Raw genomic sequence first — 72,089 nt, 5'->3', positions numbered from 1 at the left:
CCATGTTGATGATGTCAGGACTCTCTTCCCAAAAAACCTTGGCCCAGTGGATGTGAGGGTCTGTAGGGAGACTTTTATCAGAGTCTGAATGCCCCCTTTTTAAAATATAGTGAGGGGAAAAAAGTATTTGATCCCCTGCTAATTTGTGTACGTTTTGCCCACTGACATACGATCAGTCTATAATTTTGATGGTCGGTTTATTTTAACAGTGAAAGACAGGATAACAAAAATATCCAGAAAAACGCATTTCAAAAAAGTTATACCGTATTTATCGGCGTATAACACGCACTTTTTTCCCCTTAAAATCAGGGGAAAGTCGCAGGTGCGTGTTATACTACTCGGCTAGGTTCGGATAGCTCCGCTCGGGACTACGAGTGGAGCCGAAAGTGAACGAGAGCCGCCGGAAAGAGCCGAGGACCGGCTCTGTGTATTTCGGCGCCGGCGGCGCCATTTTCAAATCGCGGACGGCGATTTTGAAGACAGGGGATCGAAGGCTGCACTGAGGCAAGGCTGCACTGATGGGCATTTAAATGTAAGTTTTTTTTCCTTAAAATTCCCTCCTAAATTGGGGTGCGTGTTATATGCCGGTGCGTGTTATACGCCGATAAATACGGTAAATTGATTTGCATTTTAATGAGTGAAATAAGTATTTGACCCCTTCACAAAACATGACTCGGTACTGGGTGGCAAAACCCTTGTTGGCAATCAGAGGTCAGACGTTTCTTGTAGTTGGCCACCAGGTTTGCACACATTTCGAGAGGGATTTTGTCCTCTTTGCAGATCCTCTCCAAGTCATTAAGGTTTTGAGGCTGACGTTTTGGTAACTTGAACCTTCAGCTCCCTCCACATTTTCTATAGGATTAAGGTCTGGAGACTGGCTAGGCCACTCCGGGACCCTAATGTGCTTCTTGAACCACTCCTTTGTTGCCTTGGCCATGTGTTTTGGGTCATTGTCATGCTGGAATACCCATCCACGACCCATTTTCAATGCCCTGGCTGAGGAAGGAGGTTCTCACCCAAGATTTGACAGGACATGGGCCCCATCCATCATCCCTTTGATGCGGTGAAGTTGTCCTGTCCCCATAGCAGAAAAACACCCCCAAAGCATAATGTTTCCACCTCCATGTATGACGGTGGGGATGGTGTTCTTGGGGTCATAGGCAGCATTCCTCCTCCTCAAAACACGGCGAGTTGAGTTGATGCCAAAGAGCTCGATTTTGGTCTCATCTGACCACAACACTTTCACCCAGTTCTGCTCTGAATCATTCAGATGTTCATTAGCAAACTTCAGATGGACCTGTACATGTGATTTCCTGATCAGGAGGACCTTGCAGACGCTGCAGGATTTCAGTCCTTCACGGCGTAGTGTGTTACCAATTGTTTTCTTGGTGACTATGGTCCCAGCTGCCTTGAGATCGTTGACAAGATTCTCCCGTGTAGTTCTGGGCAGATTCCTCACCGTTCTCCTGATCATTGAAACTCCAAGAGGTGAGATCTTCCATGGAGCCCCAGACCGAGGGAGAGTGAGTTATTTTTTGTTACTTATATTTGGGAATAAATCGCACCAACTGTTGTCACCCTCTCACCAAGCTGCTTGGCGATGGTCTTGTAGCCCATTCCAGCCTTGTGTAGATCTACAATCTTGTCCCTGACATCCTTGGACAGCTCTTTGGTCTTGGCCATGGTGGAGAGATTGGAATCTGATTGATTGCTTCTGTGGACAGGTGTCTTTTATAGAGATAACAAGCTGAGATTAGGAGCACTCCCTTTAGGAGAGTGCTCCTAATCTCAGCTCGTTACCTGTATAGAAGACACCTGGGAGCCAGAAATCTTACTGATTGATAGGGGATCAAATACTTATTTCACTCATTTAAAATGCAAATCAATTTATAACTTTTTTTTTTTAAATGGGTGTTTCTGGATATTTTTGTTATTCTGTCTCACTGGTAAAATAAACCGACCATTAAAATTATAGACTGATCATTTCTTTGTCAGTGGGCAAAATGTACAAAATCAGCAGGGGATCAAATGCTTTTTTTTTTTTTTTTTTTTTTTTCTCTCACTGCAAGTGACCCCCCAGATACCTTAAAGTCCTACCCCCCTCCCCTCCTCCTCCTTGAAAGTGTCAGGAATACACAGCACCCTAAACTTTTGGTTTTGTTGTGCTTTTTTTGGGGGGGAGGGGTTTGTTTTTGGTGGTGTTTGTATTATTTATTTTATTGTTTTGTGTGGTTTTTTTTTTTTTTTTTTTTTTGTTTTTTTGTTTTTGTTTTTTTGTTTTTTTTTGTGTTTTTTGCAGGAGAGAGAAGGAGAGAATAAACTGGGGGAGGGGTTAACTACTGGTGCACACAGTCTGGTCCAAGTTTTATTGTCAAAGCTTAATTGAACAGGCTGATTGATTACTATGTACAGCTGTACCAGTTTTAGTACATCTCTCCCATAGTCTTCTACCAAAAGACCGTACCTACTGGCAAACTTTTTAGTTTAGTTTTTAGGTTTTTTTTTTAGGGTTTTTCTTCTGCTTTGAGACTTGAATATCCATAACCTGGCCACAGATTTGCCCCATCCCCTGCTGCATGTAAGTCCTGATCTGTTCACCTACCTGGAGCAAAGAGCCTCACCAATTACTTCTACATATTGACCTCTCCTCCTTTTTTATAGTAAGACCCAATTGGGCCTTACCTTTCCTTCACAACTGATTTGTATTGATGGCCTCTAATGGTGGATTTTTATCATTCTCTCTCTTGCAGAGTATTTTTTGAAGTTGCAAAACTTCCCACTCTGGACATGAAGAGGTTAGAAGAAGAAGAAGAGGAAGAGGAATCCAAGCGATAGCCTTCATCATCATCATCCCCCTTCCTCCTGCAGAGAATCTTTTGATTTTGTATATAGGATGTAAATATATGTATGTTTTATCTTCACTTATGGATGACTGACTTGTTTTCTTTTGTACAGATGCTTAAAATATCATTGACCATATTATCCAAGTATGATAAAAAAAAAAAGTGTAATTTTTGTAAAAAAAAAAAAACACATTCTGAATATTTGGGCTTCCCTTCCCGACCTTTAAAAAAAAAAAAAAAAAAAAACCTGCCTAGCTGTTATTATAATCTTTTGGCTTCTTTGAGTGAAAAAGGCAACTGGATCTGTTACAATGTTTGGTCCATCTGAATGTCCTAACAGGCTAATTTAATTTTTTTTTTTTTTTTTTTTTTTTTTTTTTTAAATATTGAAATGGAAAAGAGATGAGCCATCAAATTCCATTTGGCTTAAGTATTAAAATTTGCTATTTTTATTTTTTTTTTTTATTTGCAAAATAAGACCATTTAAGAAGTTTTCTCTTTATAAACCTGTGCACTTGTTTAAGAAGGAACTGCCATTTTATACAATTTTTTGGAACACCTTGCTTTAGCTTTTCAGGGTGATTCAAATGTAATTTAAAAAAAAATAAAACTGAACTCTCTCTTCATGGATGGGAGAAAGAGATTAATGTCTGTTTTGCTTTTGTTTTTGTTGATATCTAGGGCTATATTACTATTTTATTTATCTTTTCTTTGTTTAATTTGCGGGGGGGGGGCTTATTTTTATTGTTGCCTTCTTGTTTGTTTTTTGTTTTTTTTGTTTTTGTAAAATGAAAACGTCTTTCCTCCTTTTCTTCTTCCTGGCTGTGATGAGATTACCTTATTTTTTTTTTTTTTTTTTTTTTTTTTGTTTGTTTGTTTTTTTTTTTTTTTTTGTTTTTCTTTTAACCACATCAATACCGGGAACGCCCCCCCCCCCCCCCTTTCCTTCCCAGACCAATTTTCAGCTTTCAGCGCTCTCGCACTTTCAATGACAATTGCGCGGTCATGCAACGCTGTACCCATATGACATTTTTATCATTTTGTTCACACAAATAGAGCTTTCTTTTGGTGGTATTTATTCACGACTCCGTTTTTTTACTTTTTGCAATTATAAGCGAAAAAAGAGCGGAAATTTGGGGGGGAAAAAAAATCAATATTTTCTTCTTTCTATTTTAAAAGAAATCCAATAAAATCAAATGTTGTCATAGATTTAGGCCAAAATGTATTCTGCTACATGTTTTTGATTTAAAAAAAAAATCCAGTTAAGTGTATAATGGTCCGTGTGATCACGAACAGATGTACGCAAATGATCATGTACAGATGTGCGCAGGTGATCACGGACATGTATGCAGATAATTATTGGGACATGTGATTTTACTTTTACTATGTGGGGGACATGTGTTTTGGGGACACGTGTGTTTTACACTGTGGGGACACTAGACTGGTGATCAGTGAGTAAAAAGCTGTAAAAAAAAAAAAAAAAACCCGCTCATACTCACCGATCACCAGCCGGCTGCAGCGATCCGCTCTCCTCTCCTCACCGACAACTTCTGTGTGAGGAGAGGAGAGCCGATTGCCTAACAACCGCCTCTGTATTCACATCACATCACATCACATGACGGCTGTGATTGGACACAGCTGTCATGTGATCAGGTGGGCCAATCACAGAGCCCTCCTGCCAATCGGAGATGCGCCGTGTCCGGGTGACATGATCTCGCCGCTGCGCGGGCGCGTGATCCCGCTCCTTCTGAGGGACGTTCCTGAACAACTACGCAGAAGGAGAGAGCGCCCACCCGGCACTTTTATGTACAGTGGCCGGGTGGGAAGTAGTTAAGTTCTTCAACTGGTTGACCCATCGTGATAGGATGCCAAACTACTAACTACCAAGTTTGAAGTTCGGGGGGACCTATGGCTGCAAATGGGCATTGTTGACCCTCTTTTCCACTTTCAGTAGCTGCGCATTTCTCACCCTAGGCTTATACTCGAGTCAATACGTTTTCCCAGTTTTTTGGTGGTAAAATTAGGTGCCTCGGCTTATACTCGAGTATATACGGTAGGTTCTTTCTAGCTTAAGCAGCGCTCAAAAAACAAAAACTCATAAAATTGTACATAAAAATTAGATAAAAGAACGTATGAGCAATAACAAACTATTTAAAATTATAAAAATCGTGACAGTCCTGGTGTTGGGTAATTTCTCATATTAGAAAGCAGCTCATAGCACTGAAGAGATGTTCCACCGTCACCACACCATGTAAATCCACTCCATATAGGAATTGAACTCACCGAACTCCTAAAAAAAAAAAAAAATGATTGCCTTAAAGGATAAATCAAGATTTAAGCTCAGCAACTGCAGGGAATTCAGTAACCATCACCCTGACAGATGAAGGATGTCCTGATCCTGAACCATCCAGACTGAACACACCTGCAATCCTCTTAATCACTTGGGCATGTAGGAGGAAAGGAATCCACATAGTGTGATACTGTAAAACTTTTATTGTGCCCCAAAAAAACACCCGACCCTTAAGATATTGCACTTACACAAAGTTCAAAAGAAAACAGCATTCAGGTAACTCGTACAGCAATGGTCATAGCAGTTCCGATAATCTCACCACCTCAGAGAAGAGCAGATCGTTCCTGGTGGTTCCTGGGAGAGACTCGGAACAAATCCCAAATCCAGCAAGCCGTGTGGTCTCCCCTAGACGCGATTCAACATTCTGTCTTTGTCCATGCTGTACGAGTTACCTTTATGCTGTTTTGAATTGAACTTTGTGTAAGTGTAATATCTGAAGGGTCGGGTGTTTTTTTTTTGGGACAATAAAAGTTTTACAGTATCACACTATGTGGATTCCTTTCCTCCTATATGCCAGAGTGCTTAAGAGGATTGCAGGTGTGTTCAGTCTGGATTGTTCAGGATCAGGACATCCTTTCATCTGTCAGGGGTCGATCATTACTAAATTCCCATGCTGATGTCCTGCAGTTGATGAGCTTAAATCTGGATTTATCCATTAAGGCGATCGTTTTTCTAGGAGTTCAGTGAGTGCAATTCCTATAGGGAGTGGATTCACATGGTGCGGTGACGGTGGAACATCTCTTCAGTGATATGAACTGCTTTCTAATATGAGAATTTACCCAACTCCAGGACTGTCACAATTTTTATAGTTTTAAATAGTTTGTTTTTGCTCATACGTTCTTTTATCTAATTTTTTATTTACAATTTTTGTAAATTTAAACACAGTTTTTGTTTTTTAAACACTGCTTAAGCTACAAAGAACCTACTCTCTTGGAACTCTTTTTTTGCCTTCTTTTTAAAATATAACCTTTATGTAATCTCGACTAGATTGTCATAAGATCATTTTTTTTTTTTTTTTTTTTTTTTCCCCCCCTGTGAGAATTAGTCATTTTGGAGGACCTGAATTGTGGATGCTATAACCAAAAAATGGTAGACAGAAGGCAAAGGACTAGTCACTAGTATTGCTATGCCTTGTTCTGTACTGTATCTCTTATTCACGTGCGGGGAATGCCTTGGCCACTTATGATTGGCAATCTGCAGTGACACTTTCCTGGTGGGATAGCTCAGGTGCATTTTAGACTAGTTTGAACATATCTTGGCTTATCCCTATAGAAGAAGTGGAGGAAGCACAGATCCCCAGAATCAATGAAGCAGGGAGATCCTTGCAGTGCAGGTCTTCAGGTACAGCTTCCTCTCCAGCAAGGAGAACAGTGAGCAGCACAGTAGTGACCTCACCAAATCTCACTCCAAATCTGGTGAGATTAGCAGTCACAGCCAGCTGTGCATTAGATAATCTTGCAGATATACAGCTATGAGGCTACAGAACAGAGGTGAATAGGCACAGATTTAGAGAATGATTGAACCCGGAAATGGGGAGTTCTTTGCACCCAAGGTCCTCCAGGGTACAGCTTCCTTTCCAGCAAGGAGAACAGTGAGCAGCACAGGAGTGACATCTTCAAATCTAGTGAAATGAGTAGTCAAAAGAAAGCAGTGCTTTAGATCAGTGGTTCTCAACCACAGTCCTCGAGTACCCCCAACAGGCCATGTTTGCAGGTTTTTCTTTATCTTGCACAGGTGCTTTAAAGTGGTTGTAAACCACCCCCCCAAAAAAAGAAAACCTGCAAGACAAAGGCATAATGAGCTAGTATGCATAGCATACTAGCTCATTATGAATTACTTACCTTAGCTTGAAGCCCCCGCAGCGGTCCTCGTACACCGATCCGGCCGGCTCTCGGAGTTACCTCTGGGTATCGTGGGCTCCAGGGCTGTGATTGGCCGGAGCCGCGATGCCGCCAGTAACAGCATACTAGCTGAAGCAACGTCACGGAAGTACCATTGCTTCAGTGCGCATGTGCCGATGACGACGGCACATGCTGACACCGGGGATATCTCCTAAACCGTGTAGGTTTAGGAGATATCTGGGGTAGCTACAGGTAAGCCTTTAATTTTTAGGCTTACCTGTAGTCAAAAGTGGTTGTAAAGGGTTTACAACCACTTTTAAATCAGAGTCAATGTCTTGGTATATTGGACAGCTAGTCTAGGAGAAATTCCCAAAACATGGCCTGTTGGGGGGGGTACTTGAGGACTGAGATTGGAACCACTGTTTTAGATGATCTCAGATGTTACAGCTATGAGACTACAGAACAAAAGCGCCTATTTTTCAGGAGGAATTCTACACAAAGGGTATCATTTTCATGATACTGCTAAGGAACAATCCCCGTTTTCTGTATGTCTCCTATTGGACAGCTAATCTTCATATTTGAGTTCAGGTCTACTTTATAGAAAAATTCTCATAAACAAGTGAAACTAATCGTAGAGCTTCACAGCCAATAGTACTGCTGGGCTAAATTCAAAAATGTGACTCAATTTTCCTGAGTAACTTTAGCTAGGCCTAATGTAGCTCATTTAGGGGTCGCTGGCATTGTTCTTCATGGAGTGTGTGCTGTGTAGCGTCATCTCTTTCTGCTTCCTATATCTCCAAATACTTTTAAACATAGAAGAAGGCTTGAAATTAACTGGTGCCTATTAGAAGTCCTAGTATTGATTTTTTTTTTTTAGATCAGTTTGCAAGAAGCCTACAGTTGGTGTGTTTGAAAATTCCACTCCTAGGTGTGGAGGTACCTTGTATAGTCACCTGACCCTCACACTTGTATGAGCTTGTTGGATATTGAATTAAAAAAAACATGGGCTTCAATATGGAGTTGCCTCAATCATCATCCATGTAGCTCTAACAGTCCCCACATTTATGGAAAAGCTTTCCACAAGATTTTGGAGTGTGTCTGGGAATTTGTGAAACCATCTAGTGATGTTGGATGAGAAGACATGACTTGCAGTCTGTTTCAATATATCCCAAAGGTGTTCGATAGGGTTGAGTTCAGGTACTGATGTTTGGTGAGGAGACCTGATCCCAAAGGCGTTCAGTAGGGTTGAGGTCAGGTCCTGACGTTGTATGAGAAGACCTGATCCCCCAAGGGGTTCAGTGGTGTTGAGGTCAGGTCCTGATGTTGAATGAGAAGATCTGATGCCAAATGCTTTCAGTAGGGTTGAGGTAAGGGCGTTACGTTGGATGAGAAGACCTGATCCCAAAGGCGTTCAGTAGGGTTGAGGTCAGGGCTCTGATATGGATGAACTTGTCAACCATGCCTTCACCGAAGTGTTACCACAAGGTTGTAAATTGTCTAAATGACTTTGTATGATGTAATATTGACAGCTCCCGTCACTAGAAATATCTGAAATTAGGCCTGGCTCAAACCTATTTTTTTTTTTTTTTTTGTGCATTTTCAGTTTTCCAGAAACACAGTACAGTCCATTTAACATGGTTTCTTATTGGTCATGTTCACAGGTGCATTTTATGCAAAGGGCAAGGAACTTTTTTCTGGTTTTTGGTTCCATAGATTTCAATGGATCAAAAACATGTATTGAAAAATCCAAATCGCAACCTGCATAGGTGTGAATCAGGCCTAATCCTTAGTCATAGAGTAGGTGTGATGGTCAGGTGCCCATGTAGTCTATAAGGTTTGGCGGTAATAGCTCTTCAGCCCACTCATTGGATGTTATGAATATGATTGTGCCCTATACTGTCCAGATAATTCTTATTCATATATATTCATTTTACTACTTAAAAAAAAAAAAAATCCAAAAAGGACTTGGTTATCTTAGTCAAGGACAGCTAGTAATGTTCTACAGTGGTTTTTTAGTTATGGTTAAAGCCCTGACAAGATTCTCTTGTCTGTGTCCCATTGGGCAATTGTTTCATTAATTTGTTCCGCAAAGCACAATTATTAAGAGATCTCTCCAAGGTAAGATAAATCCTCTTAGGCTGGCCATAAACAGTTCAAATCTTGGCTGGTTCAGCAGGAATCAGCTGAGATTCAAGCCATGTTTGGGCAGGCTGAATGTACCAACTTAAGCTATTGATCAACTTGGGTACAACCAGCCTGCTGGATTTTATTTGCGATTATTGCTAGTGGCTGCTATATTCGATAACAGTAATCACCATCTTCTCCCGGAGGGGTGGCAGGGGATGCTGTCCCCACAGGGAGAATACAATGTCTCGGCGGGGGGGGGGGATTCCCGTGGGCCTTTGGGATCAGGTCTTCTCTTCCAACATCAGGATCTGACCTCAGTCCTACTTGTGACAGAACGTCCCACACTCCACTTGAGTGCTTTCATCATATACCACTTCCTCCCAGTCTGAATATAGATATCAGATATTCCAACCGATCCCAACAACAAACAAGGCAATACTCGTTTGGTTGCTGAACATGGACTGTTTTATTTGAGATCTCACACAAATATATAAAGCAGGATGACAATAAAAACTGTAACCAGAAACCTAATTAACATGAGCTAGTTATCTAATCTAATATTTACCCAGACTTGGTGACTCAGAGATATGACCTTTCAGGGTAGACTTGCCGTCTCCTCACTCCCAACTTACAATACACGTAATTAGAAACATCTCCCAATAGTTTTCTAGGAGACAAAGGTGTGTTAATGAGCACAATAAACTATTGGATGAAAGATCTCATTAATCAGCATTCCTTTCACATACATCTGTCCACTGAGTCCCAAGCTGGAAGAGACCATCATGGCCTTCTTAATAATGTCCTTTTGTATTACATAACAGAATATCTTCCTAAATGCTTGTACAGTGGAACCTTGGATTATGAGCATAATCCGTTCCAGTAGAATGCTTGCAATCCAAAGCACTCGCATATCAAAGCGAGTTTCCCCATAGAAGTCAATGGAAAGGAAGAGAATTTGTTTCACATTGACTTCTATTGCATGCAATACCGCATGTGGTGGGGCGCCGGAGAGCCTCAGAAATACTCAGGGACAGCTCGGCTGTCACCACATTAGCTTGAATTCTGCTCGTTTTGCGAGACAACACTCGCAAACCGAATCGGGATTTTTAAAAAAAAATTGCTTGTCTTTCAAAATGCTTGTTAACCGCGGTTCCACTGTAGCTCCCTCAAATGCCAAGGCCCATAGTCGGTAGGCAAGAAGCTAGCATTCAGTCCCCTCCAAAAGCCTCTGTCCCGGGTGAGTCTGTCACACTACTAACCTCCTTTAGGATTGGGTCTTTTCTTCCAACATCAGGATCTGACCTCAACCCTACTGAACACCTTTGGGTTCGGATCTTCTCATCCAACATCAGAACCTGACCTCAACCCTACTGAGCTCCTTTAGGATTGGGTCTTTTCTTCCAACATCAGGATCTGACCTCGACCCTACTGAACACCTTTGGGATCGGATCTTTTCATCCAATACCAGTACCGGACCTCAACGCTACTAACACCTTTGAGATCTGGTCTTCTCATCCAACATCAGTACCTGACCTTAACCCTACTGAACAACCCGTGGTTGCAGGAAAGAAATTTGCACCATATATGACCGACCTTAGACAGTTGTCACAGGAACAAGTCTCCTGTTTAAAGGATTTCCTCTTCATTTCTGCTATTGATTTTCTGTCACAGTAGTCACCAGGAAAAACTTGGTGAATTTTCCTTTGTTACTTGCTACAAAGTTACAATCTAAACAGAAAGGAGGAAATGCTTGTTCCTGCCTGCAGTAGACTGAAGACACCATCTCAGCCTAAGCAATGTATCTGGAATGGAACTCTAGGATTGCTCTTTAATATTAAATAATTTTTAAAAATGGCACATTTTTGGAAAAATTATATTATGACAAGAAATGTATTTATGCAGCTTGAAATTTCCACATTAAGTTTTAATATTCTACAATCAGCGCATTTCATGACACATTTGGAGTTTAAAAGATTGGGAATATGTAGAGCACAACAGCAGGTTAGTGTGAGCCCCTTTTTACCATGAAGAGAACTTTAGCTTAGCATTTGTAGGTAGAACATATCTTGAACAAGGAAGAAGAATCACGGAACTCCTGGTTGTAATACAGTCCAAAAGAATTTTATTCAAACACAAAATAAAAGAACATTTTAGATTGGCAAGGAATGGACACATCAGATATAATGATGAAATGCGCCTGGGCTGATGACATAATTGACATTTGGTAAATTAGAGAAGCCACTTTGGCCACGGCCATCATTGGTTTCAAACATTTATATTCAACTGTAAGAATGAAAAAGTCTTATTGGCGACTGCCGACCCATGACCAGTTGACCTATTACTACTAGGCTACAAAGTGGATCATCCCTTTAACACCCAATATGTATTACTACAAATGCTTTTTTAATTTTAGAGTTCTGGATGTGATTTATACTCAGCATTGATCTACAAGGTGTAAATACCACTGCAAATTGTCGACTAGTCCTTCTGTAAAGCAATATAAAGACAGGCCACACGCTACATCCGTTGGTGTTCAACAAAGTGTAATTGTTCTAGGTGGTTCACACACCCCACCAGACTCATCTCCGTTGTGTTTGACCCTAAAATAAGGCTTAAAGGGTATGTCCAGGCATTGCCTAAATTTACCTCAAACCTCTTGCTTTCTCTCTAGCACAGTCATTCTCAACCAGGGTTTAGTGGAACCGTAGGGTTCCTTCAGAAGTTGCAAGGGGTACCTTGAGCTGTGGCTGAGTGACCTCCTATTTGATATGCTTGCATGACACCAGGGCCAAACAACATGACCGAACCAGAAACATGACACCAATTAAATTTTTAGCTGTCTGTAAGGTGACATTCTGACGACCAATGTAAGGGACATTTTTCCCACTGGCTGCCAAAGTAAGGAGCATTCTTACCATTGACCCATCAATGTAAGGGGCATTTTTCCTTTTACCACCAATATAAGGGCACTCATCCCTAAAGGAGCATTCTTCCCACTGACCAACAATGTACGGGATATCCTTCCCACTGACCACCAAATAAAGGGACATTCTTCCCACTGATCACCAATGTAATGAGCATTCTTCCTACTGATCACCAATGTAAGGGGCATTCTTCCCACTGATCACCAATGTAAGTTGCATTCTTCCCACTGGCCACCAATGTAAGGAACATTCTTCCCACTGATCACCAATGTAAGGAACATTCTTCCCACTAACCACCAATGTAAGGGACATTCTTCCCACTGACCAACAATGTAAGGGACATTCTTCCCACTGATCACCAATGTAAGGGGCATTCTTCCCACTGACCACCAATGTAAGGAACATTCTTCCCACTGACCACCAGTGTAAGGAACATTCTTCCCAATGACCATCTATATAACATGCAATTTTCCCACTGACCACCAATGTAAGGGACATTCTTCTCACTGACCACCAATGTAAGTACCATTCTTCCCACTGATCCCCCGTGTATGGAACATTTTTCCCACTGACCGCCAATGTAAGGGGCATTTTTCCCCACACACCACCAAAATAAAGGGCATTTTCTTACTGAACCCCAGTGAATTGGTTTAAACCAAGGTTCCTCAGGAACCCAAAATTATTTTGTGGTTCCACTGCGGGAAAGTTTGAGAAAGGCTGCTATAATGTTTTGTATGTAGCAGCATTCTTTGTAGCAAGAAACTGTTTGTTTTTATCATCAGGCTTGTAAAGGTCTAGAAGGGGCAGTTGCTGGCCGTTCAGTTTCTATTGCATTAGAACTACATCTCCCAAGAACCTTTTCCCTACACATAGCATGTAGGCAGGTTCTTAGGTGTCGGGGTGTGTGAACTGCCTCGAACAATAAAGCTTTTTTGGTATATATAAGTACCAACAGACGTGCAGTTTGGCTTGCCTGGATATGGCATCCTGAGGTTTGGGCATTAGATGAGCCCCAGAGAAGCCCTTGAACCCGAGGCTGGTTTGTGCAGCCGAGTGAGCTTGGAGTGGTGCGATTCCTTTTTTTTGGTCTTTCTGTAAAAATAAAGAACCTGGTTTATGTTAAAACAAAGTCATAAAAGTTTGAATTCCCATCTTGGTTTTCCATTGTACAATAAAAGAGCAATGGGTTTTGTAGAACAGTCGGTTTAGTATCAGATCATTCCATTTTAATTAATTTCCTTTGAAAAGAGGGCTAACTGATGAAACCTTTGTCATAAAAAACAAAAATCAATCATCTTAAAAAAAAATAATAAATTAATAATAAAACTGACAACATCAAAACAACTGCCATATGACAAATTAAATGTTCCTATCGAATACAGCTGACAATAAAATGCATGCTCCCAACCTGGGACACCCCAAACAAAGGCGTTTTTATACCAGGTTCTCTGCGCTTCGTTGTGGGAGCTCCGGAAGAATCTCAGTAAGTTCTGAGCTCTCAGCCTGTGGAGTCTCCCGCCTTTTTCCAGCCTCTAGTGCTTGTTGATGATATACCCTGTTGGCCGACAGACACATGAGGGCGTTTATCTGAAAGAAAAGGGAGACCGGTGTCTGCCTTTGGGTTCAAAAATTCCTAACAAAAAAAAAAATCTTAATGGTTATTTTTATTGGTACCTAAACTAGAGGTCCAAGAAGAAGCACCTAAAGCCCAACTCCAAATATTTTAAAAAAAATCCTCCCCATTATTTTTTTTTTAGAAAATGTCCAAAAGCAATACTCACCCTCCCCACGCTCCAGAACTGCACTCTTCATCCTCCTCCAAACCCAACCATCTTTCCTCTTCCAGGTTGAATGACCCACCATCATTCAACCCAATTCCTGTAGACCAGGGCGTCCAGTACCCACCCTCTGGGAGAGTGGCTTCAAGACTACCAGGAGGCTAAATGTAAAGAACATCTTTACTTAACACCATTCTCCCCATCATTGAGGACTTGTCTATCACCACTGCAGGTAGAGGAGCAAGAAAACATCTTGAGGATAGGACCTCACATTGAGTCAGTCAGTGGATTTAAACATGCTTGCTCCCTCAACATCCAAACCACGAGCCTACCTGACACCCCCTCCATTCCTTTTGGCCCATCACTGGTCTACCTGACTGGCCATTAGGAATGTGTGGTAGGCAGGAGGGGGTGAAGAGCTTTTAGGACCAGGGTTTGAGCATACAGGGAGAAATGAAAGATCCAAGTAGACCTATTAACATTAAGACTAGAATTATATTAAAACTTAGGAAGCAATGCAAAGACCCGTCATATGTTTGATTCTCTTAATTCTTGGAGTGGGGTGTCTTTGTCTCTTTTTCCTCTAAAGAGTCCACCAGAATTCAGCAAGGCTTCATTGCGTGACAAAAGCATGTAGTTCAAAGGTTGTTTCTTTTTTTTTTTTTTTTAATTCTGTAGCTCTTTTTTATGATACACTATATGGCCACAGTTTGTGGACACCTATCCACCATACATACACTTGTGTGGCTAGAACTATGTGGGCCCCCATTCAAATAAGTTTAGTCGTTTGCATTGAAGGGTACAGTTAATGCTACAGCATACAGAGAGCCTTTCTCAACCTTTTTAACATGGAGGAACCCTTGAAATAGCATTCCAGTCTCAGGGAATCTTCCTACTGTCCACCAATGAAAGGAGCACTTTCGCTTTGACCACCAATGTAATGCACATTCATCCTACGGACCACCAACGTAAGAAGCATTTTCACTGTGACCACCACTGTAATGCCCCGTACACACGGTCAGATTTTCCGATGGAAAATGTCCGATCGGAGCGTGTTGTCGGAAATTCCGACCGTGTGTGGGCTCCATCGGACATTTTCCATCGGATTTTCCGACACACAAAGTTTGAGAGCAGGATATAAAATTTTCCGACAACAAAATTGTCGGAAATTCAGATCGTGTGTACACAAATCCGACAGACAAAGTGCCACGCATGCTCAGAATAAATAAAGAGATGAAAGCTATTGACCACTGCCCCGTTTATAGTCCTGACGTACGTGTTTTACGTCACTGCGTTTAGAACGATCGGATTTTCCGACAACTTTGTGTGACCGTGTGTATGCAAGACAAGTTTGAGCCAACATCCGTCGGAAAAAATCCTAGGATTTTGTTGTCGGAATGTCCGATCAATGTCCAACCGTGTGTACGGGGCATAAGTGACATTCACTCTACTGTCCACCAATGTCCCAGGGAATTCCTGATAATAATCACTATAACTACAGCTCATGGTACATTGGCGTGATTGCCACATTTATGGTTATTGGGAGGAAACTCCACCCCCCCCCCACCCCCCCCACCCCCCCCACACACACACACACACACACACACACACACACACTTTACAGATATCTTAAAAGATCATTGTTGTCATTGGGAACTCACCTGAGAGCTAGAAATCTCTTATTGCTCAAGCAACCTTTAAAAGAACCCAAGGGCTCCATGGAACACTGATTAAAAAAGGTGGTTTAAAAAATTGTTTGCTTCCAACCTTGTGGTAACAGTTGGGGAAGACCCCTTTCTGCTCCAATAGGACTGTGCCCTATTGGAGCAGAAAGGGGTCCATAAAAACTATGATGGGTTGGGTGTGAAGGAACTTAAGTGTCCTACACAGAGCCCTGACCGCAACCCTACTGAACCCCAACAGCCTCACTTAGAAAACTTTACAGACTACAGGGTTGGGTACCTCTTGGGTCGAACTTGGATTACACCTCCTGGTCCATAAACTTAGGTGCTATTATGTTAATTATTAATTCTCTGACATTAAAGAATAGAGATAAACTATATGGACAAAACTCTAAGGTCCTCCTCCAAGTCATTGGTCTACACAAAGCCCTGACCTCAACCCTACCGAACCTCAACAGACTCACTTAGATACTTTACAGACTAAAGGGTTGGGTACCTCTTGGGTTGAACTTTGATTATACTTCCTGGTCCAAAAATGTAGGTGGAATTGTTATGTTAATTATTAATTATCTTACATTAAAGAATAGAGATACACTATATGGCCAAAACTATGAGGTCCCTCCTCCAAGTGATTAGTCTACACCAGTGGTGTCCAAACTATGGCCCTCCAGTTGTTAAGGAACTACAACTCCCATCATGCCTAGTCATGTCTGTGAATGTCAGAGTTTTACAATGCCTCATGGGAAGTGTAGTTCCGCAACAGCTGGAGGGCTGTAGTTTGGACACCCCTGGTCTACACAAAGCCCTGACCTCAACCCTACCTAACCCCTTTGAGATTAATTGGATGGCAAGCCAGGACTTCTTCTCCAACATCAGTTCCTGGCCTCACAAATTGGCACAAATTCCCACAGAAACCCTCCAAAATCTTGTAGAAAGTCTTCCCAGAAATTTTATAACCACAAAGGATGCCCATCTCCATAATAATGGCCATGGTTTTGAAATGGGCTTTCCAACAAGCTTATGTAGGTGTAATGGTCAGGTTTCCACAAACTTCAGGTGATTTAGTGTATAATGGAACCATTTACAAACATTCATGAAAATATTATAGTAAAAACAGAATTCTTTACACAATTTATGCGCACAAAATTAGGAAAAAATAATGAAATGAATAAAATGTCCATTTTATGAAAACATTTTTGTCTTCTTTATTTTGTCATTTAAATAAGACCTTTGTTCTAATTTCATAAAACTCTGCTCTATTCATTTCACCTGGAAAGGTTTGTTTCCAATTTGGCACAATTTCAGATGTTCAGAACATTACGGTTTCCCTTATGCCCCGTACACACGATCGGACTTTCCGACAACAAAACCGTGAATTTTTGTTCGAAGGATGTTGGCTCCAACTTGACTTGCATACACACGGTCACACAAATGTTGGCCAACAATTACGAACGTAGTGACGTACAAGACGTACATGTTATCTCCATTACGAACGCTAGTTATATTTTGTCTGATGGACTTGTGTACACACGATCGGAAAGTCAGACAACAAACATTTGTTGGCAGAAAATTTGAGAACCTGCTAGCCAACATTTGTTGGGGGAAGGTCCGACAACAAATGTTCGATGGAGCATACACATGGTCGGACTTTCCGCCAACAAGCTCACATGCAACATTTGTTGTCGGAAAATCCGATCGTGTGTACGGGGCATTAGTCCGTAGGGTTCAATATTGAGTTGACTCACACTTTGCAGCTATAACAGCTTCGACTCTTCTGGGAAGGCTGTCCACAAGGTTTAGGAGTGGGTCTATGGGAATGTTTGACCATTCGTCCAGAAGTGCATTTGTGAGGTCAGGCACTGATGTTGGACGAGAAGGCCTGGCTCGCAGTCTCCGCTCTAATTCATCCCAAAGGTGTTCTATTGGTTTGAGGTCAAGACTCTGTGCAGGCCAGTCAAGTTCCTCCAAATCATTTGGTGGTGGGGGGGGTTATGGTGTGGGGTTTTTTTTTTTCAGGGGTTGGGCTTGGCCCCTTAGTTCCAGTGAAGGGAACTCTTAAGGCGTCAGCATGCCAAGACATTTTGGATAATTTCATGCTTTCAACTTTGTGGGAACAGTTTGGGGATGGCCCCTTCCTGTTCCAACATGACTGCGCACCAGTGCACAAAGCAACGTCCATAAAGACATGGATGAGCGAGTTTGGGGTGGAGGAACTTGTCCTGACCTCAACCCAATAGAATAGAACACCTTTGGGATCAATTGGAGCGGAGACTGCAAACCAGGCCTTCTCTCCAACATCAGACCTCAAAAATGCACTTTTGGAAGAATGGCCCAAACATTCCCATAGACACACTCCTAAACCTTGTGGACAGCCTTCCCAGAAGAGTTGAAGGAATATGAAATCAGACTTCAGTTGGGCTTGCATTCGTATCTCCCTGGTCTAACTTAGCTCTTACCCTTGCCCTACTAAAATGTAATCCATACATTCTCTAACTGAATCTTCACATCATTTATTCGTTTCAGCATTTTAATAAATTCACCCATAGAGACACATCTAAAATAACCAAGAAAAAATTTAATATTGTTTTAAAATCTTTTACATTTCACAATTAGCGATTCACAGCAAGCAAATCCATAAACCAAATAATAAAATAGGAAAAAAACAAAAAAACAGAAAAAAAACAAAAAAACGCTTAACACAAATTCCTGACGGACCGAGGCCTTTGTATTTGTGTCGGGCCGTATGTGTATATGGATGTATGTATTATACTTATACATACAGATAAGCTCACATTTGGGTTTAGCACCATTTGGAAGCCCCTAGTACATTTAACTATCAATGCATTTTATAAAACTCATTAGATACCGCCAATCTATTGATTATAGAAGAAGGCAGTTTGGTTGTTCCAATTAGTTGGCGCCGTTATGTACTAGACTTGATGCTTATTACAGTTAATATACATTTTGAGGTCCTCTATTGGGAATGGGGAATACAGTGTGTGTGTGTGTGACAGTTTAAATGCCTTACCTAAATACAGGGATATAACAAGCTTATGTATTACAAGCTGGTTAGTGGAAGGGGAATAAATAATGTAGGGCTCATCTCCGATATGGAGATTCCTAGTCCCAAGTCTATCCCCTGTTTTTCCGTGTCTAGACTATGCTAGGTGTACCTGTCTCTTGCGTCTGCCCAATGTATCCGCTGTATTAGTCTACAGAATTAAGAAAAAGGGGGCATCTCCGGATGTAGTTAAAGCTGAACTCTTCTCCCCAACCTTCTTAATTAAAATGCCTTTATATGAACTACCCATCGAAGTAATTGGACATCCATGGGCCATTCATAGACTGGGGGATCCACCAACTCTAGTTAGCAATGCCTTCTGAAAACCACAAGGGGGGGGGGGGGGCTGTTTCATGACCAGTCACCCTGTTTAGGGGCAGAGGGCAATGGTGACTGGTCAACTGTACCCCCCTGCAATAATAATAAATAAATTAATCCACAAACTAGGCAACACCGAGAAGACTAAAGGAAGGTTTGAGGTCTACAAGGAGATGGCCACAGCTCACTAATAGGAAATTAATGTTAGCAGGAGTTCAGCTTTAAAGATGTTATACCAGATATGGAGAAGACATGCTTTCTAAAAAATAAAAAAGCATCCTATTTTTTTATCTCAGCAGTAGAATTATAATTTGGACCAATTTCATCCATGCCTTCAAAAATTGACTATGGTGGTTTTAGTTTATGGCGTATGCATTACTTGCCTCTATTTTTTAAAACTGGAATTTACATTAAATCATTCTATATTGATTGTTCAGTCTAATTCCGACTAAAGATGTGCAAATATTTTAAAATGTATTTATAAAATTTTAATAAATAGAGTTTATGACATTTAGGCTGTTTCAATGCACAGTCCCAATGTTGTCTTTTAGCTGGTGTCTAATAGACCATAATGGATAGGTTCCTTCTCAAGCCTCAAGAAGATTATCGTCTTTATCTTTTCTATCCATATTGGTAAGAAAGCAACCTTTTAGCTGTTATCTAATAGACCATAATGGATAGGTTCCTCTTAGGCTGTTTCAGTGTATAGTCACAATGTTGTCTGTTAGATGTTATCTAACAGACGAGAATAGGTTCCTTCTCAATCCTCAAGATTATCATCGTTATCTTTTCTATCCATATTGGTAACCTTTCATTGGTCTACTCAAAATATTGGGGTACAAACTTTCGAAAAAACCCTTGTTTTCCTTCTTCAAGCATGGTTTAATGAAAATGAAATTTGGCGCTTCCAATATGTTCAGTTGGTCAATGGAAGGTATCCCTTACTTTGAGCACCCATCTTTCCCATGAGCACCCAACTTTTCCAACTTTCACCAGTGCCTTCAGGCAGAAGCTGGGGTCTGGGAAGTACTTTTTTCTTTAAATGTTTATTTTTCTTAGATTTTTTTATTACATTTTCATGCTAGGTCTGCTATTGTGAGAACCTTGTAGGCTATCATTGCAGACTTCCTTCTGAAACTGCTTGTTGCCCATCTTTCTAAGTCAATGGCACCTGGAACAAGTAAGTGAATGTCATGATCTGCATACTTGATCCAGGTTAGTACCAATACTGAAGCCAACATAGTACTGTAGGACATTCAGGCAACTGGTCTGCACAAGAACAAGGCCAGAAGTGAAAACCCAAGATGTTCTCCAACCAGAAATTTAGGCAACTAGAAACTAATTTATAGAAACAACTAATTTTAAAATGAGGTTAGCACTGAAAAGCCAAGAGGTTCTCCAAGCAGATGGTCCCTCTGAGACAAGTAGAGCTGAGTATTTCCATTAGTTTAGCGCTTAGCATAGAAGCTTCTTGCAGAATAAAAGGTGCTTGAGCATCAAGTGCAAAATATGCATAACAACTACTTATTTTTTTAAATGACCTTATGACCTGGAAGGAAAAAAAACTCTTTAGCCACTGATAGAACTTCCTTCCCTATTGTAAATACAAATAACTCAATCTTACTGTAGGACCTATCTAAGTCTCCACTAGTTGTATATGTTCACTGGTCCAGGTTTAGACTTTGGGGTGACCCATGCCCACAGTTTATATTGCTTCTTTTATCTGTTCTAATGAGTTGGATAAGGCACCCATTAGAAGTCCAGTAATGCTTTAATGTAAGCTTGGATAGCTGCTTAGGTTATTGTGCAGATGTTAAATCTAAGCTTAACCCCTTGGCACCGACCACCTCCCTGCCCTTTAAGAGTTCTAAAAGCTTGAGGTGGCAGCGGGCATTTAGGTCATATGACTGCTTTGATTGGCTGTCACAGCGGTCACATTATCGGAAAGCTCCCGATGCATACTTGCGATCTGCCAGCAACCACGCTGGAAGTATGCAGGGAGCTTGTTCTCATTACGGTAAGTAATTTACACAGGGCCGCATATATGCAGCCACTCGGCGTTAAGGCCCTTCCGTGGACACAGCCTGCTCTCCCCTATGGACAGTCAGATATAAACAGACCGTCTGTCCGTTTACACCCAACTGCCATCTGATCCAGACGGCTAAGGAACGATCCCCATCCATCTGTTTTTAGCAGAAAGGATCGGATCAGATGTTGGCTGGTGTCAATGGACACATGTCCGTTGACACCTGCCACTCCATAGAGGAGACTGGAGGGTTCAATCGGGTCCACCTGAAAAACTAACAGGCGGACCCGATCGGTCCACCCCTGGGAAAGGGCCAATACAGTTAATTTTCTTTTGTAGGGTTGGAGATCGTGCTGGACTGACTCAGTCAGTTGTGGGTCAATGGCTGGGTGATGTTGGGGGCAGATAGGAAGAGTTTTCTTCCAATGCTTTCTGCTCGACTACAACAGACGAAGGTGGTTAGCCCTTTATTGGGGGCCTGGCCTGCTTCCTTTAGGTACAGCCTTGAGGTCGTTTCCAAACTTACTAGTAGAGGTAGAAAAGTGAGGAGCGCCCAATCTCCAATGATATGCAAGTCGAGATTTCAATCTAAGACCATTTATTAAAAGTAGCAATAAATGGTCAAGCCCATACTTTAGCCTTCTTGAAAACAGCCACAGCCTGAGTAGAAAAGTCTGTCCTCTGCCAGCATACTGCAGAGCAGGATCCTTGCTTTGTGTAGAGCTCCAACACGCCCCATGCCAAGTTAAAGCTAAAGCTCTTCAATCAGCTGGGAGCAAGAGCTTTGTAGATTGAGGAGCTCCAGCTCTGACTCAACAGGGAGCATGTGGGACCTCTGCAGAGAAACTACTGCTTTCTCAGAGAAAGCAAGGATCCCACTCTGCAGCATGCTGGCAGGGGATAGGATTTTATACTCAAGCTGCAGCTGCTTTCTTAAAAAAAATAAGACTTTGCATACCTGGAAGGTTTTTCGTGGATTTAAACTGAACTTTCAGTTGGCCTTTAAGCGTAATACAAATAAGAAGAACTTTCTTGATTAGGTTTCATTTGAAATGCTTATTTTTTCATTATGATATGGTGGAGACACAAGCTAGCAGGAGGGTTAATAGTAAGCAGTAGATGCAACAGTGGGTTTGAGCCATAGCAGTCTGCGATGTAGTCTAAGCCTAGGACAAGACTAGGGGGCTTCAGCATTTCTCATAAAATGGTCAATAGAATGAAAGGCTAGGATAAAGGTTTGGTTGACCAATATATTTTGGGAAGTGGTCCTTAAAATGTCTTAACGTTGTTGGATTTTGGAGTTGTTTTTGATATTGCTAAGTAAATTTAAGATTTTAGAAGTATTTTGCTTGGGTAACCAAACACCGGAATTGAGGAGCTTCTTAAAATTAAGGATTCTTCTAGACTATTATAAAAAGGGTATGCAAACTAATAATGATTATTATGGAAGGTTATTTAGCTTGATAGATGAACCAAAGTTGGAAGACCCATCCAAGTGTAGTATTATCAGTATCAATTGATATGATACAATATACATATATTGTTTGACAAGCTCGTATTAACACCTGAACCTGGAACACGCAATACTTAACTTCTGTATATTGTAGACTTGTAGACACATTTTTTAAATATAACTTTGAAGTCAACTTTACCAAGTTTTACCCATTATATCCTAATCTACAACAAATAAAATGATGTCCGTTGCTTCAGTGGCATGAGCGGAAAACATCAGTACTTTCTCTTTAGGTATACAGTGCTCCATTGTAGAGGTGGAATTTATCTATCATCGTTAGGACGTTGTAAGCTGGATACAAAGGGCAGACCAGCTATGGAAACCGCTATCCGTATTATTAGGAGTCCATTAAAATGATAGGAATTAAAAAGATGATATTATGAACATAATATGAAGACAGTTTTTTTGTACTTTAGTCCCCAGCTCGGAGTTTAAAACTTTGAACGGCCGGCCTGGCCAGTAACTCGAAGCACAGCATAGTTGAAAGCTGCCCCTATCATATAAGTGAGCTGCAAAGGAACATACAGAAGAGAGAATACACAATGTGTAAGCAGTGATTATTTTGTCTGTGATAATATATAATATATCCTGTCCTACAATATTGATACAATGCACCAAAAAAATGATTGGCATCATTGCTTGATTCTTAACCCCTTTCCAACCCTCCTGGCAGCCCTTTAACTGGCTCTTAATGCCAGGGGGCAGAACAGATCCCAGTCATGTGATCACTGTGATTGGTTGTTCCAGTGGTCAATGTCTGGGGGCACCAATCATAAAACAGAGACCAGGAGCCTTCAGCACAAAAACCTTGGCTACCATGGATGCATATCTATGGCACCCTTCTTGCTGCTTTGCATATGCGTTATGTGGCCAACAAGAGATATAACTGTGACCAGGCTATGGACCTTCAAATGTTTACATATTCATATATAAACTTCAAAACAAGCCCTCAATGACCTCTGTAGCTACAGTAGAAAGATTTGGGGCATTGGATCCCTTAAAGCAGCAGGCGTTCTCCGTCAAGTCTTAAGCAATGTAGAGGGAATGGTTCTCCTTATGAAGCGTACACATGGTCGGACTTTTCGACCAGACTCATCCAACGGACCGAGTCCAGCGGACAATCCGATCGTGTGTGGGCTTCATCGGACCTTCAGCGGACTTTTCCAGTCGAAAATCTGACGGACTTTAGATTTGGAACATGCTTCAAATCTTTACGTCGTAACTCTACCGGACACAGAAATCTGCTCGTCTGTATGCTAGTCCAGCAGACAAAAACCCACGCTAGGGCAGCTATTGGCTACTGGCTATCAACTTCCTTATTTTAGTCCGGTGTGCGTCATCACGTACGAATCCGTTGGACTTTGGTGTGATCGTGTGTAGGCAAATCCGTTCGTTAAAAAGTCCATCGGAAGTCCGTCAAAGTCCGTTGAAAGTCCGTCGGACCAGTCCGGTCGAAAAGTCCGCCCGTGTGTACGCGGCTTTAGGCAGAGCGGTGGCCAGAGGTTGGTTCTTTCCTCGTGTAGGGACTGGGTGTGCAAGGAAACGTTAAATAGAAAGAATAACATAAAAAGTTCAGGTTCAATTTTATTGAGACTCTATCATAAAAAACCAGCTCGTCTTGGGGGTTCAAAGGGTTCCCCTTCATCAGGGCATGGTACTGCTGAACAAGAATTGGAGGGATCCTGAGGGGTGATTAGTCTAAAGATGTCGGGTAAGCAACCCCTCATAATCCCTCCAATTTGGTCAGTCCAGTGCACATGATGACGGGGGACCCTCTGAGCCCCCAAGATGAGTTGGTTTTTTATGATATGAGTCTCATTTAAATTGGATCTTGACTGTTTATTGCTTAACTGCCATCTGGAGTGGTCAACAGTCGAGATTCAATTTAAATGAGACTTGTATCATAAAAAGCCAACTCATCTTGGGGGTTCAGAGGGTCCCTCGTCATCATGTGCAATGGACTGACCAAATTGGAGGGATTATGAGGGGTTGCTTAACCGACATCTTTAGATTAATCACCCCTCAGGATCCCTCCAATTCTTGTTCAACAGTACCAAGCCCTGATGAAGGGGAACCCTTTGAACCCCCAAGACAAGCTGGATTTTTATGATACGAGTCTCATTTAAATTGAATCTTGACTGTTGACCACTCCAGATGGCAGTTAAGCAATAAAGTGTGAACTGGACTGATTTGAGGGATCCTAAGCGGTGATTAGACTGATGATAGCTCCATATGCCGGTTAAGCAACTTGAGGCAACTCCTCACGATCCCCCAATTTTATCGGTACAGTACTCACTTTGTTCAACATTATCAAGCCCTGATAAAGGTGGGCCATTTGAAGCCCCAAGACGATTTGTTTTTTGTTATTATAGAATAAATTTGAATCTGGACTTTCATGATCTGGGATCAGGCTCAGAGTCCAGTAGTTGAAACAGCAGACATGTTTGAGATAATTAGCAGGCCAGGTTCAGTACAAATGTATAGTAAGCAGAAGCGTAGTCAGAGGTCAAACCACAATCAGTAGCTAAAGGTGTCAGATTTGGAATGGAGAGCAAGTAGGAGTGGCCAGTGAATCGGCAGCCCAAGGTCGGAACACAAGCAGAGGTAAATAAGGACACGGCGTGGCAGTAGAAGCAAAGGGCAAGATACTGGCATAAACAGAATAACCTGGCTAACAGGAAGTTCAGCGGCATGGCTTAAATAGAGAGGAGTAAGGAGTTCAGAAAGAAACTTGATATCAATGAGGACTGACCAGGAGACCGGGGAAAGGAGCCAGCAGGTCTTCAGGTGGCCTGGTAAGAGGATCCCCTGACAGAAAGACTGGGAGGCAGAGCAGAGAGACTAAGCTGCTGTAAGAAATACTTGCACTATAGCAGTGCTTCTGCTGTGAACTTGTAGGATGAATTACTGTACAGTACATGAGGCTACAGAGGTCACTAAGGGCTTTTAAGGCTTTCTAAGTAGTAATGGCCCATAGCCTGGTCACAGATTCACTCTTATTACTCTAATGTTAAAAAGACTTGCACATTCTTCAGTATACATTTTTAGGACTTTCCACCTACGTTCCTCTTTTATACATGATTTGTGCACCTTACTCTCCTAGTAGAGATCTTTCCTTCCATACGTTTCTGTCTTTTATCCTACTGCATAATACCCCTGATTACTGTCTCCCTTTTCTTCTCCTTATGCCCTGTTCTTGAAAATGATACCTTAAAAAAAGCTTAGACCAGTGATGGCGAACCTTGGCACCCCAGATGTTTTGGAACTACATTTCCCTTGATGCTCAGCTGCACTGTAGAGTGCATGAGCATCATGGGAAATGTAGTTCCAAGACATCTGGGGTGCCAAGGTTCGCCATCACTGGCTTAGACCATCTACAGTAGGTAACCAAGACACAAGCAATCAGTCAATGACAGGGGTCTCCAAACTTTCGAAACAAAGGGCCGGCTTACTGCCCTTCAGACTTTCGGGGGCCCGGACTGTGACCAGAGGGAGTAGAAAATGCCCCAGCATCAGTGGGAGTAAACAATGCCAATGGCTTGGCAGTCATTAGGAGTAAAAAAAATTACATCATTAAGATCAGTGGGAGGAATAGTGCCCTATCATTGGTATCAGTGGGAGGAATAGTGTCCCATCGTTGGTATCGGGGGAGGAATAGTGTCCCATCAGTGGTATCAGTGGAAGGAATAGTGCCCCATCATTGGTGTCAGTGGAACAAATAGTGCCCCATTGTTGGTATCAGGGGGAGCAATAGTGCCCCATCATTGGTATCAGCGGGAGGAACAGTGCCTCATCATTGGTGCCAGTGGGAAGAATAGTGTCACATTCACATCATTGGTATTAGTGGGGGGAATAGTGCCCCACTGTTGGTGTCAGTGGGAAGAATACTTTAGGGGGATCAGACTATGGTCAGTGGGAGTAGAAAATGCCCCAGCATCAGTGGGAGTAAACAATGACTTAGGCTTGGTGGTCAGTAGGAGTAAAAAAAATAGTGCCCCATTGTTAGTATCAGTGGGAGGAACAGTGCCCCATAATTGATGTCAGTGGGAAGAATAGTGCCCCATTGTTGGTGTCAGGGGAGGAATAGTGCCCCATTGTTGGTATCAGGGAGAGGAATACTGCCCCATCATTGGTATCTGTGGGAGGAATAGTGTCCCATCATTGGTATCAGTGGGAGGCATAGTGCCCCATCATTGGTATCAGTGGGAGGAATAGTTCCCTATTATTGATATCAGTGGGAGGAACAGTGCCCCATCATTGGTGCCTGTGGGATGAATAGTGCCTCATCATTGGTATCAGTGGGGGTAACAGTGGGGGGGGATAGTGCCCCATCATTGGTATCTGGGGAAGGAATAGTGTCCCATTATTGTTGCCAGTGGGAAAAATAGTGCCCCATTATTGATATCAGTGGGGGGGGGGGTAGTACCCCATCATTGGTGTCAATGGAAAGAGCCGAATAAAGGCAAGCAAAGGGCCACATCCATCCCCGAGGGCCGCAGTTTGGAGACCCCTGGTGTGGGAGGATAAATTTACATTTATAATACTCACCATTAGCTCCTCTGTTGCAGCCAATCTTCTTTCTCTTGCAGAGTTGGAGGTGCCACCAGAATGATCTTCAGCATCCAAAATTGCCCGGTGTGTTGGATACCGGCATCTCTCTTCTGCACACTGTGGCTACAACCCTGAACCCCCCACCTTTCCCAGTCTTTGACTCCCACCACCACCAGGCCACTAGTGTGTTCCCAAGTGTCTGAAAGGGGACACACTGGTGGCCCGGTGATGTAGCAGGAACGCCACAATGGGTGGCAGTGGAGATTTGCAAGCATCCAACCCACCCAAAAGTGTTAACAGAGGCTCTAACAGGGAGCATTATAAATGCATTTCTACAATTCTTTATGTAGATAAACCTTTCGGTGTTATTGAGGGGCCTTTTTAATGCCAAGACCAAGGTGTGTCCGAGACTGGGTTAATGTCCCTTCATTAGGAAGGACCTATTCACAGCTATGGCCGAGGTAGATAAGAGGGATATCCTGCAGGGTGGACCATACCATGCTGTATTACCCCTTTCATTAACGTTTGCATGCCCATATACAAATGTACATTATGAAATAACCGGAGATGCATATTAATTTTTGCAAAAACAGACGACTAATAAATGTAAAAGCTTAAAGCTAAACCCCAAGCAGATATAGAAGATGCAGTAACCAGTGTAGATACCTGAATTTGGCTTCTGCATAGTTTAGACCGGGGGAGACAGGCAGGACTGGTATGCACCATGCCAATGTACTGGCAAGGGTCGGAGGAGAGAGCAGAGTGACAGATGGATGACCTCATCAGCCTGCCCCTGCTCTTACACTGAGCAGTAAGCAGGCTGGGGGGGGGGGGGGGGTATAGACACACTAGAATGAAGATCGTGGTGTCATCTGCCTGGCTGTGCTGTGTGGCAGAGCTATACAAATCTCAAGACTAGTTGGCCTTTTTCAACCCAGGTTCCTCCAAAGGGTGCTAGTGGTTCCTTAAGCAGTGCTGGATTGATTGCCCGCCTGAGAGTGCCTGCATGGTTCTGGTACCGACAGCACTTGGCTGAGTTGGCAGGATGGGAGCAAGGGGCATCCCCCCCACATGTAACAAAACATTCCTCCTACTGACCACCAAGGTATCGAGACATCCTCCCATTGACTACCAATGCAACAAAAATGTCTTCCCACTAACCACTAATGTGACAAGATGTTCTTCTAACTAAACACCAATGTTGCCAATTTTTTTACTGACCACCAATATAAAGGGGTCCGTCTCCCACTATCCACCAATATATAGGGGGCCCTTCTCCCACCATCCACCAATATGTAGGGGTCCTTCTCCCACTATCCACCAATATGTAGGGGTCCTTCTCCCACTATCCACCAATATATAGGGGGGTCCTTCTCCCAATATCCACCAATATATAGGGGGGTCCTTCTCCCAATATCCACCAATATATAGGGGGGTCCTTCTCCCAATATCCACCAATATATAGGGGGGTCCTTCTCCCAATATCCACCAATATATAGGGGGGTCCTTCTCCCACTATCCACCAATATATAGAGGGGTCCTTCTCCCACTATCCACCAATATATAGGGGGTCCTTCTCCCAGTATCCACCAATATATAGGGGGTCCTTCTTCCACTATCCACCATTTTATAAGGGGTCCTTCTCCCACTCTCCACCAATATGTAGGGGGTCCTTCTCCTACTATGCACCAATTTATAAGGGGTCCTTCTCTCACTATCCACCAATATATAGGGGGTCCTTCGCCCACTGTCCACCAATATATAGGGGGCCCTTCTCCCACTATCCACCATTTTATAAGGGGTCCTTCTCTCACTATCCACCAAAATATAGGGGGTCCTTCTCCCACTATCCACCAATATATAAGGGGTCCTTCTCCCACCATCCAGCAATTTATAAGGGGTCCTTCTCCCACTATCCACCAATTTATAAGGGGTCCTTCTCCCACTATCCACCAATATATAGGGGGTCCTTCTCCCACTATCCACCAATATATAGGGGGTCCTTCTCCCACTATCCAAAAATGTATAGGGGTCCTTCTCCCACTATATAAAAATTTATTTGGGTCCTTCTCCCACTATCCACCAATATATAAGGGGTCCTTCTTCCACTATCTACCAATATATAGGGGGACCTTCTCACACTCTAAAAAAATGTATTTGGGTCCTTCTCCCACTATCCACCAGTACATAGGGGGTCCTTCTTCCACTATCCACCAATATAAAGGGGGTCCTTCTCCCACTATCCACCAATACATAGGGGGTCCTTCTCCCACTATCCACGAATATATATAGGGGGTCCTTCCCCCACTATCCACCAATATATAGGGGGTCCTTCCCCCACTATCCACCAATATATAGGGAGGTCCTTCTCCCACTATCCACCAATATATAGGGGGCCCTTCTCCCACTATCCACCAATATATAGGGGGTCCTTCTCCCACTATCCACCAATATATAGGGGGACCTTCGCCCACTATCCACCAATATATAGGGGGTCCTTCTCCCACTATCCACCAATATATAGGGGGTCCTTCCCCCACTATCCACCAATATATAGGGAGGTCCTTCTCCCACTATCCACCAATATATAGGGGGTCCTTCTCCCACTATCCACCAATATATAGGAGGACCTTCTCACACTATACAAAAATGTATTTGGGTCCTTCTCCCACTATCCAACAATCTAAGTGAACAAATGTAACAAGACATTCCTCCCACTGACCACCAAACAAAAAAGTCAGATGACAAAAGTCAACGCGTTTCGGGGGCTCAATGGCTCGGAAACCGGCTGTGATAGAGGTTTGTACTGGGCACACAAGTATAACTTTATATAGATATATTTCTATAGAGACATACCAATACTTTAAGCTGAACTCCAGGCATACACCTAAATACACAGATGAATGCATATAAAGGGAGCTGCTTCCCCTGCCAAAGGACTTGTGTTTCTGTTTATCCAGTTCATAGTTTTACACAGCTCTGCCACACAGCACAGCCCCGATTTTCTGCTGCAGTTCAGCAACACTTACAAGTCTTGTCCCTCCTCCAGCCTGTTTCTGGACTTTGGAAGGAGAAACAGTAGAGTAATGAGCTCACCTCTCTCACTCTGCTCTCTCCTCCTATCAGCATGTTCCTTGTTAACGCACAAAAAAAAAAAAAAACGGCAGCACACCTGATTGGCTCTTTGTTCTGATTCTCCCTCCACCAGTCTAAGCTCTGCTGTACAGAGGCATACAAGGTCAATATCTGGGTCCTTCACTGCTTGCATTTGCGAAAAAAAAAAAAATACATTTAATGATGTATTTATGAATATATACAGTAGAGCTGCATTAATTTGCACCTTTTTTGGATCTGCAAGGAGTTCAGCTTTAAAACATTTTACCCGAAAACCTAGATAAATATAATAATGTTTTTGATCGTTTAACTCTCCAGCATGTACCAGAGAACTGAAGTATTTAATTTTCAGTTAATTAATTCCTTAATTTGCTGCCTACAGTAAAGGCGATTGTCACTATGGAATTGGTGTCACTCGTTCTTATAGGACAATTTGTCATTTAGGTTTTCTTCTTTGTTACCCACAAGAATTATTAGTACAACTCACCAGAGCCACAAGAGCTGCAGCTGCCCCCACAAACGCAACGATGAAAAGGTGGAACGTCACCTGAAACTAAAAGATAAAGAAAAAAAAAAAAAAAAAAAAGAAGAGTTATTGTCCTTTCATTTTTTTAATTTTAAATTAAAATGAAAAAGGTTAGTAAACCCAAATAATAAACGAATTAAAGATTATTAAACCTAATAATAAACCCTTATTTTTTTTCCTTTTGGTCTATTAACTATACTATTAAAAGTATTAGTTGTTATATATTTTTGATGTATCGTAATTTTTTATCTTTGCCAATAAAGTGTACAGTACCTCACAAAAGTGAGTACCCCCCTCACATTTTTTTATAAATATTTTCTTCTATCTTTTCATGTGACAACACTGAAGAAATGACACTTGTCTACAATGTAAAGTAGTGAGTGTACAGCTTGTATAACAGTGTAAATTTGCTGTCCCCTCAAAATAACTCAACACACAGCCATTAATGTCTAAAAAGTGAGTACACCCCTAAGTGAAAATGTCCAAATTGGGCCCAATTAGCCATTTTCCCTCCCCGGTGTCATGTGACTCGTTAGTGTTGTAACGTCTCAGGTGTGAATGGGGAGCGGGTGTGTTAAATTTGGTGTTATCGCTCTCACTCTCTCATACTGGTCACTGCAAGTTCAACATGGCGCCTCATGGCAAAGAACTCTCTGAGGATCTGAAAAAAAAGAATTGTTGCTCTACATAAAGATGGCCTAGGCTATAAGAAGATTGCCAAGACCCTGAAACTGAGCTGCAGCACGGTGGACAAGACCATACAGCGGTATAACAGGACAGGTTCCACTCAGAACAGGCCTCGCCATGGTCCACCAAAGAAGTTGAGGTCACGTGCTCAGCGTCATATCCAGAGGTTGTCTTTGGGTAATAGACGTATGAGTGCTGCCAGCATTGCTGCAGAGGTTGTAGGGGTGGGGGGTCAGCCTGTCAGTGCTCAGACCATACGCCGCACGCTGCATCAAATTGGTCTGCATGGCTGTCGTCCCAGAAGGAAGCCTCTTCTAAAGATGATATACAAGAAAGCCCATAAACTATTTGCTGAAGACAAGCAGACTAAGCACATATATTACTGGAACTATGTCCTGTGGTCTGATGAGACCAAGATAAACTTATTAGGTTCAGATGGTGACAAGCGTGTGTGGCGGCAACCAGGTGAGGAGGACAAAGACAAGTGTGTCTTGTCTACAGTCAAGCATGGTGGTGGGAGTGTCATGGTCTGGGGCTGCATGAGTGCTGCCGGCACTGGGGAGCTACAGATCATTGAGGGAACCATGAAGGGCAACATGTACTGTGACATACTGAAGCAGAGCATGATCCCCTCCCTTCGGAGACTGGGCCGCAGGGCAGTATTCCAACATGATAACGACCCCAAACACACCTCCAAGACGACCACTGCCTTGCTAAAGAAGCTGAGGGTAAAGGTGATGGACTGGCCAAGCATGTCTCCAGACCTAAACCCTATTGATCATCTGTGGGACATCCTCAAATGGAAGGTGGAGGAGCGCAAGGTCTCTAACATCCACCAGCTCTGTGATGTCGTCATGGAGGAGGGGAAGAGGACTCCAGTGACAACCTGTGAAGCTCTGGTGAACTCCATGCCCAAGAGGGTTAAGGCAGTGTTGGAAAAAAATGGTGGCCGCACAAAATATTGACACTTTGGGCCCAATTTGGACATTTTCACTTAGGGGTGTACTCACTTTTGTTGCCAGCGGTTTAGACATTAATGGCTGTGTTTTGAGTTATTTTGAGAGGACAGAAAATTTACACTGTTATACAAGCTGTACACTCACTACTTTACATTGTAGCAAAGCGTCATTTCTTCAGTGTTGTCACATGAAAAGATAGAAGAAAAGATTTACAAAAATGTGAGGGGTGTACTCACTTATGTGAGATACTGTATATTTTACAATATTTTCTTTCATTAGTCAATTTGGTACCGCTAAAGTCCCATTTGGTTTCCCCTTTTTTGAATTATTACCAATAAAAATATTTTGTTATATCTGTACAATATGTGCAAAAAGTATCAGTTGATCCTGCCAGAAATTGAATGAGTTGATAACTTCGGTAGTCCTTTAAGTAGAACTTCACCCAAAAGGGGAAGTTCTACTTGTTTGCATCCTCTCCCCCTCCACTGCCACATTTGGACCTTTTTGGGGGGGGGGGGGGGGGGGAGCGGGTACCTGGTTTTGACAGGTACCTGCTTCCACTTCCAGTAAAATGTGCCACCACGATCTGAGCTGGATGTTCAGCCTCCCATCCTTCCCCTAGGTCCCAGAAAACTACGGGACCATTCACAAGGCACAGCATGCATTCACAAGGCACACTCGTGCATGTGCAGTGGGAAACCGGCTGTGAAGCCGCAAAGGTTTCACTACCTTTTTCACTTACTTGAGATGCCGGCGCCTGCACCCGATGCCGATTGAAGAATCGGCTCGGGTGAGGACATTGCTGGATATGTGGACAGGTGAGTGTTCTGATATTAAAAGTCAGCAGCTACAGTATTTGTAGCTGCTGACTTTTAATTTTTTGGGGGAGCCTGGAGCTCCTCTTTAAACACTTGTAAGGGGGTGTTAATACAATTCTTTGGTCACTAGGTAACGCTTCCCCCTAATAGAGTGAGTAATATGAGTGAGTCACGGGGAGGTTGGAGTTCAGGTGGAGAATCAAAGAAGAGAAGTGTTAGGCTCTGTAGCTAGCCCCCATGGGACTTGGTGGGGCCAAATCTGCCTGCATGCAGTGCACCCAGTGATTGGTGTTACCCTGCTAGGGACTACTAAGAGAGGTCCTTGTGCCCTGGATAGGAAGGAGTCAAAGACAAGATGTAGATGGCCCAACCTGGACAGGTTCCAACGACTGCAGCCATCATGGTGAGGAGTTACACATTTGGAAGACTAGTGCTCTCAAGATGTATATCCTGAAGTAACCTTGGCGCTAGATTATGAACGCCGCTTAAGCTGGGGAAGCCAAAGTCCCGAAGTGACCAGGGAGAAAGGTGCAGGCTGCCAAAAGGCGCTCATCCAAAGTAATGGATGTATGAAATCAAAGAACCCTATGATTAAGCTCTGGTGGGCGGAGCGAAACGTTAGGGGACGTGATTTTGGCAGAAACCTACGGACTGAGGTTGTTTTCAAGTCTACACCTGGTTGGCTGGACGGGAGTGTGGCGCTTCTTTGTCCTGAAGTTCAATGTGGTGAAATGTCTACCTTGAAGTTGTGCAAGTAAAGCCTTAAAAAGTTTATTGGACTCGCCTCTTCTTATTATCCATGACCTATCCTAAGAACTTGTACCTGATTTTGCTGGGAAGAACGTGGGATGAAGTGCCGGACATGGCCAGGGCTGCTGTTCGAAATCAAGGGTCCCGGTACAGCCTACCTGACAGGAACAGTGAACCAAGCCTAACAGGCGGCTTCAGCCGCATGAACAAACCACTCATTCATGCATCCAGAATGATCTCCGGGGGAGAGGAGCTCCAAACCTGTCATACTTACCTGCACTGTGTAATGGTTTTGCATAGATCCTCCTCTTCTTGGTTCCTCCACTGGTGCTCTTGGCTCCTTACCCCCACCGAGTGCCCTCCATAGCAAGAGCACTTGTGTGGGCTCAATCCTGAGAGATTTTTACCATTTTTGTTTAATTAATTTTTCACATTTTTTGAACAGCACTGTGGGAGTTGGTGAAATATCAGGGATCTAAACAGACACCCAACAGAAAGAGATTGAGGACACAGATTCCTCAATCCTTTCTCTGCAGCTTCAGCTGCAGAGTGAATGAACAGGAAGCGCTCCGTACAGAGGCTCCCTGTTCATTCACAAACGGAAGCATTGTAAACACGGGGGGTTGGTTCCAGTAATTGCAGCCACTCTTGCTGCTCTGGGCCCCCCCTGTTGAACTTATGTGGCCTGGATCCTGTACAGGAGGGCAGGTGCTACCCCCTTATCAGCAGCCCTGGCCATGGCAATGTACATGTGCTGGTGAATTTACAATATCTGGCTCCCTCTGGGAGCCGGGACTCACACTAACGTGAAGTTACGGCAAGAGGTTAGTTAGAGGTGCCCGTCAATGGAATGTTATGCCCACATGGGGATGGCCCTACCTATGCACTTCCTGTCCTAGGGTGACAATGCTGGTCCTCCAAAGATACAGTATAGGGAGTGAACGTTGCCACCCTAGGACAGGAAGTGTGTTACTGGCAGGATCACCAGGTGAAAATAAAGGAGAAAAAGCCTTAAAAAAGGAAAATGAACTGATGGCATATAAAGGACTATTCAGGGAACAGCACCTAAAGCTGAAGAGATTAAAAAAATGTGTCCACCCCAGGTGCAGCCAGTTTAGAGATTTGGATTTAGAACCTCCCCAATCTGCGCCATCCATAACTGCCTTGGGGTGATCCCTGTGAAACCATAGGCTCATTGCCAACTCATTGCAACTCTGCTGAACTACCCACATAGCAGTCATGTGGCCCTGTCAGACCTCAGCTCAGGGTGGTGCCCAGGGAAGCTCTCCTAGCAAATTATATAAAAAAATTGTAACTGCTCAAAAAATATATAAAAACATTTTCTAACCTCATTGGTTTTGCAAATAGCAAGTAGACTGGCTCCACATACTTTTCCAGGGAAAGCATTCCATGGCAGAACTCCTGTAAAGGAAGAACCAATAGTAAATGGTTTTGGACAATGCTACAAGGATGCATGTTATCTGGTTAAAGGCTTTAAAATTGATACATTTCTTAAATTGGATTTATCCCCGAGATAGTATTTAGCAAATAAATGTTGTCATTTGATTGACTTACAATATACACTACATTACCATAAGTATGTGGATCTCCCTCCAAATGATTGAGTTCTGGTATCTACAGTGAAGGGTACTGTTAATACTACAGCATACAAAGACATTGTAGACAATTATGGCCTTCAACCTTGTGGTAACAGTTTGGGGAAGATCCTTTCCTGTTCCACTACTTCTGTGCCCCTATGTACAAAGCCAGCTCCATAAAGACATGGTTTGATCAGTTTGTGCAGGCCACTCAAGTTCTTCCACACCAGAGCCTTGACCTTAACCCTACTGAACACCTTTCTTTGGGATAAATTAAAACACCAGTCTTAAGCCAAGGCTTCTTATCCAACATCACTACATGTCCTTGCAAATGCTCATTTGTCTAAATGGGCACAAATATAGTTAATATAGCTACAAGGGGTAGGGTTGGGGCAACTTCATACTCAAGTGGCCTACAGAGAGCCCTGACCTCCACTCTACTGAACATCTTTGGGATGAATTGAAACACTAAGCCAGGTCTTCCCATTACATATCAGTACCTGACCTGACTATAAAGACATGGCTTTACCAGTTTGGTGTGGAAGAACTTGGTGTTCTGTACACAGCCCTGACCTCAGTCCTACTAAAACCCTCTGGGATCAGATCTTCTCATCCAACATCGGTACCCGACCTCTACCCTACTGACACCTTTGGGATCTAATCTTCACATCCAACATCAGTACCTGACTTCAACCCCACTGAACACCTTTGGGATCAGGTCTTCCCAACCAACATCAGTATCCGACCTCAACCCTAAAAAGGGAAAAAAGGAACAGAAAGCGCACCAGCCTTGCGAATTACCTTTGCAACACTTTAATGAGTGAAAAATTAAAAAAATGCATACTCACAAACAAGTTACATTCAAGCATAGATATGAAGTCCATAGGATGCATCATCCAGAAATATCAGCTGGCAAGCAGCAGTAGTGGGATGTATAGTCCAAAAAGCATCTGACGCATTTCAAGGGTGCCCCCTCTTCTTCAGAGCCCTGAAGAGGGGACACCCTCAAAATGCGTCAGTGCTTTTTGGACTATACATCCCACTACTGTTGCATCTTATGGACTTTATACTCTATGCTTGAATATGCATCTCATTTGCGAGTATGCATTTTTTACATTTTTCACTCACTAAAGTGTTGCAAAGGTAATGCGCAAGGCTGGTGCGCTTTCTGTTCCTTTTTTCCATTTTAGAATTTTCTCTGGGTTCCCCCTGACCTGTTGTGAGTGGCAGCACAGCTGATGTGGTGGCTTGATTATTGAAGACCTTTCCATCTCTTTAGAATCAACCGCACGGCAATCTCTTAAGCGCAGGAGTTTTAAAACTTTTCTTTCCTGACCTCAACCCTGCTGACCACCTTTGGGATCAGATCTTCTCATCCAACATAAGTACCTGACTTCAACCCCACTGAACATCTTTGAGATTAGATCTTCTCATCCAACATTAGTACCTGACCTCAACCCTACTGACCACCTTGGGGCTCAGATCTTCTCATCCAACATCAGTACCCGACCTCAACCCTACAAACCATCTTTGGGATCAGGTCTTCTCATCTAATATCAGTACCTGACATCAACCCTACTGAACATCTTTGGGATCAGATCTTCTCATCCAACATAAGTACCTGACCTGAACCCTACTGAACATCTTTGGGATCAGATCTTCTCATTCAACATCAGTTCATGACCTCAGCCCTACTGAACACCTTTGGGATCAGGTCTTTTTATCCAACATCAATACGTGAACTCAACCCCACTGGACACCTTTGGGATGAACTAGAATACCAACTGAAAGTCAGGTCTTCCCAACCAACATCAGTACGTAGGCTCACAAAGGTTGTTTTTGGTTGAATGGGCACAAATTGCCGCATATATTGGCATCCTTAGTCATGACTAAAGCTTAGCCATCATTCAAACGTCATACGTACCGTACATTCGTGCGTCAGCGCACAAGTTACTGATGCCAGCCGAGGTCTTTGCAGGAAATGCAATTGATTGACAGGTCACCCAAGTGTTGAAGTAAATGTAGACAGGGACAGCAGAGCAGGCAACGATCAGGATCCACAGGATGGTGACAGCGTATGTGACTCCAACAAACTATAATGAACATAGTACATTTCCAGGGTAAACACAAAAAGGAGAGCACACTTTGCTACAGCAGTGAAAAAAAACTAAACTCTTAAAGTGTATTTAAACCCTAGCGATGATCTTTGATTTACTCCATTTTGTTCTTCTTAATATTCCATTGGAAACATCTTGTTATCTGTTCAATCAGTGTAAAACAATTACCTGTTGAATCTGCCAGAAATGTAATGAGGTGATAACTTCCAGTGACATCTGCCTGTGCAGAAGGAGGGGTTATAGAGATAAGGGGGGTGGAGATAAGGATGAGGAGGAGTATTTTTGAAAGCCCATGGCCTGTGAAACACACTCAAAAACTTCACCCGGTGCCAAAAAAATGTGCACACATAAGGAGTGAAACACAAAAACGTGCAACGGGTGTACACAAGCCCTCTAAAATCAGAGGGCTTTGCCCTGATCCCCCCCGGGGCGTGAGGCTCCAGACGGGGACTGGGGTACTTTACACTTGGTCCATCTGGCCGAAACCAGACATACCCCTTTCTCTGGAGGGTCTGCCGAAAACAGACCCACCCAAGTACTCAGTGGGGCTCCCCCGAAGGGAGACCCCATGAGAGAGGGCAAACTAGGTCAGAAGGCCATGTCCACCCCCTCCCAAGACTTTCAGGGCAGGCCCGAGGACCTACACCCTACCAATCACACATGCAAAAACACGTACAAACATAAAAATACAAAAAGTGACAAACATAAGGGCTTAAATAAAAGAAAGTGGGGGAGAAGGAAGTGAAGAGGAGAGTGAAAAGTGGTCACTGTGTAAAACAATGACCAAGGATGAGGAGGAGGTATAAAGATGGGGGTGGGAGGGGGTGAGGAAGTGGATGATGATTAGGTAGAGAGGTTAAGAAGACAAGGCATTGGGATATGTGGAGGAAGGGTCATGGAGATGAGGAGGGGGGAGGAGATGAGAAGGGGTTATGGTGATGAGGAGGGATTATGGAGATGAGGAGGGGTTATGGAGTTGAGGGGAGAAAAGAAGAAGGCGATGAGGATGATTAAGGCTTATCGAGAAGGGGGGAGATGGGGAAGGAGAAGATAATTAGTTGGAGGGGTTATGGATATGTGAAGGAGGAGTTATGGAGGCGAGAGGGGGAAGATGATAATGAGGGGTTATGGAGATGAGGATGGAGGGGGGGGTGAATGAGGAAGGGGATTATGATTAGTAGTTATGGAAAAGAGGTGTTGGAAGGATATGTGGAGAAGATAAGAAGGTTTATGGAGGTGAGGTGGAGGGGTTATGGAGATGAGGAAGTATTATGAAGATGGGGGGGGGGGGAATATGAGGATGAGGAAGAGTTATTGAGATAAAGGGGAGGGGGGGAATGAGGAAGGGGAAGATGATTAGGTAGAGGGGTTTTGGACATAAGAGGGGGAGGAGATGAGGAAGGGTTATTGAGACACAGAGGGCAAAAATTATGATGAGGAAGGGTTATGGAGACATGCAGGGGGAAAATGATGATGAGGAAAGGTTAGAGACACACAGAGGGGGAAAATGATGAGGAAAGGTTGTGGAGACACAGAGGGGAAAAATGATGATGACGATAGGGTAGATGATGAGGAGGATGGGTTATGGAGACAGGATGGGGAAAATGATGATGAGGAAGGGTTATGGAGACATGGAGGGGGGAAATGATGATGAGGAAAGGTTATGGAGACATGGAGGGGGAAAAGGACGATGAGGATAGGGGAGATGATGATGAGGAAGGGTTATGGAGTCAAGGAGGGGGAAAATGATGATGAGGAAGGGCTGTGGAGACATGGAGGGGGAAAGGATGATGAGGAAGGGTTATGGAGACAAGGAGGGGGAAAATTATGATAAGGATGGGTTATGGAGGAAGGGTTATGGAGACACGGAGTGGGAAAATAATGATAATGAAGCGTTATGAAGACACGGAGGGGGGAATGATGATGAGGATGGGGGAGATGGTGATGAGGAGGGGTTATGGAGACATAAAATGGGGAAAATGATGATGAGGATGGGGGAGATGATGAGGAGGAAGTGTTATGGAGACAAGCAGGGGGAAAATGATGATGAGGGAGATGATGATGATGATGAGGAAGGGTTATGAATATGGGGTGGGGTATTGAGGAGAAAGATGATGATAATGAGGAAGGGGATGATAATGAGGAGGAGGGTTATGGAGATGGGGAAGGCAGGAGCAGATGAGGAAGGGGAAGATGAGGAGGAGGGGTTATAGCGGGTGAGTCATTAGGAGGACATGTGGAGGAGGGGTCATGAAGAAGAGGAAGGGGGGGGACATAAGGGAAGGTTTGTGTTCTTCAGAATTGAAGTGGGCAGGGCTGACACCTTGTGCTTAGGATTGCTGAGCTCAAAATACATAATGTTATCATGTCAAAGGAGAAGGTAGGCACAGATATTTTTGGCACATCAAGAGTTATTTTTCTGTACTTGCAGTGTGTTTTTAAGGGATAAATCATGGGGAAATGTGCATGTATTGTAGAAATGTACTAATTATTTTTATTTTCTTGCCTTGACATATGCGGCAAAGTAGATCTAAATCCAATCACTAAAAACTTTAAAATGTTAATGTAATCTCAAATGTTCTTTTGAATTAAATTCAAATCTGTATTTTTCATTAAAATACCCGCTGATCCTTCCATGAAAGTCCTTGTTCAGGCACTTCCTGTTATGGCATGATCACCTGATCTCCTACATTGTCACCTGTGCCATCACACATTGTGCAAGCATGGTCCATGGTTGTCACCATGAAAAAGCCAGATCTAACCTATGACATGCAGCTGATGCTGGAGCAAGTGCATGTAGATAGGGAATGGCTCAAAGAGGCTGGATAAGATCAGCAGCACTAAGATGATAAAAAAGGGTGGAAAAAAAAAAGAAGTAGTATTTCACTTTACAGCAGAAACATGCTTCCTATGGGAGCTGTATTCCATGGGAAGGTCACCTGTAGGAATGAATGGGGCCATGGTGTGCATGCAAAGTTGAAAGAGGACCCGGTGGTCCTCTTGTTTCAGCTTAGATCTTACCTTGTCTGGGTGCCCCAGCCACTTCCCTAAGCAGCGGCAGAGGAGTTCCAAGGTGTGAATTGGCTGCCTGCCCCTGACACTCCTAGGCTTGGGTGGTCCTCCGGTTACAGTAGAGATAAGGCCGCCTTTAGAGGGTGGCTTGAACTCTCCCAGAATGTGTTTGATTGCAGTTGTGGTATAAAATCCTTCAGCCAGGAGCAGGATTCCGAACAGAAAAAAGAAGATGGCGATGCCGTATATCACATACTGGAAGGCATTGATCCTTTAAGAGAGAACAAAAGAGTTACACTGGAAAATGTTAGTTATAGGGAAGTCAGTAGTAAAGTCCAGCATTCCATACCTTAAGCATGTAAACTTAGGGGTGCAGTGATAAAAAAAATAATTTCCGTACGAACGTCTCAACCTTGGACACAAGTAATCCCCATAATTTTCCTAATATGTTTATTTCCTATGAGTGTTAGCTCCATCCAGTGGCCATAATGTGGTATTAACTGAAATACTTTTTATGCCGGAAAATACCACATTTTGCCCACTAGATAGAGCTGCTGATCATAGGAAATAAACATATTAGGCAAATTACGAGGATTAAGTGTAACAGATGTGAGGAGACATTTCCAAGTCAATTTTTTTAAAATAAATATACCCCTTAATGTTGCCTTCAGAGTCTCCTTGATCACATCCTTCATTCCCAAAAAACTGTAGCCTTAGCAGACTAAAACTGTTTTTACTGGTATGCAAATTGACTTTTTGACAAAAGTCAACAGCTAAGCCATCATTTCCACCTGTAACCACACCCTCCCCACTTAAGCTGTGACTACTGAAGGAGGGGAAGAGGGGTCTTTGATGAGCGGGCTGTGATTCACCTTTTCTATGCTATTGGAAAAGCAAGATGGCGGCCGCCAGTGGATAATTAACTGGGTCACCTGAGGCAGGATGGAATAAAAGTTTTCAAATCACTGGATTATGCATCAGCTGTTCACAAGCTGAAATACTTTATTCAGGAAAATACCACATTATATCCACTAGATAGAGCTGATGACCATAGGAAATAAACATATTAGGCAAATTACAGGGTAGGGGAAAGGGTTTGTTCTGAGATCAGGTCCCCCCATGGCAATTTTTAGTAATTTGCGAAGCTGACCTCCAGCCTTCTTTTCAGTCTTGCACAGTTGTACAGGCTCCTGTCCTGTACTGAGGGATCTTTTTTTTTTAATGTATCAAGATGTTACTTACACGTGAATGAGGTATTCATATTCCTGGTAGTTCTTCGAGAAGTATGTCTCAATCAGTTTTTCAGTTCCACTCAGAGCTTCATGACCACATCCACAAAACAAGGCCACCCCAGTGAAACAAAGGATGGTGGCAATTACAGAAGCGGTTGGGATGCCAACCATACAACGAATGCAGCCATCGTGCCAGCCTGTAATAAAACCACAACCAAGGAAAATATTAGTGTTCTCTGTCTTGTATTGAGCAATTGTGCTTCTTATGTTATTTTATTTATATTTCCTTCATTGCATAAAGTTCTATTGGAGTTTGGTACACTTTTCATGTTGATATTTTTGCTGATTTTAGATCGTATTAAATTTTAACATTTTCTTGTTTAGTTAATTTTAGTATAAGATGAGAAGAAGTAGAGTAAATATTATTCTTCATAAAGGTCTAGACTACACTGCTCTCGAACAAGACAAGCTGGTCTCAGACTGGCCTCCAGCCTGTGACTGGACAAGGAGGGAGCAGCAGTATTTTGACCAGTTCCCTACTCATCTCCATCTCTATCTCTTAGGATACGTATGTGTTAATCCTTATTGGATTACAGACCCCAATGGATTGGCCAATAGATCCCCATACCCCTTCAAACTGTTGAAATCATCAACATCATCATTTATCTCATATGACTTCAGTAGGACCTCTATAATGCCAATAGCTTGGTTTTACTTTACATATCGATAGCTAGGGATGGAACAGTTGGAATTTATCATATTTATTTATATGAGAGAGAGAAAGATACAAATACACAAGCTAGCTACAACTAGTGTACATTTTCTGGTTGTTTTTGTGCAATCAAAACGTGGAATGGAGGTCCAGAGACTAGCAATGTTGGCTCCAATCAACACATCACATGGAAATGTTTGGAAAATGTCCCTGTTGATGGATTTGATCTGTTGCAGCTCTAGGCAGTTTAACACAGGCACTATTAAAGGGAATTATCTCCTGTTTGATGGTGCCAGCATGGTCCCAGCTGTCTTCATGAGGAGATGGAGCCTGCGAGGAAAGTGCGGCTAAACACCAATGATGGGGCTACATTTCTGCCTTTGACCATCAATGATAGGGTTACATTCTTACACTGACAACAATGATGGGGATACCCTCCCCCCCCACACTGACCACCAATGACAGGGCTACAATCCTTCCACTGACCACCAATGACAGGGTTTTTTTTCTTCCACTCAGCACCAATGATGGGGTACACTCCCCCCACTGACCACAAATAACAGGGCTACATTACTCCCATTGACAACCAATGATGGGGCTACATTCCCACCACTGACCATCAATAGTGAAACTACATTCTTCCCACTGACAACCAGTGATGGGGCTTCACTCCTCCAATTGACCACTATTGATAGAGCAATATATTTTGACCACCAAGGATAAGGCACCATTTCCTTCACTGACCACTGATGATGGGGATACATTCCTCCCACTGACCACCAATGTCGAGGCTACATTCCTTCCATTGACTACCAACAATCAGCACCAACAGTCAACAATAACCACTGAGGCCAATTAATATTTTACTCCCACTGTCTAATGCCAGTAGGGTATGTTATACTCTTACTGACTATAGCCCTGCCCCCAAACCATCAGATGGCCAGGGAACTGGGCCCTTGCTTAAGAAGTTTGGGGACCCCTGTTATGTGTTTTTGACACATTCTGTTTTTAGAATTTACCATAATGTCCAGGGTTGGAATTTAATATTACTAGAAGATATTTTTGAGCCTCCTGCTTGAAATGGTGGACAGTAGGAAGAATGCTTTTACATTTTTGGTTAGTGGGAAGAACCTTCTTTACAGATGGCTAAAGATGATCGCTGGTTTCCGTGGTTACTTATCTGAAAGGTTATTTCTCAAGCAACCCCTAGCCAACCTCTAGAGGAATCCTAGAGTATTTTTCAAGGAACCCTCAGCAACCTCTGGAGGAATGCTAGGGTATTTCTCAGGGAACACTCAGAAACCTCTAGAGGAATCCTAGGATATTTCTCCAGGAACCCCTAGCAACCTCTGGAGGAATCCTAGGGTATTTCTCAAGGAACCCTTAGCAACCTCTGGGAGGAATCCTAGAACTCCATGGAACCCTGTTTGAGAAAAGCTGGTCTAGAATGTATTTGTATAATGTAGCAATTAACAATACCCTTTACTTGAAACACATAAACTCAATTATTTGGAGGGACAGCCACATACTTTTGGACATGTAGTGAAGCAGCTTAGCAAGAAACCCTTAGCAAGCTCTGGAGGAATCCTAGGGCTCAATGGAAACCTGGTTGAGAAGACTAGTCTAGAATGTATTTGTATAATGTAGCATTAACAAATACCCTTCAATTCATATACTTTAACGCTATCATTTGAAGGAAAAGCCACATACTTTTGGGCATTTAGTAAAGCAGCTTTGCATTGAACCCTTAGCATCCTCTGGAGGAATCCTAGGGTTCCATGGAACCCTGGTTGAGAACGACTGGTCTAGAATGAATTTGTATAATGTGGCAATTTACAATACCCTTCATTTGAAACACTTGAACTCAATCATTTTGAGGGAAAGCTGCATAATTTTGGACTTATAGTAAAGCAGCTTTGCAAGGAACCCCTAGTAACCTTTGGAGGGATCCTAGCGTTCCATGGAATCCTGGTTGAGAAAAGCTGGACTAGAATGTATTTGTATAATGCAGCATTAATAAGACCCTTCACTTGAAACACTTTAACAAAATCATTTGGAGGTAAAGCCACATAGTTTTGGACATGTAGTAAAGAAGATTTTTAAGAAACCCATAGCAACCTCTGGAGGAATCCTAGGGTTCCATGGATCCCTGGTTGAGACTTTTGGACATGTAGTTAAGCAGCTTTTTTAGGAACCCCCAGCAATCCCTGGAGGAATCCTAGGGTTCCATGGAATTCTGGTTGAGAAAAGCTGGTCTAGAATGTATTTGTAGAATGTAGCATTGACAATGCCCTTCACTTGAAACAGTTTAACTACATCATTTGAAGGCAAAGCCACATAGTTTTGGACATGTAGTGAAACAGCTTTGTAAGAAACCCCAAGCAAACTCTGGAGGAATCCTAGGGTTCCATGGAACCCTGGTTGAGACTTTTGGACATGTAGTAAAGAAGCTTTGTAAGGAACCCCTAGCAACCTCTGGAGGAATCCTAGAGTTCCAAGGAACCCTGGTTGAGACTTTTGGACATGTAGTGAAGCAGCTTTGTTAGGAACCCTAGCAACCTCTGGAGGAATGCTAGGGTTCCATGGAACCCTGGTTGAGACTTTTGATCATGTAGTAAAGCGGGTTTGCAAAATAGTAATAGTAAAGTAGTCATTTTAAAAAAGCTATAAAAAAAGTCTCAGCAATGTGATCTTGATTGCAACTGCAGAATAATATCCCAGCCATGAAAGTTAGCCTTATAGTGGATTATTCGTAACCAAAACCACATTTTTGTTCTAAGTCCCGCAGGTGACACACAGGAAACAAACATTTATATTCTTTTGCTGCAGTGTCACCCGTGGTGCTAAACAAGCAGATGCATCTTTACTATGTGACCTAAACTTTGATCTTTTGTTTGCTGGCATACTTTATTTCTGTTGCATAATGCCCCATGCAGAGCCATCGCAGTACAGTATACAGAAACTATATTCATAACCTGCACACAATATAGAACACACCCACATATAGTCACACAAATAGACAATTAGCCTCTGTACTGCTAACAAAAGACTGATGTACTGCGGCCAGGCATACCCTGACACTGATTAACACTTATTACTCCCACTGCATCATATGAACGCCCAGAATATTGCGCAATGCCGCCGATAAATGCCCCACATTGTATAGTGTTGCAAAGTAATTTAAGACCCGAAAGAAAAAAAATTAACAAATGATTTTTTTATCTGTTTGTTATGTAATTCGAGTAGGGTCATCCCACATTAACACCCACCATGTCTGAGACAATATCGTGTGCTGTTTTAAGCCCCACTATCAAATATGATAAAAATAATGACATCAGTGTATCAGCCATAGCAATCAAAACTACAAATTGTTTACATGGTTGATGCTGCCTTAAAGCTGACCTCCAGCCTTCCCTTCAGTCTTGCACAGTTGTACAGGCTCATCTTGATTTCACTGCACAATGTGAGCTTTTCACAGTGTGCTTTGGCAACTGCAGATAGAACCTGTCTCATTTCCTGGGAATCATCTAGCACTTTCCTCCCCAGCCTAATTTGCCCCTGAAGCTATGCACAGCACCCTGCCAGCCCCTTCCACCAGCCGTGATCTGCCTGCAATATATTGGGGCCACCAAGGATGAGAAATGATTGTGGGGTTACAATCCTTCCACTGATCAACAGTGATAGGGCTACATTCCTCCTATTGACCGCCAATATATTGCCCTATCACCACCAGTGATGGGGCAATATATACTGGCCATGAAGGATAAAGCACCATTTCCTTCACTGGCCACTGATGTTGGGGCTACATTCCTTCCACTGACCAACAATCAGCACCAACAGTCAACACTGACTACTGATGGTGGGGTTACATTGATTACATTGACTAACCTGGATAGAGCTACATTCCTCCCATTGACCACCAGTGATGGGGCTACACTCCTCCCACTGATCAACAATCAGCACCAACAGTCAATACTGACCACTGATGGTGGGGTTACATTCCCTTCACTGACCACCAGTGATGGGGCTACACTCCTCCCACAGACCACCAATAACAGGGAAAAATATTCTGGCCACCCAGGATACGGCACCATTTCCGCCACTGACCACTGATGGTGGGGGTTACATTCCTTCCACTAATCAACAGTGATGGGGCTACTTTCCTTCCATTTACCACCATTAATGGAGCTACATTCTTTCCACTGACCAACAATCGGTACCAAGAGTCAACACTAACCACCGATGATGGGGTAAGATTCCCTCCACTGACCACCAGTGATGGGGCAATATATTCTGGCCATGAAGGATAAAGCACCATTTCCTCCACTGGCCACTGATGGTAGGGGTTACATTCCTTCCACTGATCAACAGTAATAGGGCTACATTCCTTCCACTGACCAACAATCAGCACCAACAGTCAATACGTACTACTAATAGTGGGGTTAAATTCCCTCCACTGACCACCTGTGATGGGGCTACACTCCTCCCACGGACCACCAATAACAGGGAAATATATTCTGGCCACCAAGGATGAGGCACCATTTCCTCCACTGACCACTGATGGAGGGGGTTACATTCCTTCCACTGATCAACAGTAATAGGGTTACATTCCTTCCACTGATCAACAGTAATAGGGCTACATTCCTTCCACTGACCAACAATCAGCACCAACAGTCAACACTGACCACTGATGGTGGGATTGCATTCATTACATTGATCAACAGTGATAGGGCTACATTCCTCCCATTGACCACTAATGATGGGACTACATTCCTCCCATTGGTCTCAAAAATCAGCACCAACAGTCAATACTGACCACTGATAGTGGGGTTACATTCCCTCCACTGACCACCAGTGATGGGGCTACACTCCTCCCACTGACCACTAGTGATGGGGCTAAACTCCTCCCACTGACCACCAAAACAGGGAAATATATTATGGCCACCAAGGATGAGGCACCATTTCCTCCAGTGAACACTGATTGTGGAGGTTACATTCCTTCCACTAATCAACAGGTGCTACATTACCACCAGTAACCAGAGCTACATTCCTTCCATTGACAAACAATCAGCACCACCACCAGTGATGGAGCAATATATTCAGGCCATGAAGGAGAAAGAGCCATTTCCTCCACTGACCACCGATAGTAGGGCTGACATTCCTTCCACTGATCAACAGTGATAGGGCTACATTCCTCCCTATAACCACCAGTAATGACGCTACAGTCCTCTTGCTGGCCAACAATCAGCACCAACAGTCAACACTGACCACTGATGGTGGGGTTACATTCCTCCCATTGACCACCAATAATTAGGCTACATTCCTCCCACTGACCATCAATCAGCACTAACAGTCAACACTGACCACCGATGGGGTGGTTACATTCCCTCCACTGACCAACAATCAGTACCAACAGTCAACACTGGCCACTGATGTTGGGGTTGCATTCATTCCATTGACCACAAATGATAGGGCTACATTCCTCCCATTGACAAACAATTAGCACTAACAGTCAACACTGACCACTGATGGTGGGGTTACATTCCCTCCACTGACCAGCAGTGATGGGGATACACTCCTCCCACTGACCACCAATAACAGGGAAATATATTATGGCTACCAAGGATGAGGCACCATTTGCTCCACTGACCACTGATGGTGGAGGTTACATTCCTTCCACTAATCAACAGTGATGTGGCTACATTCCTCCCATATACCACCAGTAATGGAGCTACATTCCTTCCACTGACCAACAATCAGCACCAAGAGTCAACACTGACCACCAATAATGGGACGATATATTATGGCTTTGCTTAAAACTGTTATATCAGGGCTGTGGGCTCCTGAGAGTGTGAAGCTACTGTATGCACAGCACCCTCCCAGCTACTCTCACCAGTAATGATCTCCCTGCATTGCATAGAGGGAATATTGCACAGGGACCTAATGAAAACAGAAAGGTAACATGGTTGAAGTTCCATTTTAAGTCTGCTTTATGTGTGCAGTAGTACCTGGATACCTCTGGGAACTTATGCAGTGGATTAGGGTCCCTCGGCAGCTTAGCTGTACCCCCACGCAAATGGGATCTTAGGAGCTCGGTAAGAAAACTGAGTTTCCACTTTACCAAAATTTCTTTGAAATATGAAAATTAACAGCAAATTTAATATTTTCGAAAAAAAATTCCTGATTCCAAGTTGACCACAAGGATGAGACCGATGCATAGCTGGGTGAACAGCCCAAAGTCACCCCCAGGAGTTGCTTGAACCAAGTGGCAAAGCCAGTAGTCAGAGATCACATAAGGTCAGAACAAGTGGAGTGCAAACGAGGTCAAGATAGACAATATAAGCAGTGAAGGTCCATCCAAGAACAGTAATAAAGGTCTTCCCTGCAAATTAAGCATTTAATACTTACCCGTATCGTTCCTGCCATTCTTCTGCATTGGACAGTTCTGTCCAATTGACAATTCTGCATTGGACAATGTCCAATGTTGGTGTCCTCCACTGTGCTCTGGGGTTTTATCTGCTGGCAGGACACAGTGGTGTAGTAGAAGCCAGTGGAAGGAACAACACAGAAGATAACCAACACACATCGACACTAAAGACCTTTAAGCAATATGTATGCACCTAACTTTCCTAATTATTTGTTTAACTCTTTACATATACTTTTGGAAGGAATATAACATAGTAACATCATGGTTGGGTAGCATTGACTTTTTTTTGTACCTTGTCACCATGTTGCCATGAAGAATGAATACTGCAGCGTCCTGAAATGCCATAAATGGCATTCATTTTGTAATTTTATGTTTCACATTAAAAAGATGAAACAGATCATTTTTGGACCACTGGTGACCTTAGAAACATTATGTCATTTCTAACTGACACCAAGTTGTTTCAAGTTAACTTTTATGGCTTCTGCAACTTAACTCATTTATTTATATCTGTAAGTGATCCTAAAAACAATTGACATTATTTATGGTTGGAGCTAGTGTGACAGAACAATAGAACTGCACATTTTACAATTTGTGACCAACATTGAGCCCATTGTTCTCTTCTTCCTCCTCATACTCAACAGAAATCTGCTTCTTAAACAAGACCATTGTCATAATCTTCTCCTCATGCTGCTACTGGTGTAGAATTAGAAAACACGCTATCCACTTAAACATGAAGAGGAAGGTATGGGTGCTAAAAAATTAAACCCCAATGTGGCTATGGTCAAAAACAAAAAGGAGCCCTCTGTTCCCCAACCACATCTGGCTAATCTGTTCTTCAATAGAAAAAACCCTCAGAAACCCATAAAAAGTACCTAAACCCACTATGGGGAGACCAGTGGTCTACAAATGGCCTTCCATTCTTGTCTTTGACCTGGCCAACTGATCCTGCAGCCAACCCTTGGCTGATATCACTCCTAAGCGCTCCAGAACCCTGTGATGGACAGTTGTGGGCAACCTCCACCACACCAGGAAGAGACTTTGGCACTGCAAACCAGACCCTCACAGATTGTTGAACAAATGGAAGTTTTCTCTCTGCAGAAGAGCATTAGCATGTAAGGAAGACACCAGCTCCAGTGCTTCACATGATCAGGGCAACCCAAATACCGTGACTCTTTCTTCTGTCCTGCTTCCTGATATTCACAGTCAACACTCTTGGTGATCGTGCATTTCAGACCACTGGATGCCCAGGCATTTGAAAACTCCCCAAAACAAGCATCTTCAGGTACAGGATCTTGGGTGAGGAGGCAGCTCTTATGCACACACAATTGGCTCTAGTTTGGTTCTAGATTCAAAACATCAGATATCAGGAGAAGTCAAGCATCATACAAATAGCAGAGTCCTGATGTATGTTTGTAAGTATGTTTGCAATATCTGTTAAAAGGTGAATGCATCTGAAGGATTCTGAAGGTCCCCTTTATCAGGGTCTTACATTAATAACTGAGTTAAATGTCCAGCAATTCATGTACCTGTTGCATGTTCTTTGATCTTATTGTCTGGAACCCTTTTACTCAATAAAATTATAGTAAAAGAAATAAATACCCAGACTAAGGAAGAACATATTGTGGATGCAATTTGTGGGTGTGCAAAAGGCAGCTCCAGTCACTGGTCTAGCAACTGAAGCAGGCTTTCCGCTAATAGCCTCCACAAATTGTTCATCATCTTTAGTCCAGATTTCATCTAACAATGTAAAGTCCCTATGAAGTTATTCAGAACTGCTGAAACAGGTTGACCCCTTTTTAAAGGTATTATGAGCAATACATTTTATATGGACTTTACTAGTAGTTTGGTGCTGTCTTTCAACTAAATCTGATCCCCAATGGAGTATCTGGAATAAAGGCATACATTTCACCCAGTCATCCACTTATCTCCTAAATGAATGCTCATTTGGCCAAGAGGTTGACGCAGTTACCACCAAGGAGGCTTGTAGAATCCACCTTCTTCCACCAGCTACTGGAGTACATTGTACCCCAATGGAAGGCAGCAATCTACCCAGAGACTGTCCAAGAGATATAAACCCATGCTGACAATCTCTCTGGCCCTTGCTGTTCACATGAGTCCACACCACGGAAATTAAATTCAGCAGCAACAGCTCCATTTAAACCATGAAGGGAAATCACTGATCTCTGGTGAACATTCATGGTGTTGCCAATCTTGATTCAGGAAAACCAGTTTATTTTTACTAGAAATGGCCATCCTACTGAGTTTTAGAAATTGCACATAAAATTGTATCCTCAGCACAATTGGCAACATTACTTTGGCCTCTGGATCATTTGTCAATTGACAGTAAAGAACTTGCCCCAATTCTGATCCATGTAGTGTGCAAGAGCTAAATTTAAGGCATTTGAATATGTTTAATTTACGACTATTGTATGGGCTGCTCTATGAATAAGCCCTATCAGGGCGAAACGTGTCAGTGAGGTGTGGCTATAGTACAGGGATTGTCAGTGTACAGGCCTTGAATAAGCTTGCTCTAAAGCAGGGGTCTCCAAACTTTCTAAACAAAGGGCCAGTTTACTGTCCTTCAGCCTTTAGGGGGGCCGGACTGTGGTCATCAGAAGCACAAAATCCACCATCATTGGTGTCATTGGGAGGAACTGTGCCCCATTATTGGTGTCATGGGGGGGGAGGGGATTGTGCCCTTCATTGGTGTCAATGAATAAAAGAGCACCCTAAGGGCCAGATAAAAGCAAGCAAAGGTCTGCATCCAGCCCCCGGGTCGCAGTTTGGAGACCACTGCTCTAAAGCAATAAGATCATCAGTTTGAAGTCTTCCTTGTACAGCTTGTGCAGAGCAATAGAGTGAAGACAGGCTCTCACATCTGGCACCTGCTTTAACCTGAGCCAAAGAGGATGACTAGAGTTTGGAGGGGTGCCTCATTCGGTAGATACTCTATTGGCCTAGTTTACAATTAAACAACAAAAGGGATAAATCACTATTGTACAGGTAGGGTGTGTATTGGTATTTATCATTGGAACTGTCATTACAAGCAGCAGCAGCTGAAATAGTTTACACACGCCAACTGTAGCCCCAGTAGCGTACCATAATAGCCCCTGTATAGTGGGCACAACACCTCATTTTGTTTAGTGTTAAAGATGTCAGTATGTTCCTACATTAGATACACATGGAAATGCTCTAACACAGTTTGCTAGACCCAAAAACATTAGAGAAAATAACTTTTTTAGTTTAGGCATGCCACCACTTTAATAGACATCAAATGAACCTCTCTAGATGGATCATAGCTCCCACACCCTTCTTGGCATAAGATAAGTACTGAGTATATGAAGGCTTCACTGAACAACCGGAAGGTGGAAAACTTCTTACTCAGCCTAGTAGTGGCCAAGGACACAGCCCTTACAAGCCCTTTAAAAAGGGTGCCATTGCTTAGTTGCTATATGAGATATGAGTAGACGTTGGATCCAGTCCAGAGCAAACCACACCAATTAGTCAATTCACTGTATCTTTTGTATACGTTGTATTGTCCTGGCTAGTACCCAAGATGTTGTAGAGTCAAGGACAAATACAAAGGCAATGAATGCGAAGATGGAAATTTAGGAATTATTGAAAAATAAGATATTGCAGTAAAACAATCTAACTTTCCATTTCATACATGCAAATATATGTGGATGCTGTTAAGTATGAAGTACAATACCAATTTATTTGTGATAGGTTGAACTCAGATTCTTTTTATCCTTCCTTTGAAGGATCTGAGAAGGTTTCCATTTATCCAGGTCATGATGTATCTAGTAGCAGTTGGCCTCATTAAACTGGACTCGTTCTGTAATGTTGAAGATATTTCGTTGTTTATCCGAGTAGTTTCTCTCGATCCGTAAAACTGAACGCAATCAAAGAAACGTTTTGAATAAGCAACAAACCATTATGGAAGGAGTCCGGTTGAATACAGCCAATACCGGATTCCATTCAAAGCAATTGCTTTGTACTTTGACATACAATAAATAATTATAATTTTTTTTCCAGGAACAGAGACACGCCAATGGTGGAACACTTTCAAAAGCTTTACACAAAACAGCTTATTAAAAATAAAGCTAGAGAAATAACTACCCAGGATGATGAAAGGTCAACGAAGGGAAAGGAAGCTAAAAGCAGAAATTTGGATGTTGTTGCAAAATTAAATTTTTAAAATTTTGTAGTGAAACAATTTTACTCTCCATTTCATACATTCAAATGCAAGTGGATGCTGCTATTATAATGTAAAATAATATCTATTTACTTAGGATACAATGAACTCAGATGGAATCTTTCTATCTTCCCTTCCAATTATCTGTGGTACTCATTTATCCAAGTCATGGCATTAATAGTAGCTAAACACATTCAACTGGGCTTGTTCTGCAACGTTGAAGACACCTGGCTGCTTATCCGAGTAGTTTCCCCAAATCCGTAAAACCAAACCAAATCAAAGAAGCTGCTTGGTCAAGCAACAAACTATCTTTCTGTCAAGGTTCTCATTTATCCAGGTCAAGATGATATCACTTGACCTGGCAGTACCATTGTAGCAGTACTTAACTTGTTCTGCAATATTAAAGACAGTTGGCCTACTTATCTATGTAGTTTCTCTAGTTCCGACCAAGCTGAAACAAAGAAGCTTCTTGGATAGGCAACAAACCATATTTCTGTTCTTATTTATCAAAGTCAAGATTTGAAAAGTACTGGTAGTACTATTGTAGTAGTACTCGACTTGTTCTGTAATATTGAAGACAGTTTGCTATTTATCCAAGTAGTTTCTCCAGTTCCGTTAAAACCAAACCGAACTGAAGAAGCTGCTTGGGCAAGCAACAAACCATCTTTCTGTTAAGGTTCTCATTTCTGCAGGTCAAGATATTAGAAGTACTGGTAGTACCATTATAGTAGTACTCAACTTGTTCTGTAATATTGAAGTCAGTTGGCTACTTATCCAAGTCGTTTCTCCAGTTCCGTTAAAACCAAACCGAACCGAAGAAGCTGCTTGGACAAACAACAAACCATCTTTCTGTTAAGGTTCTCATTTATCCAGGTCAAGATATTACAAGTACTGGTAGTACCATTGTAGTACTTGTTCTGTAATATTGAAGTCAGTTGGCTACTTATCCAAGTAGTTTCTCCAGTTCCTTTAAAACCAAACCGAACCGAAGAAGCTGCTTGGACAAGCAACAAACCATCTTTCTGTTAAGGTTCTCATTTATCCAGGTCTTGATATCACAAGCACTGGTAGTACCATTGTAGTAGTATTCGACTTGCTCTGTTAAGGTGAAGACAGTTGGCTACCTGTCCAAGTTTCTCCAGTTTCCTAAAAACAAACCGAACCAAAGAAGCTGCTTGGACAAGGTCTTCAACATTACAGAACATGTTCAGTGGAGTGTGCCTAAAACTAGATTCTATTGGAAGCAATTATTTTGTACTTTGAGATACACACAAATGATAACTATATTATTTATATAATTTTTATTTCCAGGAACAGAGACCCACCAAAGGCAAATGTAACTGCTATCTGCCATTTTTATCAAGAGCCAATAAAATTGTCTTTATAAAATTACCAAAATTGGTAGAAAGCTAAAATAGTTATGCTATAGATTGAATTTCAATTCTGCAATTTATAGCAGCCATTTATATATTTTTTTTCCTCCCGCCTTACTTGATGAATGCAATGGTACAATTAATTACTTTGGTTAGATTTGATTTACGGTTGGTACATTTTTACAGGCACTCCCATTGAAGTCTATCTCGGGAAAAAAATGGGTACCTGCCATCAAAAGAAGCTCGTGTACTTTTTCAAGCAGCAAGCATCAGAGTAACATGTCTGTTGTCTAGTGTCCATGAGTTAAACTTCAAATTGTGCTTCAGATCGCTGAGGTAAAGCCTTAGTAACACCCACTGTGTGTTTACATTAGAGGGCTGGCAGGCTGCCACGTTTCTGAAGCATCAATAGAAAATAATAGCAAAAAAGTTATAAAAACTTTGTTTGAAGATTAATTTATCCACAATGCTTTTAGCTACAGAGGTAAGTGAAGGCTGCTTGTTTTAAAGTGATTTTAATGATTTTTTAGAGTGTGTGTATATATATATATACACACATACATACACTCACTATATATATATATATATATATATATATATATATATATATATATATATATATATATATATATATATATATACACACACATACATACACTCACTATATATATATATATATATATATATATATATATATATATATATATATATATATATATATATATATATATATATACACATATATATACATACATACACGCACACACGCATACACTTTATTGTGCATAGTTTGGATGGATGGAATAGATAGATAGATAGATAGATAGATAGATAGATAGATAGATAGATAGATAGATAGATAGATAGATAGATAGATAGAGAGATAGAGAGATAGAGAGATAGAGAGATAGAGTTAAAAAAAGTAACATGTCAAACAGAAGATTTGTACCTATCCTGATGTATTCTGAGAAATAGTTCTCAGAATAGTTAACAGTAAACTAAATTAATTATTTTTCTACCATAATAAAGATTTTTTTTAAATTAAAAATATTATAGAGAAAAAAAAATTATATATATATATATATATATATATATATATATATATATATATATATATATATATATATATATATATATATATATATATATAATTTTTTTTTTTTTTTATTTTTTTTTTTTGCATAATGGATTATTACATGTTCAAATAATTATATATTAAAAAAAAAAAAAAAAAGACAGCACGGTAACAGATTAGTATTATTTGTGTTGATGTAGGTGGACAATAAAAAAAAAAAAAAAAAAAAAAAAGACCAGTACTTCCCATTACAGAGTTTATAATAAAGTCCACGTTAAGAACCATGGCATTTTATTGCAGATCCAAAAAAAAAAAAAAAAAGTGAAAAAATTTCTAATTTATTTTTTTTTTTTTGGATCTGCAATAAAAGTGTAAAAGCCCCAATTTTCCATATATTCCCACATTTCTCAATACTAAATAGTAACTCTTCTGCCTCAGAAATGATGCCCTTAGTGGGGGAGATTTACTAGAGGAGTGCAAAACCTGGTCCAGCTCTGCATGGTAGCCAATCGGCTTTCAGGTTTTTACTGTCAAAGCTTAACTTGAACAAGCTGAAGTTAGAAGCTGATTGGCTACCGTGCACAGCTTGTACCAGATTCTGAGTGCTCCAGTTTTGGTAAATCTTCCCCTTATTTATTTTCAAATAAAAAGAATACAAGATAGATATATAGAAGACAGATAGGAGATGACTTACCCATGGTCTCAGAGATGGAGAAGAGGACTTGATTCTTTTCCTGTATTTCCTCTCTGGTACCGGCACTCTAAAGTGACTCTGTCCCCACCGTGTCACTTGAATTCTATGTATTTTTTTTTTGCCATGCCCCTTAACACATTCTTGTCTGCGATGGTCCGGGCGCTCGGATTATCAGTATTAAAGTGGTGGCATCCAATGCAATAAATGGGTTAATGCAGTCCAAGGGCGGGCTTCTGGTTTTCGAGATGTCAGCTCTCCCCACCTCTGAGTTTTGGATAAAAAAGGACTTATTGTGATCAGTGGGAGTCACTAGAGATAAAGTGCCGTTCAATCTGCCTCAACAACTCCATGTATAACATGCTTACTTCTCAAAATAGAAGGATGGCGCAATTTACACACCCGGGCTCATGATATTTATAATTATAAGCACTTGGGCATTATAATACTTTACAATTATATTAACCACTTGCCTACTGGGCACCTAAACCCCCAATTGCGCGGTCATACAACGCTGCACCCAAACGAAATTTTTATCATTTTTTCCCCCACAAATAGAGCTTTCTTTTGGCGGTATTTCATCACCTCTGCGTTTTTTAATTTTTTGTTAAAAAAAATTTAAAAAGACCGAAATAAAAAAAAAAAAAAAAAAAAAAAAAATGAAGAAATACAAAACCATTTTATATTTTGTTAATAAATTTTGTGAACAGGTAGCACTGATAGGCACTGATGAGGCGGCACTGATGGGCAGTGATAGGCTGCATTGATGGGCACTGATAAGGTGACACTGATGGGCACTGATAAAGGCGGCAATGATGGGCACTAATAGGCGGCACTGGTGGGCACTGAGAGGTGGCACTGATGGGCAGCACTGAAGGGCATTGATAGGTGGCACTGAAGGGCACTAATAGGTGGCACTGATAGCTGGCACTGATGGGTGTCAGTGATGGGCACTGATGGGTGTCAGTGATGGGCACTGATCGGCACTGGTAGGTGACACTGATAGGCAACACTGCTAGGTGGCACTGATGAGGCACTGATTGGCATTGATAGGTGGCACTCATGGGCATTGATAGGTGACACTGATTGCTGTCACTTATGCACTGGTGGGCACTGATTCATGGCACTGTTGGCACTGATTCCTGGCACTGGCAGGAGGCACTGGCAGGCGGTACTGGTGGGCACATATGAGGCGGCTTCGCCTTTTCCTCTTTGGGACCGATGTTCCTTCAACAAACGATTACCGATCTTCTGTTCTCATTGACTCAGGTGATCACAGTGCACGCCGCGCACGCCCTTCAGGGGGGCGTGGCGAGCATGCAAAGGGGAGGACATCTATTGACGGCCTCCCGGCAAAGCAGATCCGTGCTGTAGCCATCATTCGGTTACATATAACTCTTACATATACCCAGTGAAATAACTGGCGATACATGGAGATGAAACAAATCATCCTACATAAGTTGTACCTGTTTATCTGCAGTCTTCTCTCATCTATATCCAGTCAAAGTCCAGAATGCATAAAACTTGTCTGAGTTTTCAGAAAAAAAAAAGGGGGCGGAGAGGGGCACATATGAGGTGGCTTCGCCTCTTCCTCTTCGGGACCGATGTTCCTTCAACAAAAGCCAGTGATTGGCTTTCTTTTCTCCTCATGCTTTCAGCGTGAGAAGAAAAAAAACAAACGACTATCGTTCTTCTGTTCTCATTGACTCAGGTGATCACAGTGCACGCCGCGCACGCCCTTCAGGGGGGGGGGCGTGGCGAGCGTGCAAAGGTGAGGACATCTATTGACGGCCTCCCGGCAAAGCAGATCCGCGCTGTACCCGTCATTCGGCTATAGCGCGGATCTGAAGGGGTTCATTTATAATACTTTATTGTTGGATAACGTTATATTACATTATAATTATATAATACAAATTATTAATAATAATAATAATAATAATATTCACATTGCATGGTATTTCTACAGAAATTCATATAACCTCGTAAATGCGAAAATTTTATATACAGTATTGTGCAAATGGGTGTGAAAAAAATGCTGTAAATGAAGAAAGCTTTCAGAAATAGAAATGTTAATAGTTTATTTATTTTTTTCAAATAACAAAATGTAAAGTAAATGAACAGAAGAAGAGAAATCCACATCCAATCAATATTTGGTGTGACCACCCCTTTGCCTTCTTCTAGGTAGACTTGCACACAGGTGTTGAAGGAACTCGGCAGGTAGGTTGTTCGAAACATCTTGGAGAACTAAGCACAGATCTTCTGCCTCAAATCCTTCCATCTCTTCATGTCATCCCAAGACAGATTCCAAGATGGTGAGATCGGGGCTCTGTGGGGGCCAAACCATCACTCCCAGGAGTGTTCTTGTTCTTTACACTGAAGATAGTTTTTACTGGAATTAGCTGTAAGTTTGGTCCAAATCATTTGGTGGAGGGGGGATTATGGTGTGGGGTTGTTTTTCAGGGGTTGGGCTTGGCCCCTTAGTTCTAGTGAAGGGAACTCTTAAGGTGTCAGCATACCAAGACATTTTGGACAATTTCATGCTCCCAACTTTGTGGGAACAGTTTGGGGATGGCCCCTTCCTGTTCCATCATGACTGCACACCAGTGCACAAAGCAAGGTCCATAAAGACATGGATGAGGGAGTTTGGGGTGGGGGAACTTGACTGTCCTGATCTCAACCTGATAGAACACCTTTGGGATGAATTAGAGCGGAGACTACGAGCCAGGCCTTCTCATCCAACATCAGTGCCTGACCTCACAAATGTGCTTCTGGAAGAATGGTCAAACATTCCCATAGACACACTCCTAAACCTTGTGGACAGCCTTCTCAGAAGAGTTGAAGCTGTTATAGCTGCAAAGGGTGGGCCAACTCAATATTGAACCCTACGGACTAAGACTGGAATGCCATTAAAGTTCATGTGCGTGTAAAGGCAGGCGTCCCAGTACTTTTGGTAATATAGTGTCATATACTAGGGCAGCCATTCTCCACCAGGGTTCCCGTGGAACCCCGGGGTTCCTCCAAAGAGGTTGCTAGGGGCTCCTTGAACTGTGGCTGATGAACCACCTATTTGATGGTGCCTACAGAGTTCAAGGTTCAGCATTACTTAGCAAAGCCAGCAGCATGACACCAAATATCTTTTCAGCTGTCTTTAAAGCGGGGGTCCACCTATCTATTGTTTTTTTTTTTTTTTGAGTTCATTCACAAACTTTTCTTCTCAGCATTACATACTCACATATTGTGTGTAATATGTCCGCCTGTGTCAGATTTCGTCGGAAAGAATAACTTATATTATTCACTGCAGGCGGTTTCCATCTTCATTGTGGGCATTTGAAGCCCACAAGCATTTATTTCCTGGATGTGGTGAATGCTGTGCTCCCAGCATTCACCGCTCGTTCCCGCACATGCTCAGTGGCATCCTGGGAAGCCTGAAACTAGCTCCCAGGAGTCTGGGAGAGGCTAGAAACACGCCTACTCCCACGGGAGGAGAACCAGGAAGTGCAAAGAAGAATAGAAAAATAAAAAGGTAATTACGGCGATTTAAATTTTTTTTAAACGGCATGTCAGCATCTAGGCAAGGAAGAGAATACATACAGATATTGTTCAAAATTTGGGTGGAACCCCGCTTAAGGGGGGCAATCTGAGCACCAGTTTTAGGAGGCATTCTTCCTGGTCACCTGTATCTGGGGCATTGTTCCAATTGACCCCTGATAAATTGGTTTTAGTAAGGGTTCCTCAAGACCTGAAAATAATTTTTGGGGTTCCTCTAGGGTTAGAAAGCCTGTACTAGGGCCAACTTTAGACAGGAGCCAATTAGCCTACCAGCATGTCTTTGAAGTGTGGTAGAAAACCCACGCAGGCACAGGGAGAACATGCAAACTCCATGCAGGCAGTGCTGTAGGTGGGATTCAAACTGACAATCCAAGCTCTACTAGGCGGAAGTTCTAACCACTTAGCCACTGTGCTGCCCTAGGTGTGGATAGAGGCTTAAAGTGGTTGCAAACCCTTACATTTACCCAGTGAAATGACTGGCGATACACGGAGATGACACAAATCATCCTACATAAGTTGTACCTGTATATCTGCAGTCTTCTCTCGTCTACATCCGGTCAAAGTCCAGAATTCATAAAACTTGTCTGAGCTTTCAGAAAAAAAGGGGTGGAGAGCTGAAATGACACACTGCAGAGCTAGATTGAGGAGAGCACTGAGAGCTGATTGGAGGGAAGAGACACGCCCCCCCCCCCTCCCCCCCTTTCACACAGGAACAGCGCTGAGTCTGTCAATCAGCTGGAGATCCTTCCCCTGTCACCATATTTCTTTTGGTGTGAGGAAAATTTTGTCATAAGTGATTCATGAGGAAAGAGGCAGCAGACAGAAATGACACTTAGTGCTCTGGAATGAGACAAGTACACGCTATAGAGAGATATGCTTTGTTCAGATATCATGCCTGAGCTACAACCACTTCCAATTGATTCTGGAACTAAGTGCAATTGATTAATATGTTTGGAATAAAACATAAAAAAAAACAATATAAAAAAAGGCAATAAAATAGTAATATGCACACTTTTATCTCTTTTATTTTGTTTGCATCTCCTGTTTGAGCATTTGAAGGTCTAATGTTTCTATACAGACTGAGAAATCAGAGTTAATATCTATTTTGTGGAGAAGAATTGGCCGGGCTGTGGGAAGGGACAGGCAGCTCCTGGCACTGCTTAGCAGAGAGAACTATACAGCTAAAATGAAAGCGTAGGCTATGTCAGGAAGAGAGAGTAAGCTGAAAGATTTAAAGGACTCTGCCCCTTATGAATATAAAATTTGCACACCCCTATTAACCATTTAGTAGAAATATGACGTGTATACATACAGTACAGGACACAGATTATTATTTCCCATTGGGGAGGATGGAAACCTTTGATTTGGGAGGCCAACACAACCAACAAGCCCTTTTCTGGCTGGGAAAAAAGTCCACATCACATTGGTGGCCAAGTTGATATGTGGGGTTGTCTTAAAGAGATACTGCCACCTTGCCCATACAGTAAAGTGACAGTGGCTCCTCAATGCCCATTGCCCCGAACTCAACCCTACCCAACCCCAACTAAACGCTACCCAACCCCACTCAACCCTACCCAACCCCAACTAAATGCTACCCAACTCCACTCAACCCTACCCAACCCCAACTAAATGCTACCCAACTCCACTCAACCCTACCCAACCCCAACTAAATGCTACCCAACTCCACTCAACCCTACCCAACCCCAACTAAATGCTACCCAACTCCACTCAACCCTACCCAACCCCAACTAAACGCTACCCAACCCTACCCAACCCCAACTAAACACTACTCAATCCCAACTAAACGATACCCAACCCCACTCATAGCCCACTCAACCCTACCCAACCCCAACTAAACGCTACCCAACTCCACTCAACCCTACCCAACCCCAACTAAACGCTACCCAACCCCAACTAAACGATACCCAACCCCACTCATCCCCACTCACCCCTACCCAACCCCAACTAAACGCTACCCAACCCCAACTAAACCCTACCCAACCCCAACTAAACCCTACCCAACCCCACTCAACCCTACAGTGGTGTAGTGGTTAGCACTTTCACCTAGCAGCAATAGGGTCGCTGGTTCAAATCCCGACCACAACACCATCTGCCTGGAGTTTGCATGTTCTCCTTGTACCTACGTGGGTTTCCTCTGGGTACTCTGGTTTCCACCCACATTCCAAAGGCATGCTGGTAGGTTAATCAGATCCTGTCTATAAAATTGGCCCTAGTATGTGTTTGTAAGCACGTCGGGATCCTGCGGGGTAAACGACCCCGCTATATCAACATCTGGCCTTTGGGAAGAAGCTCAAGACTCATCTCTTCTGAAGACCCAGATGGACACTGGCGGCAAAAGCGCCTTGAGGCGATTAAGTTCGCATATGTGTTGCTATACAAGTTACTCATTCATTTAAACCCTACCCAACTCACCACCAACAAATCCTACCCAACCCCGTATCTTTTGCTCACCTGAGATCCCTCACCAATCCTTCCTTTCTCACAGCCGGCTACACTACACAATGCCAGATATGTAACCCACTCACCTGTGACAGTGCTTGGAGCTAGCAGAATATCGCTAATCCCGAGCACTGTTACATGACCGAGGCAGTCACGCCACCGCCTTTGCCACCAACACTCTGACCAACAACTGCAACAGAGTTAGGAGTGGTGAGGGACCACTGATAACAGAGTATTGGGGGGGGGGGGGGGTTGGCCTTCATGGGGACACTACAGTTGATTTAATAAAGACAAATAGGCCGTTCACTTTAAAAGGGAATTTGCCCCAGGGCCTAGTGGAGGTGAAGCTTTGCTGACATCCATCATCCAATCATGCACAGAGATGTGAAAAAGTATTCACCCCTTTCTGATTTTTTGTTACTTTTTTTGCATATTTGTTACACTTAAATGATTCAGATCATCAAACAAAATTTGAATACTACACAAAGATAACCAGAGTAATTACAAGATGCAGTTTTTAAATGATGATTTCATTTATTAAGGCAAAAAAAAGCTGTCCAAACCTGCCTAGCCCTATGTGAAAAAGTAATTGCCCTCTAAACCTAATAACTGGTTGTTCCACCCTTGGTGGCAACAATTGCCGTCAAGCGTTTGCAATAACGGGAGAAATTTTGGCCCACTCTTCTTTGCAGAATTGTTTTAATTCAGCCACATTGGAGGGTCTTCCAGCATGAACGGCCTGCTTAAGGTCATGCCACAGCATCTCAATCGGATTTAATTCCAAACTTTGACTAGGCCACTCAAAGGCTTTCATTTTGTTTTTTTTTGAGCCATTCAGAGGTGGACTTACTGGTGTGTTTCGGATCATTGTTCTGCTGCATAACCAAAGTGTGCTTGAGGTCAGGAACTGATGGCCGAACATTCTCTTTTAGGATTGTCTGGTAGAGCTCAGAATTCATGGTTCCATAAATGATGGCAAGTCATCCGGATCCTGGAGCTGCAAAGCAGCCCCAAACCATCACACTACCACCACCATGTCTGACTCTTGGAATGATGTTCTTTTTATGAAATGCTGTGTTCGTTTTACGCCAGATGTAACGAGATGCACACCATCCAAAAAGTTGGAAGACTGTCCTGCTCTCTCCCAGGGTGGTTTTGTTACATTGCTGTATCTTTAGTGGTTCCTGGGTGTTGCTTGCCTGGTGATTCGCTCTGACCTCATTGCGCCACCTTGCTTTTTCCCTTTGTTGGAAATTACTTTGTCGATCACTGATTGCTTAATATGCGATTCCTTTTGCAAGATAGTGAGACCCCTTTCTCTTTTTTGCAACTACTAAACCCCAAATGTGTCCTGAAGTAGTGTACAACGAAACGCGTAGACGCATTAGGGCTAAAAATACGAGAGTTTGGGGTCCCTGCTATATCCTCTTAGCCACGCTGTGTGCAGTCAAGTTACACCAGCTGGACTTCCCATACCAGGACGGAATACAGGCTGTTTTTTGCTTGCCTTGTGGTAAGCGCAATATTTGTGTGGTGGCGGATCACTGAGTGTGGTGTTTCTCTCATCTCTACCACCGAGTCTTGTTGTGTCCATTTATGGGTTTCTCTCTGGGACTGATTCTGGTCAATTATTACACATAAGTATTCCCATCTACTACATATGGACATGACCTTTTGATTCACAGTTATATGCATGGACTTATATATATTTTTCTGATTATTGTAATGGTTCACATACATACATGAACTTTTCAACAGGAGTCCTTGGGACATGGTTATAAGAATAGTTCACATATCTTATTCATACATTTTCGCGCGGTTATTTCTTTTTTCTTTCATCCAAAAAGTTAAACTCTTCTTTCATCAGTCCACAGAATATTTGCCCAAAAGTCTTGGGTAGATCAGCGACGAGCCTTTGTGTTCTTTTTGGTGAGGATTAGCTTTGGCCTGGGAAACCCTCCCATGGGCGCCATTTTTGCCCGGTCTTTTTCTTATTGGTAAATCATGAACACTAAACTTACCTGAGGTAGGTGAGGCCTGCATTTCTTCAGATGTTGTTCTGGGTTCTTTTATGACCTCCTGGATGAGTCGTCATCGTGCTCTTGGAGTCATTTTGGTAGGCCGGCCACTCCTGGGAAGATTCACCACTGTTCCACTTTTTCTCCATTTGTGGATAATGGCCCTCCCCGTGGTTCACTGGAGTCCCGCAGCCTTAGAAATGGCTTTGTAACCCTTTCCAGACTGATACATGTCCATTACTTTGTTTATGATCTGTTCTTGAATTTCTTTAGATTGCAGCACAATGTGTTGCTTTTTGAGATCATTTAGCGTGCTTCACTTTGTCAGACAGCTTCTGTTTAAGTGATTTTTTGATTCAACAGGTCTGGCAGTAATCAGGCCTGGGTGTGGCAAGTGAAATTTTACTCCGCTTTCCAAAAAATGTGGTTAATCACAGTTCATTCATGATTTAGCAGGGGGGGGGGAGCAATTATTTTTGCACATAGGGCTAGGCAGGTTTGCACAGCTTTTTTCCCTTAATAAATTAAATCATCATTTACAAAACTGAATTTTGTATTTACTCTGGCTATCTTTGTGTAATAATAAAATTAGTTTGGTGGCCTGAATCATTTAAGTGTGACAATTATGCAAAAAAAAAAAAAAAAATCATGTCTCCACCCCCCTACCTACCTCAGAGCACGGGCCCTGGGTTCCACCCCCTACCCACCCTCCAGTACCACCCCTTTTAGAGAATAAAGAACCCAGTCATGTTTATAGCATTTGATACTGATAACAAGAAAAGTAATAAAATAGATCACCTGCAGCCAACAACAATAGACCCCCCCCCCCAATCAATAATAGATGCCCTAGCAACAATAGATTTGCCCAGCAACAGTAGATGCCCCCAGCAACAATAGAGCCACCACAAAAAGTATTCCCCACACCAGCAACAATAGACCCCACTAGCAACAATAGATCCCCCAGCAGCCAGCAACACTAGACACCTCCCTCAACAATAAACCTCCCTCCAGCAACAATAAACCTCCCTCCAGCAACAATTGATCCTCCACCAGCAACAAAAAATAAACCTCCCAAGCAACACTAGACCATCCCAACAACAACAGATCCCCCTAGTGACCACAGACCCCCCCAGTAGACAGCATCAATAGACCCTCCACTACAGTACCCCTTGCCATTACATACATTCTGTGCTGGAGGTGCCGGAACTGCATTTTTCCACGTTCCCGCTGAAAAAAAAGCCATGAGAGTCTCCCATACGCCAGTAACCCATCAGGGCCCCCCTTACATCAGGGTCCCCATCAGAGTCTCTCCTTACATCAGGGTCCCCATCAGATTCTTTCCCTACACCAGGGTGGTTCCCAATTAGGCTTGTTCACACCTGAGCGATTTTCTGCTTGAAGCTTGCAGTTCTAAAACACTCAAGCCAAATCCCATTCATTTCAATGCCCCCTGTTTACATGTGAGTGTTCCCTCGCCTGAAGCAAAAAGCCTGTTGCTCTAAAAAGTACATGAGCTTCTATTTGGCAGAATACAGGCGTTTTTGGCCCCATAGACTTCAATAAAAACTCCTGACTTGAGCGTTTTACGAGCATTTTACCAGTATTTTACAAACATTTTCTTCTCAAATAGCAACTCTCCAACCCTAATTTCCTCTCCCTCTCCTTCCCCATATTGCTTTCTATTGGCTAAGCAAAACCGCCTGAAGCCGTAATACGCTTTTAAAACGCTAAGAGAAAAGATTGTATTAAACTGCAAAAAAGGTGCAAAAATTGCCAGTAAATTGATACGCTCTGGTGTAACTGGAGCCTTAGAGTCCCCCCTTACAACTGTACATGACTGTAGCAGCACAGCAGGACCTGGGAGGCTCAGCAGGTCTAGACAGAGGGGAACCTGTGCTGGGGATCGCAAAGGCATTGATGGTTAAAGCACAGACCATAGGCAGTCTCTGCTGACATTTACTCTCTATCTGTACACATATATGGGGTTATGCTTATGCCACTGAGCCTAGTTGGGGGCCGGATAAAATATTATAGTTGGCCGGATGTGGCCTGTGGGCCATAGATTGGAGACCATTGTCCTAGGTGGATAGATTTTTCTTCATCCTGCATCTAAACCAGGGTTTCTCAACCAGGTTTTAATGGAACCCTAGGGTTCTTTCAGAGGTTGCTATGAGTTCCATAGAAACCTAGGATTCCTCTAGAGATTGTTGTGAGTTCAATGGAAGCCTAGGGTTCCTCCTGAGGTTGCTCTGGGTTCAATTGAAGCCTAGGGATACTCCAGAGGTTGCTGGGGATTCCATGGAACCCTAGGGTTCCTCCAGAGGTTTCTGTGGGTTCCACGGAAGCCTAGGGTTCCTCCAAAGGTTGCTATGGGTTCCATGGAAGCCTAGGGTTCCTCCAGAGGTTGCTATGGATTGCATGGAAGCCTTGGGTTCCTCCAGAGGTTGCTATGGATTGCATGGAAGCCTTGGGTTCCTCCAGAGGTTGCTATGGGTTTCTCCAGAGGTTGTTATGGGTTCCATAACCTAGGGTTCCTCCAGAGGTTGCTATGGGTTCCATGGAAGCCTTGGGTTCCTCCAGAGGTTGATATGGGTTCCATGGAAGCCTTGGGTTCCTCCAAAGGTTGCTATGGGTTCCATGGAAGCCTAGGGTTCCTCCAGAGGTTTCTATGGATTGCATGGAAGCCTTGGATTCCTCCAGAGGTTGCTAAGGGTTCCTCCAGAGGTTGTTATGTTACCATAACCTAGGGTTCCTCCAGAGGTTGCTATGGGTTCCATGGAAGCCTTGGGTTCCTCCAGAGGTTGATATGGGTTCCATGGAAGCCTTGGGTTCCTCCAGAGGTTGCTATGGGTTCCATGGAAGCCTAGGGTTCCTCCAGAGGTTGCTATGGGTTCCATGGAAGCCTAGGGTTCCTCCAGAGGTTGCTATGGGTTCCATGGAAGCCTAGGGTTCCTCCAGAGGTTTCTATGGATTGCATGGAAGCCTTGGATTCCTCCAGAGGTTGCTAAGGGTTCCATTGAAGCCTTGGGTTCCTCCAGAGGTTGCTATGGGTTCCATGGAAGCCTTGGGTTCCTCCAGAGGTTGCTATGGGTTCCTGCAGAGGTTGCTATGGGTTCCATGGAAGCCTAGGGTTCCTCCAGGAGGTTGCTAGGGGTTCCTTGAGCAATGAGCTATTTCTGCCTCTCAGATAGCTACAAAGATCAATGGTGTCAGAGGGAACCTATCTGTAAGGGGTTAATTCTTTCCAATGACCACAAGTGTAAGGAGCATTCTTCCCACTGACCATCGCACTAATGTATCATGAGTTGTAGATATAGTCATTTATAGCAGGGGTTCCCTGGGACCAAAGCTATTTCAAGGGTTCCTCCATTTTGAAAATGTTGAGAAAGGCTGCTCTAAACAGAATATACTAAGTAACATTTTGGTTTCCTCTCTGCTCTATTCCTGATCTGGGGTCACTTGTTTGTCACTTTTCTTTTCCACCTTTGTTCTATTTCAGATTGGTGCTGCGTCCTCATCTCTCTCACCATCTGTCTTGATCGCAGCTGGCCCCGGTTCTAGTTTTGGGTGCTGACTGGTGTCAGGCACGGACAGCCCCCGGAGCCGCTAACACTGACACCCAGCCAAGACACAAACCACAAAGCTCCCTGTTTCATCGGGAGCACAAGGACCCGGCTATTATAGCCGCCCTCAACTTACTACCGTACTAAGGGGGAATCAAATGTTGACTTCATACACAGCAGTTTTACAGCGGCACGGACGGCGGTCTGCAGCTGGCGTAGCAGAGTGGTGATAGTCATTGGTTGTTGCCTTATTCATTATTTCTTTATGGAAATCCTGGCCCTTATTAAGCCATAGCAAAACAGGGCAGGGAAATAGTAAAAAAAATTACAATGTGTCTATTTTTATCTACCGTATTCATCTTTATTTTTTTAAATTTTTTTTTCGTTTAGGCTCCACTGTATGTCTTGAAATTAATACATGGAAGGTAGTGGGTGTGGCGCTGCTCTACTAATTACATTACTTACAGTGAGGGAAAAAAGTATTTGATCCCCTGCTGATTTTGTACGTTTGCCCTCTGACAAAGAAACGATCAGTCTATAATTTTTATGGTCGGTTAATTTTAAACAGAGAGAGACAGATCAACAACAAAAATATCCAGGAAAAAACGAATTTCAAAAAAGTTAAATTGCAGTTTAATGAGTGAAATAAGTATTTGATCCCCTATCAATCAGCAAGATTTCTGGCTCCCAGGTGTCTTATAAACAGGTAACGAGCTGAGATTAGGAGCACTCTTAAAGGGAGTGCTCCTAATCTCAGCTTGTTACCTGTATAAAAGACACCTGTCCACAGACGCAATCAGATTCCAATCTCTCCACCATGGCCAAGACCAAAGAGCTGTCCAAGGATGTCGGGGACAAGATTGTAGACCTACACAAGACTGGAATGGGCTACAAGACCATCGCCATTCAGCTTGGTGAGAGGGTGACAACAGTTGGTGCGATTATTCGCAAATAGAAGAAACGCAAAATAACTGTCAATCTCCCTCAGTCTGGGGCTCCATACAAGATCTCACCTCGTGGAGCTTCAATGATCATGAGAACCGTGAGAAATCAGCCCAGAACTACACAGGAGAATCTTGTCAATAATCTCAAGGCAGCTGTGACCATAGTCACCACCACCAAGATAAGGGGACAGGACAACTTCACCGCATCAAAGGGACGATGGATGGGACCATGTACCGTCAAATCTTGGGTGAGAACCTTCTTCCCTCAGCCAGGGCATTGAAAATGGGTCGTGGATGGGTATTCCAGCATGGCAATGAACCAAAACACACGGCCAAGGCAACAAAGGAGTGGCTCAAGAAGTAGCACATTAAGGTCCCGGAGTGGCCTAGCCAGTCTCCAGACCTTAATCTCATAGAAAATATGTGGAGGGAGCTGAAGGTTCGAGTTACCAAGCGTCAGCCTCGAAACCTTGATGACTTGGAGAGGATCTGCAAAGAGGAGTGGGACAAAATCCCTCCTGAGATGTGTGCAAACCTGGTGGCCAACTACAAGAAATGTCTGACCTCTGTGATTGCCAACAAGGGTTTCTCCACCAAGTACTAAGTCATGTTTTGCGAAGGGGTCAAATACTTATTTCACTCATTAAAAAGCAAATCAATTTACAACTTTTTTTGAAATGCGTTTTTCTGGATATTTTTGTTGTTATTCTGTCTCTCACTGTTAAAATAAACCGACCAATAAAATTATAGACTGATCATTTCTTTGTCAGTGGGCAAACGTCCAAAATCGAAATTTAAATGTATCACCACAAGATGGCGATGTGGATACAAATAGGTATGAGTGTGCCCACTTCCTAAATGTATCGCAAAACGTATTCGAAAGAAGGAAACATGGACTATAGAGGCACATCTGTAGCATTGAAATACTAAATGAATTTTTATTAATCTTTAAAATTCACATTATTGACATGACATGTTAAAAACAAAACCCTGTTTTTGGTCTAAACGATGCTCACACCACCTAACACAACCATTACTACAGTGGAACAGATCAATCAATAATGATTCAAAATGAGATGATGTCAAATGGAAGGAGCAGCTGGTTGGTGGTAGAGACGTAGCGAAGAAAATTCTACATGTTATGCGCCCTTAAGCGCTTCTTCAGGAGCTTGCAGTGGTGCATAGAATACGAAACAATATAAGCAGGCAAACCTGGCGGGATCATCCACCAATCAGTGGTTTCTCATGCCTTAAGCAATATAGAGCTCGAAGGGTCCTTATAACTTGTGTGGGATGGGGGTAACAACCCTATCCTCAACAGCCAAACTAGGAAAAATTGAACCATGCACTAGTACCATACACATGGAAAGGGGAAGCCCAATATGGCTATTCCTATGTAAAGTCCACTTTAAGTGTAGGGGGCCAGTATAGCTCCAACAGTGTTACACATTTACTGGCCAGGGCCAGTAAATGTAAAGAAGACCCACCGTCCGTATCTCTCCAGACAGAGTGAATCTGATGAGACCAAGATAAACTTATTTGGTTCAGATGGTGACAAGCGTGTGTGGCGGCAACCAAGTGAGGAGTACAAAGACAAGTGTGTCTTGTCTACAGTCAAGCATGGTGGTGGGAGTGTCATGGTCTGGAGCTGCATGAGTGCTGCCGGCACTGGGGAGCTACAGATCATTGAGGGAACCATGAATGCCAACATGTACTGTGACATACTGAAGCAGAGCATGATCCCCTCCCTTCGGAATATTCCAACATGATAACGACCCCAAACACACCTCCAAGACCACCACTGCCTTCCAAAAGAAGCTGAGGGTAAAGGTGATGGACTGGCCAAGCATGTCTCCAGGCCTAAACCCTATTGAGCATCTGTGGGACATCCTCAAAACAGAAGGTGGAGGAGCGCAAGGTCTCTAACATCCACCAGCTCCGTGATGTCGTCGTGGAGGAGTCGAAGAGGACTCCAGTGACAACCTGTGAAGCTCTGGTGACCTCCATGTCCAAGAGGGTTAAGGCAGTGCTGGAAAATAATGGTGGCCACACAAAATATTGACACTTTGGGCCCAATTTGGACATTTTCACTTAGGGGTGTACTGACTTTTGTTGCCAGCGGTTTAGACATTAATGGCTGTGTGTTGAGTTATTTTGAGGGGACAGCAAAATTTACACTGTTATACAAGCTGTACACTCACTACTTTACATTGTAGACAAAGTGTCATTTCTTCAGTGTTGTCACATGATAAGATAGAAGAAAAGATTTACAAAAATGTGAGGGGTGTACTTACTTTTATGAGATAGTGTATATATTTACTCGGCAAAATATCAGCTTTTTTATTTTACCAAAAAATGGGTTATATAATATTGTGTGTTTTTTTGCATTAAAATTCATTAAAGTGTATTTTTTTTTAAAAAAACAGCGTTTGAAAAGTTGCTGCGCAAATACCGCGTGACATAAACTATTGCAACGATTGCCTTTTTATTCCATAGGGTCTCTGCAAAAAAAAAAAAAAATGTATGTATGTATGTATGTATGTATGTATGTATATATATATATATATATATATATATATATATATATATTTTTTTTTTTTTTTAGTCTGTTAGTGTATTTAAATCTGCTAGTACATCTAACACTCTCCTACACACCCCCTCCCCCAGGCTGCTGTCCAAAAGTGCCTTCTGTGCTCCTACCTCCAGGGGCGCTCTAATACTGGAAGTTTTTTGCTGGTCAAATCACCTGGTGAAAATAGAAGGGGGGGGGGGGAGCCTAAAAAAGGAAAACTAATGCAACCTCCACATCTAATAATTGGTAAGCTGCAATATAGGACACATTTTTGGTTTCGGGTTTAATAACGCTTTAACGGAGACAGGGGATCCTTGTCTGCTTTTTACATCACTCCTTGTCATGAACATTGTACCAGCATGCGCATTTAAGTCATTGCGAACATGTATGAGTACACATGTGCATAGGAGCACATGTATGTGCGAACCTACTTGCGCATCTATTGCCGCAGGCAGCCTGAATGGCAAGCAGGCGTCTAAACACTCCTGATTGGGGCAGGTGTGCACCGCAGAGACCCCATGCTGCAGTACTGAACTAGGACCAGCAGATGGCGAAGGCATATCGATTCTATGTTGATTCCTTACAATAGCTCATTGCATCTGTTCTAGTGAGACAAAGGAAAATTTAGTTGGATCTTAATATTCTTAAATTTGAAACTGAAGTTGAGGTGGGGATTGTTGATT

At 42.7% G+C, this 72,089-nt stretch overlaps 2 protein-coding genes across 3 annotated transcripts in view; one reads left to right on the top strand and one right to left on the bottom strand.

The window, feature by feature from the left end:
* CCNB3 (cyclin B3) overlaps positions 1–3,436 on the top strand; it is a gene marked incomplete at its 5' end in the record, with an annotated part of 21,719 nt that extends 18,283 nt beyond the window's left edge. Inside the window, 1 exon segment of the mRNA XM_073600660.1 lies at positions 2,751–3,436. Coding sequence (XP_073456761.1) covers positions 2,751–2,835 — 85 coding nt within the window. The 3' untranslated portion in view covers positions 2,836–3,436.
* A 9,079-nt stretch (positions 3,437–12,515) lies between these two features.
* Positions 12,516–56,458, bottom strand: PLP1 (proteolipid protein 1). Of its 2 annotated transcripts, none has more exons than XM_073600658.1 (7): positions 56,304–56,458; positions 41,838–42,024; positions 40,605–40,866; positions 37,391–37,559; positions 35,217–35,290; positions 30,616–30,681; positions 12,516–13,672 (listed from the first exon to the last, which is right to left on the bottom strand). In XM_073600658.1, the coding sequence occupies exons 1-7, from the start codon at positions 56,305–56,307 to the stop codon at positions 13,520–13,522; spliced, it is 915 nt and encodes a 304-aa protein (XP_073456759.1). In that variant the 5' UTR covers positions 56,308–56,458; the 3' UTR covers positions 12,516–13,519. The 2 variants fall into 2 exon arrangements, with proteins under 2 accessions (XP_073456759.1, XP_073456760.1); XM_073600659.1 differs by lacking the exon at positions 12,516–13,672 and adding an exon at positions 18,101–22,972.
* Between the last annotated feature and the right edge of the window lie 15,631 nt (positions 56,459–72,089).

The sequence above is a fragment of the Aquarana catesbeiana genome, linkage group LG09 (genome assembly GCF_042186555.1).
Source record: "Aquarana catesbeiana isolate 2022-GZ linkage group LG09, ASM4218655v1, whole genome shotgun sequence".
In the NCBI taxonomy this organism is placed as follows: domain Eukaryota; kingdom Metazoa; phylum Chordata; class Amphibia; order Anura; family Ranidae; genus Aquarana; species Aquarana catesbeiana.
Note: the sequence above shows the minus strand (reverse complement) of the source record. Positions and strands in the feature narration are given on the sequence as shown.

What these genes read in the sequence shown, in the direction of transcription:
- PLP1 (XM_073600658.1), bottom strand. An exon ending in TATGAATACCTCATTCACGT is followed by an intron (nt 40,867 to 41,837) that starts GTAAGTAACATC and finishes TCTCTCTTAAAG; the next exon opens with GATCAATGCCTTCCAGTATG. An exon ending in CTGCAGCTCTTGTGGCTCTG is followed by an intron (nt 13,673 to 30,615) that starts GTGAGTTGTACT and finishes CTTTTCTTTCAG; the next exon opens with ATAAACGCCCTCATGTGTCT.